This window comes from Lycium barbarum, chromosome 11 (genome assembly GCF_019175385.1).
Source record: "Lycium barbarum isolate Lr01 chromosome 11, ASM1917538v2, whole genome shotgun sequence".
Classification (NCBI taxonomy): Eukaryota; Viridiplantae; Streptophyta; class Magnoliopsida; order Solanales; family Solanaceae; genus Lycium; species Lycium barbarum.
This window is the reverse complement of record NC_083347.1, coordinates 16,751,169-16,823,257: the sequence shown is the minus strand read 5'-3', so window position 1 is coordinate 16,823,257 and position 72,089 is coordinate 16,751,169. Positions and strand designations below refer to the sequence as shown.

Genomic DNA, 72,089 nt, shown 5'->3' with positions numbered 1-72,089 from the left:
GCAATTGGAATTGTACTCTAAGCAGGGACTAACATGTGTACATTTCAGAAGTTGAACATTAATTCTACCTCTTATGTGTTTACTTTTTAAGTCCCTATGGATCCGTAATGTCTTGATTGTTCTTTCATTTCCTTCATTTGACATATACTCCATCTGTCCCAATTTAAGTATCTACGTTTGACTAGACACGGAGTTTAAGAAATAAAGATAAACTTCCAAATCTTGTGTTTCTAAATTAAAAATGCGTTTAATATAATAAAATATCCTTAGAATCTTGTGATTATAAATGTAACACCCCGTAAACTTGAACTAGGTGTGAATTTGTGAAAATCTAGTGTTAAGATGATATTTTATCTATATGAAAACATTCTTGATGAATTCGGGTGGAAGATGGTCGTTTTGAAGCCAAACCAACTAGTGAAGTTCTTAAGACCTCTTAAATTCGCCTAAGTTTTGATAGTTCTGTTTTCTGGGCGATTTTCATGAAAATGTGTTGCGAATTTGGAAAAACTTCCTTGATGAAAGTTGTATATATTTGAAATAACTTTCCAACGGTAGGTCGCCTAGCCCAAACAAAGCTGCGTACAAAAAGTTATGACCGTTTTACTGAATCCTGTCTTCGCTGAAAATTTTGCCTGTGTTACGGTGAGACGTTACGGACCGTAACACGCGTTACGGACCGTAACACGTGTTACGGGCCGTAACATGAACCGTAACGTCTCAAAAATTTCCAGAAACTCTCTGGAAATTTCCACTAAGGGACGGTCCAAAGGACGGTCCGTAACATGAAAGACGGTCCGTCCTTCAGAGGCGTCCTTTGGCCCGTTTTCACCAGAAAAATATAAATAGGACACTTGTTTTGTTTATTCCTCCACTTCCTAAACAACCCTAAGGACGAAAATCATTCCCCCAAGTCTTCAAATCAAAGGTAAGGGCATCCTTAACATTACTAAATCATTCTAACATAAAACCCATGATTCTTAACATGATTTTTGTGACCAAAACCTAGGGTTTGCAACATAAGTCTTCCCAAAGTGATTCAAGCTAGGGTTTGGGTGTTCTTCATTAGAAAAGTGACTTATTAAACCTTATTTAACAAATTAAGGTATGTCTCTCTTTTAAAAACCTTATTATGGATATATGTCTTTTTCTCGAAAGTTCTTTATTGAATAAAAAGGGTGAACTTCTCATACAAAACCCTAATGTATGTCTCTTTAAAAATAAAATTCTTTTTTACTATAAAGGTGATTTGTATGTGTCTCTTTTAAAACCCTTATTATGGATATATGTCTTTTTCTCGAAAGTTCTTTATTGAATAAAAAGGGTGAACTTCTCATACAAAACCCTAATGTATGTCTCTTTAAAAATAAAATTCTTTTTTACTATAAAGGTGATTTGTATGTCTCTTTTGAAAATCCTTTTTGACTATGAAGGTGATTTGTATGTCTCTCTTTTAAAAACCTTATTATGGATATATGTCTTTTTCTCGAAAGTTCTTTATTGAATAAAAAGGGTGAACTTCTCATACAAAACCCTAATGTATGTCTCTTTAAAAATAAAATTCTTTTTAACTATGAAGGTGATTTGTATGTGTCTCTTTTAAAAACCTTATTATGGATATATGTCTTTTTCTCGAAAATTCTTTATTGAATAAAAAGGGTGAACTTCTCATACAAAACCCTAATGTATGTCTCTTTAAAAATAAAATTCTTTTTGACTATAAAGATGATTTGTATGTCTCTTTTGAAAATCCTTTTTGACTATGAAGGTGATTTGTATGTCTCTCTTTTAAAAACCTTATTATGGATATATGTCTTTTTCTCAAAAGTTCTTTATTGAATAAAAAGGGTGAACTCTCATACAAAACCCTAATGTATGTCTCTTTAAAAATAAAATTCTTTTTGACTATAAAGGTGATTTGTATGTGTCTCTTTTAAAAACCTTATTATGGATATCTGTCTTTTTCTCGAAAGTTCTTTATTGAATAAAAAGGGTGAACTTCTCATACAAAACCCTAATGTATGTCTCTTTAAAAATAAAATTCTTTTTTACTATAAAGGTGATTTGTATGTCTCTTTTGAAAATCCTTTTTGACTATGAAGGTGATTTGTATGTCTCTCTTTTAAAAACCTATTTTGAATGAAAATCACTTTTTGGAACTATTGTTGGAAGTATAAATTTCATTCAAGATTCTTTAATGAATGAAAGGAAAAGCAATCTTTCCATGTTTCTTGAACTCTAATTCATGTCTAAATGGTGGTTAATGTGTGTGAGGGGACAAACCCACATTAAACCTAGATTGTAATAAACCCTACTTATGTATAAGATATTATGAATGTTTTCCTATATGAGAGATGATTAGTAATGTTAGTTAAGAGTTGGTAATGACATTCCATTGGTGAATTGGGTCATGGAAATCTTTGTAAAGAAGTTGTACATTTTCAGAACATTCTTTGAAATGATTTATCTTTACGATATGGCATAATGAACCTTAATGGTAAATGGTGATGTGACTACCTTGAGATGAATTGTAATTTGGCTTTTATGCTATGAACTCTGTTGATGTGATGTTGCCTAGCCATTCGGGAGGATGAGTGGTCACCGAGGATTTCATATTCCGGTGTATATAAGCCTAGCTACTCGGGAGGAAGGGTAGTCACTATGGATCCTAGTGTGGTAATTGCCTAGCCATTCGGGAGGAGGAGTGGCCACTACCAGGTTCGCTACCCGGGGTGTGATTCAAGCCTAGCTATTCGGGGGGAAGGATAGCCACCGCTGGGTTCGCTACCTGGGGTGTGATGTATGCCTAGCTATTCGGGAAGAAGGATAGCCACTCAGAATTATATGTTCTGGTGTGGTGCGCTATGCGCGATATGATTGATTCTTGGGCCTGTATTGACATGTGTGATATTCTTATTCTCTCATGGAATTGTTGTTGACAATCATGATCAATTTGAAAGGCATAATTGAAAGTTATAAATTGACAAAAGGCTTTGTAATCGGTTTTGATAATTCTTATTGAGTTACATATGCTGAATACCTGTTTTTATATCGATTAATGGTTTTGTAAACTGTTTAACAAATGATATTAAGAATCACAAAGTGGAATGACTGTTTTTTTTATACTATCCTTTCAGAACTGATTTCTTTATGTATTATTATATTTTATTTTTATAATACTTGTTGTCCCCGAGGCACTCACTGAGTACGAAAGTACTCAGGCATACCATTGTTGTTTTTTTATGGTATGTTAGGTAACGGAGAAGAGCAGGTTCGTGATATTGTCGACGCTTAGGAGAACTTGCTGCTGCTGTTGATTTGGTGAGCCCACATCCTTGTTCGTGGGACACTTCCTGTTTCATTTACTATTCTAGATTTCCGGGCTGCGTCCCGAAGTTAGATGATTGTTGTGTCTCTTAGAAGCTCCATAGATAGTGGTCAGAATTGTGGGTAGATTGTCAAAGTCTCGTAGGACTTACTGGGTGGTTGCCACGTTTATGACTATTACTTATATTAGACTTCCGCTGATCTTATTTCATAATTATGATCCTGATATATGCAGTTATTTATAACTTTGTTTAATTTAAGTAATAAGAAAATAGAGTACATAATATATAAAGAAATTAGTCTTGCTAGTCAGGTGAGAGTGATGTAAGAACAGTTATTCAGTTTATGTATCTCAATAATAAGTATCAAAACCCATTTATAAAGCCTCTTGTCAAGTTACAACTTCAAATATGCCTTTTTAATCAATTACGATAGTCATCAACAATTCCATAAGAGAATAAGAATGTCAAACATGCCAATACAGGCCCAAGAATCAAGCATATCGCGCATAGCGCACCACACCGGAACATATAATTCTCGGTGGCTATCCTTCCTCCCGAATAGCTAGGCATAAATCACACCGGACTATGTAGTACGCGGTGGCTATCCTTCCTCCCGAATAGCTAGGCATAAATCACACCCCGGGTAGCGAACCCAACGGTGGCCACTCTTCCTCCCGAATGGCTAGGCAATGACACACTAGGATCCATAGTGGCTACCCTTCCTCCCGAGTAGTTAGGCCAAACATAACAACAAAGTTCATAGCATAGAAGCCGATTCATAATTTGTCTCAAAGTAGTCACACCATCAAATAGCATTAAAGCTCATTACGCCATTACGAAAATTCATAATCTCATAGATAATCATGAAAATGTTTCCACTTCTTTAAACAAGATTCCTTTGTCTTAGTTTCTTTGTAAAGTCATCAATACTAACAATTAACCATCATCACTGATCATCTCTTATAGAAGAAAACAATTATGATTCCATATACGTATATAGAGGATAATACAATCAAGGTTTAATGTGGGCTTGTCCCCTCACGCACACCAACCACAAGCAAAGACATGAATTAGGGTTTTGCATGAAGAGTTCACATTTTTATTCAATAAAGAACCTTTGAGAAGAAAACATATATCCATGATAAGGTTTTTAAAAGAAAGACATACCTTAGTGTGTTAAACAAAGTTTAACAATCCACTTTCCTAGTGAAGAACACCCAAACCCTAGCTTGAATCACTTTAGGAAGAATTATGTTGCAAACCCTAGGTTTTAGTCACAAGAATCATGTTAAGAATCATGGGTTTATTGTTAGGATTGATAATCAATGATTAAGATATTCTTACCTTAGTGTTGGAGCCCTAGAGAGATATTTTCGTCCTTAGGGTTTTTGAGAGTGAAAAGAATGGAAGAAAAACTAAAATTTTGCAACTTATATAATTTCAGCCCGGCAGGCACAAAGGACGGTACAAAGGACGGAGCGTCGATCTGCTCCGTCGAATGGTCTTTGTGCTATGTCAATTTGACGGTACAAATGACGAAGCGTCAATTGTACAAACGACGGATCGTCGAACAGATCGATGCTCCGTCGATCTGCTCCGTCAAAGTCATGAAATTTCCAGTGAGAAACTTTCTTTTCCTCACAATCGACGGTGCAAAGAACGGAACGTCGAACAGAACGACGGTACAAAGGACGACCGTCAAACCTCTTTTTTGTGAAACTGTAGAGACTTTTCATTTCGACCATCTCCTCTTGGTTATTTAGCCTAAATTCATGCACTTAACCCAACATATAAGGTTCCAAAGAACTCGTACAATGCTTTCGTATTCTATACAGATTTACGGGATGTTACATTATCCCCCCCTTAAGATTCATTCGTCCTCGAATGAGAATAATAGATTAGAAAAGAATTCACTAAACCACAAGTTTCTTCGAACAAACAGAATGATTCATCAAATCCATAAATTCAGCAGGTGCATTAGTCAACCCAAAAAACATGACTAGAAACTCAAAGTGCCTATAACGAGTACGAAAAGCAGTTTTCGGGATTTCCTTTTCCTTAATCTTCAATTGGTGATACCCAGACCTCAGGTCAATCTTTGAAAAGTACTTAGTACCCTGAAGTTGGTCAAATAGATCATCTATCCTAGGCAAAGGATATTTATTCTTAATGGTCACTTTATTAAGTTGACGGTAATCAACGTACATCCTAAAGGAACCATCTTTCTTCCTAACAGACAAGACTGGAGCGCCCCAAGGTGAGGAACTCGATCAGATGAAACCTTTATCCAACAAGTCCTTCAACTGATCCTTTAACTCCCTTAGCTCCGCTGGAGCCACACGGTAAGGTGGAATAGAAATAGGTTGGGTGTCAAGAATAACATCAATCCCAAAATCAATAACCCTATCAGGAGGAATACCAGGGAGATCTTCGGGAAACATTTTGGGATAATCACTAACTATGGACAGATGCAAATTCAGGTACTACGGCTTTTGTATCATTAACACCAACCAAATGGTAAATGCACCCCTTAGTAATCATCCTATGAGCCTTAAGGTAGGAAATAAATCTACCCTTTGGCTTAGCAATTTCACCCTCCCACACAATAACAGGCTCATCAGGAAAGGCGAAACGAACTAACTTATGGCGACAATCCACATTAGCATAACACGCAGACAACCTGCCATCCCCATAATTACATCAAAATTCACCATCTCTAGTTCGTACAAATCAGCCACGGTCTCACGTCCCTTAATCACAACAACACAAGTTCTATACAGTCTAGAAGCAAAAACAGGAACACCAGAAGGTGTATCAATAGCAAAAGGTTCCAACAAAGGTTCGGGTTTCATACCCATATCAAGAGCAAAATAAGGAGTCGCATAGGATAAATTTGAACCCGGATCAATTAATGAGTAAGCATCATTAGAACAGATAGTAAGGATACCTGTAACCACAGCATTAGAAGCCTCAGCTGCCTCCCTACGAGTCAGCCCATAAAGTCGAGTTGTCCCTCCACCAGAAGTATTAGCAACTTCCTTTCCCTTGTCGTTGTTACGAGCATTCTGATTATAATTGTTAGCATTACCAGCAGGTCGACTTTTAGCAGATGCGGAAGCAGGCGAATCATTCTTTTGGTTATTCATAGCAGCCATGTCATGTAACCACTTTCTGCATTACCTCTTGATGTGGCCTCTAATCCCACAATAATGGCAGATACGCTCTTCCCACACTGGCGGATGACTACTTCCCTGCGAAAACTTACTATTATTGTTATTTTTCTGGCCTTGCCTACCAGAAGGCACACTAGCATAGCAATAAGCGCCAGAATGAGGAGGTGCAGAATACCCTTTACTCTGCCCTCCCTTATAATTATTACCACTGAAACCAATCGCCGAACGGGCCTTCTTGTTCTGATCTCGATCCACCCTCTCCTCATTTTTCCAACTCTCTGGTTGCTCAGCAAACCCAACCAAAGATGAGAAAGTACAAGTAGGAGACATAGCAACAGCAGCACATGCAGACTTGGTACGTGGTACCAAGCCTTTCACAAAGCGAGTCAACTTATGCTTTTCAGTCGGAATCATGTATAAAGCATACTTTGACAGACGGGTGAATTTCAAACTATACTCACGAACTGATTTGTTACCCTGCTCTAGCTTTTCAAACTTTGTAGCCATAGCAATTCTTTCCTCATCAGACAAGAACCTTTCCATGAACGCCTCTTCAAATTCAGCCCATGTTGGAGCTAAATCAGCGTCATCCCTCTCAGATTCCCACATCTCAAACCACACGTGAGCAACATCCTCACCTGATAAGAAGCAAGCCTTACAGCTTTGGAATCCCGGGCATCCATTGCCCTCAATGCCTTGAAGGTCTCATCTAAAAAGTGTTGGGGGTCATCCATCTCTCGTGACCCAAAGAACTCTGGTGACTTCAAGACGAGGAATTGCTTAAGTCTGCCTCCACCATGAGGTCCCACACCACCACACTGCTGCTGAGCAGCAACCAATGCAGTCAATATTTCAATAGCCATTTGCATAGTACCAATCTCAGGTACACCCGCAACAAGAGCAGCAGGGTTAGGAGGTGCTGGATGTGGTGCTTGATTTCCAGCATCATTTCCATTACCAGCATTCGCGCCCTCAAGATTTCGGTTAACTTTCGTTAGACGTTCTCGTTTACAATTTTTGGATCGCGTTAGAGTCATTTCTGCAAGGCACGAATTAACGAGCGAATTAGAACGATCGTAAAAAAGACTTTAAGCTCTACAGCACAATCTAGAATCAAGAAGAATAGGAAACACCTATAAATGTCCTGGGAGTTTCTCAGTCATGCAGGTGATCAGGCTGCATAAGGAAAACTCCACTAGACACAGCTCCACAGACACAGACGACAATCCTAGGACATATTTAAACCTAGGCTCTGATACCAAGCTTGTCACGCCCAAAACCCACCCTAGACGTGACCGGCATCCGACGTCATGAACAACATCGGAAGAACCTAAATGATGCAATAATAACACTTGAACTCGCCAGGTTCAACATTCGCCTCCAACAGTTTAATAAAATAAATGCAAACAGATCATGAATATAAAAGTTAAATCAGCAAAAGTCTTTATAATTTAAATAATTCAACCAAAGCATGATAGTGTGCCTGAAAGAGTTAAAGAACAACTCTTCTTCTACCCACATTTGAATGTATACTAAGGAGCTTCTAAGAATAAGGAATAAATGTCTAACCCATCGGGACGCAACCCGGAAACTAAAATAAATAAATGGAATTAAATAAATAGAGTGTCCCACGAATGAATGTGTGGGCTCATAGATGTATCTATTTGAGACATTACATTACATGTGAAGGGGCCCATATTCACCTTTTATATTTTCCAGAATTTTAGGGGATTCAGTCCCAACATTAGCTGGTGTAATCAACTTATCATGAGAACAAGCAACACAAATAAATTCTTGAAGAATCTTCTAGTTCTTCAATATATTTTGAATACTCAATTAGCACATCAGATTTAAATCAGGACAACTAAAATGGTATTGTCAACTGATAAAATTATCTATATCCGTAAAACTTAAGTTTACCATGACGAGTGTTATTTATTTTAGTAAGCATCTAGTTTAATATTGCATGAGATTTTGTCATAAACTTCTGGTTTATTGTGACATGTGATCCATCATGCTCGGGCAACGTTTCATATACATATTTATTACCCGTAGTAACTTAAAGATATTCAATTTTCCAATCATTTGTAGTCCCAATATGATAACCAATTTTATTGCTAGTAGACTTCAGGTTTACTACGATTTATAACAATTACGATCTGGGATAAATTGTGTTATCATGTATAACCTCTTCAAGATACTTTAATTTATTTTTCATAATCAGATATTATTTGAACACTGCTGGTGTCATGATACTCGTAAACAAACAATTATCTCTTTTGGAGTCCTTGATTTTTGTATCATCAAATATTGCTTAGATACTGCAAGTATCATGAGAGAAAATTGGTTAGACACTATTGATGTCATGAAAGAAACAATAATTAAATGGACATTATAAATTGTAAATTACGAAAAGTAAACGTTAAGTTCTAACTTCAGTATTTCAAATATCTCCTTCAAGGAGACTAGCCATTAACATCTGAATATTTTGTGTCAAAACAGCAACCACATAGTAATCACATCCTTCAGGAAAGGGATAAACTAATGTTTATTTCCTTCAAGAAAATCAATAACAACTAACCATATATCGCTAATCAGCATATATATGTCGCTAAACATGTGTTGCGACAGATTAGCAACGGAAAAATGAAATCTGTAGCAAACTTAGCGACAGAGTTGCGACGTATGAGATCCGTTTCACATTATAGCAACGGAATATTTTGTCGCTATTTTTATGAATGCCGTGACTAATTTCATATTTCATTTCGTCGTTTTAGTAAATTAGCGACGAAAACCTTTGTCGCTAATCCGTTGCAAAATATTTGAATTATTTATGCCTGACATTTAGTGACAATACAATGTTTGTCGTAGTCCGTAGCCTACTGTTTTCCCTCTAGCAACGACCAAAATCCGTCGCAAATCTGTCACAAATATTTTTGTTCTAAAATTTTTTTTATTTATTTATTTTAAATACACCTGTTGAAACATACCAAATATAAATTAACAAATACCCTTAAAAATAACTGACATTCACATAAAATAACATTTACAAAAAAGATTCAAAATAGATATCGAAATCCTCATCGTTTAAGTCCAAAACACCGACAAGGCCAAGCTATCAACTACCAAAAGAACCCACATTCGTCAAGTATTGTTAGTGCATAATTTTGTTCTTTCCAACAAAAAAATAGATAACATAAAAAACTAATGCATGGGTGAAGGACTACGATCATCATCAGAAACTAAAGGATCAACATCGTCAACGTTAGCAGCAATAGTAGGAGGCACTATGGGTGTCACAACTGATGGATAGGAGTATTTGGATGATGTGATGGTGAATAAATCACTCTGCGTGCCTTCTCAATAAATAAAGGAAGAAAGAGTTCAGTCAGTGTAGGAATCAATCGCATCACTAACTCTCCATATTTTCTGTCGGTGCTTATTTAGACGTTGAAGGTGGTGCTGATGTCGAAGCATTAAATCCAGAATTGACGCTAAGATTCGGCCCATAATAACTTTGTGCTTGAGATCCAAGACCATATATTCTTCTCTTCCTTGTTCCCCCAGCAGCTTCGTAATATGCTTCACATTGATCAATATCAGTCTGAGACTGTGATTTTTCCCGTAATATTTCTTGATATCTTTCCTGTAATAAGTAGTGAAATTAAAACATCAAGAATACTAACCATTCAATTTTACCAAATAAAAAGAGAAATGAATTCCAAAGATAAGGGAGCAGATATTTATCCATTTTTTGTTGGAAGTCTCATGATGACCAACAAAAAAGAGTTTGATACAACTTGGATATAAGTGATCATATATACATCGTCTCATAGTCAAGTAACAGAACATGAAAATAAAGACAATTAGAGTTCCTAAACAACACATAAAAGGACAATTTCAGGCTATTTCCCACTCATTCACTCAATGTCCATTCTCACATGAACAAGCAGTCTACAGTCAAGATTTGCCTAATCCATTACAGGCTACTCTTTAACTTCTTTACCCAATACCATTAAAACACAATAAGGGAATTATTAGTATCTGAAGGAGCATATTCAAATCTAACTTATAAAGTGAAGTGAGGCAGTTGGTATTACATAATACCATCAGATGTGTTTTCTGTTAAAAGTGCAGAGAGAGAGAGAGTTGTGTGGGAGAGAAATTTACATCTGCTAGGTAAACTTCACCACCAGAACTTTGGAAGTGTTGTACAGATATGGTGCTGCTACTGGAAATGCAGAGCAATATGGAAATAACACAAGTCACAGAAGCAGTTCCTTGGTCATTTTTTTATCAACAAATACTAACTATCATTTCATTATTCAAGTTCTTAGTTTTTATAGTTATTTTCTTAGCAATTTGTAGTATCAACTAAAGTAATCATATAAGGCTTAAGTTTTTCATTAGTTTAATTCTGAAATTATAAAATTTTGAACTTACATGGACAACTCAGGCACGCTCATCAACAAAAGATTCTCCATCATGATCATGTGTATGGACGTGCAAATGTACCTCACCTGGTGTTGGATCTCGACCCTTTTCAACAACCTATGCAAAAGTTACTCATTTCAGAAAATTAGCAACAGAAGTTTTTTGTATTTTTGTGTAAAAATGAGATTGAAAATAACATATAAGAAAATACTAGTCCCTGTTGATATCCTTTAATCATTGAAATGGACCTGTTTATTCATAACTTAGCTTAAAATAAGTAATTTGTCAAGGACGAGGAATGTACAAAGAATTAATAGAAGCTAATATAAGACTTCATTTGAGAATAAAGAAGCTAATATAGAAGCTAAAGTAATAGCATTATCCCCAAAATTCAAGTTCCAAAAAAGGGTATTAAAAACAAGTTTCAATCTGTTTTAACACCCTTTTGGCCTAAACTCAACCATCTACTAGGATCAATCTTTGGAACTGAAAACAATGTAATTAACCAAAAGGGACAAAGGGAAAGTACACCAAGAACAACAACAGTATAACCAACAATAGACAAACCTAAATAATTCAAGAAAGACAACATAGTAATCAAGAAAATAGCAATATACCTAAACCAGAATCAAGAACTGGAAAAACCAACTTGAAAAACCAATTTTCAAGTAGTATTTTTCAAGTAGTAAATAAAAAATATTTAAGAGCGTATGAAAAAATATATACTTACAAGTCTCTTGCGATGCTCCCCAATGCAGATAGAGCCACCTGTGTGAGTCCCAGCAGCAACTTTTTTCCCTCCACAGCGATTCTTTGCATTTATTTCTGATTTTTCAACACACTTAGGATCCGCCCAAAGTTGCAACCAACGTTCCCACACATTATCAGAAATATAATCCGGCTTAATCCTTTTTTGTTTAATTTTGCTAATGAAATTCCTATACTTTGTTGCTGCCTTAGTATTCCAATGTTTACAGATGTGCAGGGATAAGCAACTTTAGTGACTGATTCCAATACTGCCCATCAAGATTATTTTTATTTCAGCCATTGTACAGGACCTAGAATTGCTCAAAATGTCATCAGTGTGTATACAAGTTACTGGTGTGTTTTTGGAATTTGGATATGATCATAAGAGTTTATACATGATCTATGTATTGTCCTTTACAGATGTGCAAGGATAAGCAAATTTAGTGACTAGTTTTTTGCTGAAAATAATGCAAGGATCAATAAATTATATTACAAGAAACATTGTTGAATTCCAATATATTATATTACAAGGATCAATATATTATATCCAAGGATCAATAAAAAGACCTGACGCTTGAACCGATAGCGTACCGAGAGTTTGAACTTGGTTTATAGGATCTGGCCCACCGATGGAACTCGTGCCACCTTGTTGAGGACCAACTGTGGTGGGAATGGGAATGGTAGGCATGTTTGCACGACCCGTAGAATCACCCCTAAATGAGGACTTTCCAACACGACCTCCGCTACCTCGACCTTTGCCTCGAGCCATATCTACGAAAAAATGTGGACATGAGAAAATTAAAGCAACCATCAGTAAAAAAGTAACCAGTAAAGTGCAAGAAGGCTGCTAGTAAAGAGGTATTTATACAATCATGTTCAAATCCTAATGGAAAAGAAACACACAGTGGAAATGAAATTTCCGTGAAATTTCCAAATTTATTTTTCAAGTCTGTGACTGACCAGCTTTTACTCTTTATTCAGGAAAACAATCATTTTATTAGGAGAAAATCAAGGGTCGGGTCGGGTCGTCGGGGTAATTCTCAGTCACAAGATCTAACGTATAATGGAACAAAAACACAAATGTCACCGAAAGGGTAAAAACATAAGAAAGATGATGACAAATTCAAAAAATATTCAACTCTTATTATTGATTTTGTCGTCCTATAACTGCAGGAGATGAACATAAAAAGTTTAATTCTGAAAGGAGTTTCAAAGTCAGCTTGTCGAATCAGATTCAGCAATAAGAGACAATATATAAATGCATGCTTTATTTGGAAGAGAACAATGTACATCAATGATTACAACTGGTGGAACCTACATGGATGCCTTCTCAGGAGGTGTTGTTAGTGGAGGTTCAGGAAACTTCTCCTCTAATGCCTGTGTGATGACATCTGAATCCGGAACCCATTTTTCATCAAGCTTAATAAGTGGAACTTTACCTTCAGGACTTATCTTCAAAAACCTAGGTAAGTAAAGCCCAAAAACACACCTTTTGTGTTTCTTCATGTAGGTAGGCAAAGGCTTATCTAAGAATGGTAAAGCCCAAAAACTTGCTTTACAACATTGGCTTGAAGCTGTAAGTAAATTGTTTATGCTATCTTGATTGTCTTTTTGGTCAATTTTATGTCATTTATACTAACTTGGAGGTGGTTATATGTCTAATAGATCGATCCACGACATCGTTATGGACACAACTTGCATTTCCATTATGTTCAATGATTGCATTCTCAAAGCAAAGAGCCCTTCTTCTACTAGTAATTGTCTGAATAAATTTATACAATCTTTTTAATAATCATATAACATAAAATTCTTTTTCATTTTCTAATCATTTTACTCTGAAGCAGGTTGGATATTGGAGAAGGCAAAGAAGTTAATCTTGTTGAGAAATGCCCGGGATGGAAACTACATCAGCAATACATCAAGTACCTTGGTCTTGTATGTCTTAAGTCCATCTATCAGTCTTCTCATAAATAATTTCTTGCATATTTGATACTTTTAACTTTTACTTACCATGATTGGTTTATTTTCTTTGAAAATAGATGGAAAGATCTTGTACAAAGAAACTGGGAAGCTCCTTGACACCATTGGTGAAACAAAAGGCACTAAATGGATATTTGTCCTAAGCACCTCTAAAACCTTATATGTTGGGAAGAAAAGGAAAGGAACATTTCAGGATTCTAGTTTCTTGGCCGGAGGCGCCACTTTAACTGCTGGCAGGATAGTTATGGAACAAGGAGATTTGAAGGTATTGAATCGCTACAAATCTTTCTTTCAATGCTAAGTAACTCTTTTTCTTGTTTTGGCTGTTTTCAAGCAGGCTGTGTGGCCTCACAGTGGACATTATCGACCTACTCCAGAAAACTTTCAAGACTTCATTTTGTTTCTCAGGGAGAACGATGTGGACCTAAATCATGTTCAGGTAGAGAACTGCACTTTACGGTTTTTGAGTCATGATTTTCTGTAACATTCTAAGTTCCAATGCTGATTAATTAGTATCAAATGATGCAACTGGATGTACTCAGTACATATTGACTGCAGCTGAGTTTTCTTATTGTTCTATGGATTTAATCCATTTTGAACAATATATGGGATTGTGTTGAATTGGTATTGAACTGTGGTATTAGTACCTTATGGTACTCATTCCACTAAGGGGGAGACAGTACTTGGAAAGTGTATTGGTTCTATGAAAGTTCAAGACCGGGCCATACATGCAAGACAAGGATTCAAAAGAAAACTGCAGCCAGTAGCAGTTCAGCAAAATTGCTGGTTTTTTGCATTTTTCAGCAGGTGTATTTTCTGCAAGGGACTGTCAAAACTGCAGGAAGCAGCTGGATTTTTGTTACAATGACATGGGAAATTCAATTGCCAATGAAACTTACATCAGTTTAGAATGCAAGTTGAGGTGATAAAGTTGTTGGTTGATCTTCAGGAATTTACTACTCTATTGTTAATGATCATGATTGTTGGTTAATTTAGCAATTTCTACATGCATCACCTCTGGTCAAGATCACAAGACTTCATCTGCTGCATCAAGTAGCAGTATTTTGGTCTTGATTTGATCATCAACTGCTCAAGATCAAGCTATTCATTTCATTTTACACTTTCAATTCTACTTCTTTTAATTAATTCTTTAGCAATTTGTAGTATCAAGTTAGGACAACTATAAGTCTTAATTTGGTCATTAGTTTAATGTGCTCTTATTATTAGCCTTTGGCTACATTTGTAAATAACTTTTGGATTTGCTTTGAGAAAAATTTATAAAATTAGCCCCAGGCACCAAAATGCCTAGTGGACTTTAATTTTTTTTTAAAAAATTAGTTGACATGCATGATTCTTTTGGAAACCTTAATCTTCCCCCTGGTGAATAATTTTGCACTTGCTATACAATGGAAAACTACAAAATGAAGAAAAGATCAATCACAGATCTAACTGAAACACAAAATTTCAGCAAAACCAAACTAAGATTCTAGCACCAATGAAATTCTTTTTCCCCAATTTTAATTCTCACAAAAAAAAAAAATCAATTTACCGCCACACTAGAATTAACCAAACATAGTAAAATTTTAAAAGAGAGTGAATTCTTACCAATCAAGAAAAAGGGCTTAGAAAATAAACAAAGAACACGAGAAGAAAGTACAGCAAAATCTTAAAATATTCAATCAATGCCACCATCATAACAATATTTAGATGTGAATAAGATGAGTTTTGAGAGTCGAGTAAGAAACCCAGTTCACTAACACTGATTTCCAATCACAGAATATAAAGAATGTTGAGTTCTTCAAGCTTTTTCTCGACATGCAACGAATTAAAACAAACTTTAAGGACCAAATAATATTACCCTACAAGGTTTAGAACAAACAAATGTCGAATTTCCATTTTCATCAAATTTTGGCCCAAATAGAGATTCCCAACACTTAACCTTCAAATAAATTATAAACCCAATAGTTTTTCAAGACACCCAACTTCGATTTTAGCAAGAAAACACTTAACAACGTTCTGTCCTTTAGATAATAAGCAAAAAGACACAGATTTCTTAACTTCTATTTCAGATTTAATGTCAGAAAACACAAAGTAAGAGATAAAGAAGAAAGAAATTGCCCATAAAACATAGAAAAAGCAAAACATACCTGCCCTTTAGATAAAAGATGCAGCAGAAGAAGAGAAAAACACAATAGAAACCCTAGATTCACATTATTTTGATCTAAATTCACAATTTCGCACACTGTCTCTCTCTATATTGTGCTCCCCCTCTCTCTCTATTTGTGTTAGGTGTGTTTGAAGTGAGAGGAAATTAATGAGTGCCCTAGGATATATCTTTTTTTTTAATATTTAACGACGGACTAGCGACGGATTTTATATTCCGTCGCTAAATAATACATTGACTTCTTTAAATAATTAATATTGCAACGTTTTTCCGTTGCTGCGAATATATATTTTTTGGAGAAAATTTGAAAGGTCTGGCGATGGATTTTCCGTTACTGAATCTGTCACTACATAAAAATAAAATTTGTCGTGCCTCTTCTGTTGCTAAATCTGTAGTGAAATTTAAGGCGCCAAAATCTGTAGTAAAATAACATGGTATGACAGTAATCCTTCATGGAAATAGATAACATATCTTTATCGAACTCTTATGCAGATCATATGAATGCCCTGTATATCCAAAACACTTGACAATATTTGTTAGGATAAACACATTCATGTCAGGGCTTTCATCTGCAATGTGGAATTGATCGATTTCAATATCTCCATTTAGGAGTAAAACTATATCATGCTCGTAGTTATAGAAAGATATATAAATGCATCAATTGCACAAATATATGGTACTTCAGGACCAATTCAATTTTTTCATTTCAATCTATTTTAGCAAATAATCTACTACTTTTGGAAACTCTTCAAGAGCTTCAATAATATTCAAGTCATCAACTTGCACAGTAAGATGAAATGTTCTGATTATCATAAAGAGACAAGGGTAAACAGGGTCATCTTTGTACCCTTCGTCAATAAATATTCACTAAGATGATGAAAATACATTCACCTTACCTGATTTAATCCATATAAGGATTATGAACAAGTTTCCCAAGAACTTGTATATGCTTCAGGCATTTTGAGTTATTAAGAAAATTTTGAATCTTATCAAGTAAGACATATAGACTGTGACAACATCCATTTAGTAGTTAAATGGCGTGACATCTTCTGATGTCTGGACTGCAGGTCCAATAAGCTTTATGCTTACCAAGATGCATCATATCACTTGATAATTATTTCTACGTTGGCTTGCTTTAAGAGACGTAGAACTCAATTCCTCACAATTTTATACAATATTGTGTGCCATATTGTATCAAAGATATAGTTGACGAGATATCATTTTGTAGTGGTTCGCAATTCGACATAACTTACTGAGATCTCATCATTTTATTATTTTCAAGTACCTGAACCTCCCCTAAGATTTCATGAAGTGTTATGTCGTAGGCTTTTCAAGAGCACATTGCCTCCTTATTATGATTGTTTTGATCATTTGCTCATCCCCATTTTCAAGGATTATTACATTTGGAACCGATTGGTCTACCATGCTTCATGCATGCTGTATACTCTGTCCTCCAGGGACATTAGGAGCATTTTGCCGATGAAATATGAAATAGTTGAGTCAGCAAATGCTTCCAACATTTGACTTGAATTATCTGAGGATCATAGTGATGATAATTTACAACATATTTCTTAGCTGCATATTCTCTCCCCCTTATGTTAGAAAAACTAACACATATCCCAATTTATTTGGGAAATCCATTTGTGTGCATCATGTTATATCCATTAATTATATACCACACATCAAAAGCTAGAAGATGGAAATATCTAGTTCCTGATCCTGAACCAATTGGAGAGAATTTATCATAATTTATTGGTCTGAAGGATACAAGCGTCGTTGTATGCAATATATCATATCTCAGACCAACATCTGAAGCTCTGTTCTCATAAGCAATGATTTAGTTATATTATGGAGGCATCCAATGCCAAACCAACTTAAATTTAACCAGCATTATCAAGATGAATTGTCTGATTACATATTCTGGAAATTGTGCTTCCAACTCAATTTTGAGCAAGCAACTTCATAAATGTCAAACTGCCAGTTGACAATAAACTTACATGTGACCGTCTCATAGATGTATCTATTTGAGACATTACATTATATGTGAAAGGGCCCATATTCACCTTTTATATTTTCTAGAATTTTAGGGGATTCAGTCCCAACATTAGCTGGTGTAATCAACTTATCATGAGAACAAGCAACACAAATAAATTCTTGAAGAATCTTCTAGTTCTTCAATATATTTTGAATACTCAATTAGCACATCAGATTTAAATCAGGACAACTAAAATGGTATTGTCAACTGATAAAATTATCTATATCCGTAAAACTTAAGTCTACCATGACCAGTGCTATTTATTTTAGTAAGCTTCTGGTTTAATATTGCATGAGATTTTGTCATAAACTTTTGGTTTATTGTGACATGTGATCCATCATGCTCGGGCAACGTTTCATATACATATTTATTACCCGTAGTAACTTAAAGATATTCAATTTTCCAATCATTTGTATTCCCAATATGATAACCAATTTTATTGCTAGTAGACTTCAGGTTTACTACGATTTATAACAATTACGATCAGGGATAAATTGTGCTATCATGTATAACCTCTTCAAGATACTTTAATTTATTTTTCATAATCAGATATTATTTGAACACTGCTGGTGTCATGATACTCGTAAACAAACAATTATCTCTTTTGGAGTCCTTGATTTTTGTATCACCAAATATTGCTTAGATACTGCAAGTATCATGAGAGAAAATTGGTTAGACACTACTGATGTCATGAAAGAAACAATAATTAAATGGACATTATAAATTGTAAATTACGAAAAGTAAACGTTAAGTTCTAACTTCAGTATTTCAAATATATCCTTCAAGGAGACTAGCCATTAACATCTGAATATTTTGTATCAAAGCAGCAACCACATAGTAATCACATCCTTCAGGAAAGGGATACACTAATGTTTATTTCCTTCAAGAAAATCAATAACAACTAACCATAATTTATCAATGTGGTTATAGTAGAAAGCACTTTACTCTGCTTCCTTTTGCTGTAAAATGATATTTTAATAAAATTATTCAAGATGTTTCTACGTACGACAGGTACGTGTTGCAATGCCTTAATTTCATACCACACAAATAAAATGTATATTCCTTGTATTTTATCTCTCCAGAAGACAGGTTGTAGTATTGCTTCATTCACTTCGGGAAATGAATCCTGATTATTCAAATGTGCTTGCTATACGACATTGATCAATAACTCGTTATTTTCCTCAAGCACAAGAAGATATTGCTTTAGAATATTTCTCAAATATTTTACCAATTCTTTCTGCTTAAGGAATAAAGTTTAAAGTTTTACCACTTCGGGAGTAAAGTTTAAATGTTTACTACTTCAATAGTAAATTTCAAAGTCTTACTACTTTAGGAGTAGATTTCAAATATTTACTATTTCAAGAGTAAATTTCAGAGTTGTACTACTTCGGGAGTAGATTCCAGAGTTCTACCATTTTAAGAGTAGAATTCAAAGTCTTACTACTTCGGGAGTAGAGTTCAAAGTTCTACTTCTTTTAAAGTTCTACTACTTCTGGGTAGAGTTCAAAGTTCTACTACTTAAGGAGTAGAGTTTCTGAGTTTACTACTTCAGGAATCAAGCATAGAATATTTAGAATATTTCTTCTCAATTATTCTACCTCTTCTAGAGATGAGTTGTGATAACTTCACAGCCAAACGCACATCCGCATTTATAAGCTTGCCACATACTATCACATTCACTTAAGGGAATGGATCTATATTTGTAACATTAATAAAAAAATTCTCATTCTTCAAGAATGAAACGTAATCATCTAGACTTGACTTAAACCATATCAAATCGTAATAGCTTAGAACCTCTTTTAAGATATTGATAATTCAGGAGAAAATCAAGACATACGTACAATTTGGAGAATCTTTCTCTAACATATCTTCACTTGTAGCCACTACAAGCCTATAAAAATATTACCACTTCTGGTGGTTATAGACAGACGAATTTAATCATAACGATATGTAAGAGATATTATCACTTCTGGTGATCATGTATTTCTTATAAACTTTCATTCTTAGCCATTAAGGATTATGAAATTAATATCATAATTCCTCTAAACAATATTGTTCTTCAGGAACAAAATTTAAGGAATAAATGATCAAGCGAACCATTTAAGATTCGGATATCAAAAGAATCCAATATACGAAATAATGGCAACAAACATCCAAAATCCATTAAGGATGATATATGATACACTATTAGTGACATGGATTCATTAGCTCTTTTCCATAATAACAATTTTACTTATGGCAAAATACATGCCAAAGATTTAGTCACAAACTAACAAGTAAGGTTGGAAATCATCTTTCTTCAAGCCACATAGTTAGAATCTCAAATATCTTAGCAAAGAGAACTTATGTCCCTCGCGATATTATATACAACGGAGGTAACAATAAAAATGAAACGAAAGATGCTAAACGGAATACCTGATGCAGCTCTTACTTTTGTCATAAAAATATTTTTTCAAGATGGCAGAGTCTCGTGCTGATAACGTGTTATGAAACTATATATAATTGGAAATGAATAAGAGAAGCAAACCAATAACTTTGTAGAGAGGAGGGAGAGATTATATTATCATCTTTTCTTCATGTTGCAAATGAGAAGGCATAACTCCTTATTTATAGAAGAAGTTTGTCCCTCAACCTACAATATACAACTTGTACAAGTTGCTCTACAACTTGGTACAACTAATATATACAACTAATATACAACTTTCTACAACTAAGATACAACTTGCAAGTGCAAGTTGTATTTATCACTTAATGTGTAGGTGGTATAATTTACATTTAATAATACATCCAAATATCAACTTGTAAAATAATTCATAACATTAAAAATATTGTAATTGTTATTATATATAGCAACATATAGAAAATATATTTTATGTACCATCACTTTAGTTATAATTAAAAAATGGAGTTGATGGAATTAAGTCTTTGAGATGAAAAAAGTCGGACTTTTTTCTCATTATCATGACAATGAAAGTTATTCATCAATGTAAAAGAAAATTAGTAAGAATATGAGGGAAAATTAATATTTTGATTCTAATTTTTTCTTTTAAATTCTTTATTTTATATGTATACCAACAGGTTGATATCTATTTCAATTAAGTAATTGTTCAGATCCAAACATAAGAACCATTATTGTATATATTGGGCTTTTTAAAAGAAAAACTAATAAAATATTTTTATTAAATTAATTAAAAAATATATTATAATTTTTTATGTTAACAATTATAGATAAAAAAAGTTGTTACAAAGAAATCAAAATTAGAAAGATATATGTTATATCATTAATCACCAAATTTTAATTCTGAAATGAAAATATAAAGAAAACAATAACCAGAGACTGCAAAGGAGAGTAAATGAGTAAAGTATTGACAATGAAGGAAAACGGGGATAAAAGTCACTCCCTCTCTTCACTTTTACTTGTCGACGTTAACATATCAAGAAAAAAAATTCTTCTTTTATTTTACCCTTCACATTAATTACTCATTTTCAAATCATTTTTTGAGGCTATTGAGACTATACACCAATAAATATAAATAGTATGATAAAATATAGTATACTTTATTTATTAATTCTCAAAGAACGTGAAAAGTCAAAAGTGAACAAGTTATGTGTAGGAGAATTAAAATAAATTTTAGTACAAATTTGCATTGCTATTGTTCATCATCTCTTCACGTTTAAAGTATGGACAAAGAAGAAAAACGGATATAAAAGTCACTCCCTCTGTTTATTTTTACTTGTCCACGTTAACATATCAAGAGAAAGAAATTAATATGGTAATTATTAATTAGTATGAAACTTCAATTATGTTGATTGTGTATAAAGATAACGACTACGCATATATTATAGGCATATATATTTGTATACATGTCATTCTTTTTCTTGTATTCCCTTATTTATCATGGCGACCATTAAGCTAGGCAACACAAGAAGAGTGAGGAGAATCATGCAGAAGGGGCTGACCATTAATTTTCATGGAATTAATGAGTGAATATTTGTGTGTTCTTATTATTAATTTCACCCTTCAATTACTCATTTTCAAATTATTTTCAAAGGCTATTGAGACTTACACTAATAAATATGAATATTATGGTAAAATATATACTTTCTCTGTCCCATATTACTTGTCACTTTTCCTTTTGCACACCCGTTAAGAAATCAGAAGTAAAAATTGTATTTTACTATCTTACCCCCCTATCTCTCTCCAATAAATACATTCTAATCAAAATTGACTATTTTTAAGAACATTTATTACTAAGGGTATGATGGGAAAGATTTAATTAATTTTATCTTGGTTTTGTAAATGAATAAGTAATTTGGACATATATTTTTAGTAATGTGGCCAACTAATATGAGACGGAGAGGATAAGATGTAAAACATTTAATTAATTTTATTTTGGTTCTGTAAATGAACAAGTAATTTGGACATATATTTTTAGTAACATTGAGTACTTCATTTATGAACAAGTAAAAGTGCACGGACGAAATAAATATATGTCGGACAATTAAAATTGAAATGCATACTTGTATACATGAGCAGAGAATAAATATTCAGTAAAAAAATAGTTTAGTAATGTGGCCAAGTAATATAGAATGGAGGGAGTACTTCATTTATTAATTCTTAAAGAACTTGAAAAGTCAAAAGTCAACAAGTATAAGTGCACGGAGGAAATAAATGTGCCGGAGAATTAAATTTGAAGTTCAAACGTGTATACATGAGAAGAGATAAATATTCAATACTATGACATATGACCACGTGGGATAAAAAAGTAGTTGGTTAAATGGTATAATATATATAGCTTGTGGTACAAATTTCTATTGTTGTGTTAGTCCTCTCTTCACACTTAGATATATTAGAAATAGAAAAGAAGAAAAATATAGAATAGAAAAATAGACATATATTTTTAGTAATGTGGCCAAGTAATATGGACGAAGGGAGTACTTCATTTTTATTAATTCTTAAAGAATGTGAAAAGTTTAGTATAATAATGTGGCCAAGTAATATGAGACGAAGAGAGTATTTCATTTATTAATTCTTAAAGAACGTGAAAAGCCAAGTAATGTGGTCAAGAAATATGGGATGGAAGGAGTACTTCATTTATTAATTCTTAAATAACGTGAAAAGTCAAAAATAAACAAGTAAAAGTGCACGGAGAAAAGAAATATGTATCGGATAATTAAAATTGAAGTGCATACATGTATACATGGAAAGGGAATAAATATTAAGTACTATGACATATGTCTACGTGGGATATAAAAATAGTTGGTTAAACTGTACAATTTATATAATTTATGGTACAAGCATTCATTGTGTGTATAATTTTTAAAGCCCATGGCACAACTATGGGAAGCTGTGTTCGTCCCTTTACCACATTTGTCTATACATGATAAGAGAATAAATATTCAGCTAGAACACGAAAAGTCAAAAGTGAACAAGTAAAAGTGCACGGAGGAAATAAATGTCGGAGAATTAAATTTCAAGTATATACGTCTATACATGAGAAAGGAATAGATATTAAGTACTATGACATATGTTTACGTGGGATATAAAAATAGTTGGTTAAACTGTACAATTTATATAATTTATGGTACAAACATTCATTGTGTGTATAATTTTTAAAGCCCATGGCACAACCATGGGAAGCTGTGTTCGTCCCTTTACCACATTTGTCTATACATGATAAAAGAATAAATATTCAGCTAGAACACGAAAAGTCAAAAGTGAACAAGTAAAAGTGCACGGAGGAAATAAATGTCGGAGAATTAAATTTCAAGTATATACGTCTATACATGAGAAAGGAATAGATATTAAGTACTATGACATATGTCTACGTGGGATATAAAAATAGTTGGTTAAACTGTACAATTTATATAACTTATTGTACAAGCATTCATTGTGTGTATAATTTTTAAAGCCCATGGTGCAACCATGGGAAGTTGTGTTCGTCCCTTTACCACATTTATATATAATAGAAATAAATATAAATATAATAGAAAAGTAAAGTAAAGTAATATAGCTTAACATATCATAACATAATTTTTAAATTTATTTCGAATTGTGAAATCAAGTTTGTCATAAGCATAATTACTTATTGTGATGGTGTAGAACATGTTGTAAACTGTGACTACACTAAACTCGCAGTCTGCTAAACCGTGGAATACTTTGACTAGTTCACAATTCCTAGAACCATTACTACTATAGATTCTCGAATCACTGGGCTTAGAAGTTACAAAACTTAACCGTGTTCTCCTATTTCTGTTTTCTATTTACCTCCTGCCGAGCGAAGAACTGGATTGTCAAAGCTACCAGTTAAAGTTAATTAGATACTTAAAGTAGCATACGTAGTATTGTAACAATTTCAACTAAGATCTTTGAATTTTCTACAAGTCCTTGAAGTGTTCTAATAATACATTTCAGCCCCTAGACCAGCTTTGTGACGTAGACCATATTTAATGAATTAGTTACAAATCTCATAACTGTTGGAAATATCAGAGGCCACAACTTTTTGTACCCAGAGAAAATAATCTCTCAAACATTTGTTTCATCTCAAAAATTTAAATAGTTAACTGTTTTTAAAAAATTGTAACATTAACTAATGCAACTTCGAGCAACATGTAACTTCTAAAAACATCGACGGCACTGCATTCTTAGATATAGCTACACTGAGTCTTAAGGATCTGCCATGAGAAAACTTTAATTTCTTAAAAGAGTTCATTGTTATGGTACAATGAACTTCCATTTCTACATACATAGTACAGACTCTCCTAGAGACTCCACTGATTTAGAAGAAACTAACCAATCAAAAAAGAAGAGAAATATTTACAGTAAAATAACTACTAATATTAGGCCAAAGAGTCAAAAAGATGGATTATTTGGGTCCCCACAAGATAAGGTTCATAATATTTTCAGCCTTTTCAGCCTCCCTAACCCTTCTCTTCTGATCATCCATTAATGCCTTCTTCCCTTTATCTCCTTTGCCGGAAAACCATCTTAGCCTGCCTTGATTGCCGGATTCAGATGAGGAACTTGTCTGAGAAGGCTTCATTCCTGCCACCATCATGTTTTTTCTTGTGGTGTAGTAGTCCTTGAAGTAGTCTAATTACGTTTCTCTAGGAAATTCTTTAAGAGTAGGGAACTAAGTACTGATCTAAAAAAAAAAAAAAAGGGAAGATTTAGAGATTTTGAAACTTGAAAGAGTCTTTTTAAAATCCTCCTTACTTAATTTGGTTATGCTTTAAGTGGAAATGCACATTCTTTTCGCTGGCTTTATATAGAAGCATGGAGGGCTTTAACACGTGTGGTTTTTTGTTTGCTGTTGTTTTCTTAAAAGCCCTTTGTTATGAAGAAAACCAGTGATTTTGGTCCCCCCAGATTTGTTTAGCCATTTTTCTCCAACATATGCCTAATGACAATCAGTTTAATGAATATATTAATTGTCAAGACCTTTATTATAACATATAGCCGCCTATGGTATTTAGTAAATTGGAAGTACCATGTGGTAGGATTGTTTATTTCATGACTACTAATTTCAAAGAGATTCAGATGCCTAAAAATACTTTAGCCAAATACACGGTTAATACTTTTCTATTATATCTTAATTAATTTCAGTACTTATTAAATACTTAAACTCGAGTTAAACTATATTTATTAAACATAATTTGATAAGGTGGCATATACATGTGCTCCGTACACCTTTTTTCAGAGTGTGAAAGATCAATTTTTTCTCTGAAAAGCGTAAGAGACCACTATGATTCCCAAACAATGGAACTTCCATGATATCCAATCAATCTAGCCCTTACGGTACGTGAGAACTCAATATCTTTTCTAAATATCATGTATTTATATTAAGAAAATTATAAATAGTTAATTATGAATGCAATTATAATTTTATATTAATTTGAAATCATTAAAAAAATTAATAAATTTTAAAATCTGAATTCGCCTCTGACAACCTAATCGAAGAAGAAAGAAAGGCATATATTAGGGGAAGAAAATGTAGGGGGATGGGCAACAAGATGAAAGAGGGATGAGTCTTAGGATAAGATGAAAGGGAGAAGGGATCTGTGGAGATCGAAGATCACTCGCTTATTCAAAATCTTGTCATACCATATTTTGTATTTATTTTGCACTCTTGTCCGTCGAATACTTTTATGGGGTGGGTGCGGTACATGGTGATGATAGGGATATTTGTCCAATGAGGAGATGGGGACGACGACAGGTTATGGGATTTTTCAGTGACATTCATGCATCAAACAAGGTTTAGAATTATCAAATTTGAGTTTAATAGGTACATTTTTTTTATAACATGAAGTGTTTAATAAATGCCAGCGCCTAGCTCTAGTTCAGAATTTTAGAAGTCAAAATAAAAATATTTAACAAGCTTAAGGGGCCACTAATGTATTTTGGCTAAATTCTTTTATTCGTGGGAATTAGCTAGAATATGTCTCCTGGGATGTACTCATGTTGCAAATTGGTTTAATGTTGTTTCACCTCAGTGCCACTAAAATAATGAATAAGTTGGTTTCCCAACAATTGCCAAACTGAAAAAAAAAAAGTAAATCACAGTTAGGTAAATTTTGACTAATATGTTTCAATTAAAATCTTTACTTTTTAAGTAAAGAATAAAACGAACCTCTTAAAAGCTCCTAAACTTACCGAGGGCTAAAACCAGTTGCGGTGGTCTAACATCTTGTTTTCTTCTGAAAAATAACGTATAAATCACTTACTCCTGCTAAATTCATTCCCCTTTTCTTCAAGGACAAAATAACTAGAAAACAAATTAATTTAAAATTAAAAAATTAAATACTAAATAAAAAACTAGAAAACCACTTGCTGCAATGCGGGAGAGCACACAGTTAGCTTAAAGAGCCAGTGGTTTATCACTCTCTAGCTACTATACTCCAAAGTCTTCTCTTTTCAGTGTACCTATAAATTCAGCCTTAACCACAAACTCCAAGCATCAACTTCAAAGCCAACAAATCTACTAAGCAATCAAAAGATCAGAGAACCAGCCAATTTATATACAAAACCAAAGCAAACAAAGAGAATTTAATTTTTAGAAGAAATTAAATCAGAATGAGTTCAAGCAGGAGAGCGTGGATAGTAGCAGCCAGTGTTGGAGCAGTTGAAGCATTAAAAGATCAAGTTGGATTGTGTAGATGGAATTACCCATTGAGGTCTTTGGCACAACACACAAAGAATAACATCAGATCTTACTCTCAAGCTAAGAAACTTTCTTCTTCACTGATTGCAAATAGTGACAAGGCAAATCAATCTGAAGAATCTTTGAGGAAAGTTATGTACTTGAGCTGTTGGGGTCCCAATTAATTATCATTTTTCCTAATACCTTCAAGTCATTTTTTCAGACCTGAAGAGTTTCAAACGAAAAGAAAGAAAAAAAGTATGGCTATGATTGTAAATATTAAGTAGAATTTATGTCATGCACTCATGCCCCCTCTAGAGAAGCATGTACTGTTTCGAATCATCCTAAGGATGACAATGAAATTATGAAATACTGTAGATATTTTGATTATGATATGAAAATTCGACTAATATTTTGCATCACTTCGACATGCTTGCAGATATTACTCCTACTTAATTAGTTTGAAAACCTAGAGTAAGTGTAGATTGAGTGACAAGTTGCAAAAACTACTTAATTTGATTAAAACAGTACAGGAAGAACTATAAATTAAAAATGGTGCAAGGATATACATAGAACCAGGCAACCAGCCATATGTCAAAGCACGCATCTGTACTCCTAAATACGATCATAAACAAAGAATTTCCCCTTTATTTTCCTCTGTATCAGCATTATTCTCAGCTAAGAGGGAGTGTTTTCCTCTGTTTGCTACCTCTAAAAACCCAATTTCATTTAATTGGGTCAAGTTAGAATTCTACTTCATCACAGGGGAAAAAGGTTCTTCTGATTACTCGATATATGACGTTTTTGTCACTATGTTTTTTAATTTTTTGTAATTACTATGTATCTTTGTGAGATAATTAATGATTTGATATTTGGTTCTTTCTATATTTTTACAGATACCTTCATTTGTCATTTTAGCAGAGCTGAAGGTTTTCTAGGACAGAAAGAAAAAAGAAAAAATGTATGGCTAATTGGCTATGATTGTAAATGGTGTTTAAGTCATGCCACCTCTAGAGAAGCATGTATTATTTCGAATCATTCGAAGAATGACATGAAATTATGAAGTGCTATGTACCGTGTACATATTATGATGATATTACAGATCGACTAGTATTATCACTTCGATTTGCCAATAATACTTCTACTTATAAATAAATAAATAAATCAATCTGAATACACAAATGAATAGTGCTATGTACTGTGTACATATTATGATGATATTACAATTTACAGATCGACTAGTATTATCACTTCGACTTGCCAATAATACTTCTACTTATAAATAAATAAATCAATCTGAATACACAAATGAATAGTGAAGAAATATGGTAAAGAAGTCTCATCTCCAGTGGTCTTGATTCGAAACTAAGAGCCTGTTTGGATAGGCTTATGCCTATAAGCTGTTTGGATGGGCTTATGCCTGCAGCTAAAAAGCTAAAAAAAAAAAGTTGGATAGTCTAATTTATTTATTTTGGCTAAGTCAAATGGGCTCAATTATTTTTTTGAGCTTATTTTAAGCACAAAATAATTTTAAACTGATCAGCCAAACACTCAAAAAAACTGAAAACAGCTCATAAGCAACTTATAAGCCAATCCAAACGGGCTCTAAGAAGGAAGAACATCTTAAAAGATTAAGTGTAAATTGAGTGAAACAAGTTTTGCATAAACTATTTAATTTGATTACAACAGTACTTAAAAGAAGTAAAAATTCAAAATGTGCAGTTTGTGCCCTCCCTAAGTTTAAAGATATATAGACCCGGCCATATGTCAATTAATTTGCATCATAAACAAAACTGTGCAGTGTTTTCCTTTGATTGCACCCTCTAAAAACCCAAATTTGTTCAATTGGTTCAAAGTTAGAATTCGGCATCCTCACAGCGGAGGAAATGTTTATCTGATTACCCCAATTCTTTATTTTATATTTCCTTACCGATATGAGGTTTTTGTCACTATCTATTTTTTATTTTCGCAACTGCTATATATCTTTGTGAAATAATAATACTCGTTTTATTTGCTTTTATATAATAAGTTTTTGTATTATAAACAAGAACGGTATTTACCACTAGTCAGTACGGCATTATTATGCAGTTTTTCACGTCACACATTAAACCAAGTACAGTACGTAACTCCAAACATTTCGGTGGTTTCTTTTTGGAATTTTTACGCGTTATAGCTACTTCTAATATATAATTAGTGGTAATAATTATTTTTTATTTTAATTACTAATACTAATTAAATATTTTTCTAATTTAACTATTATAGCTACACAGTAACTTTCAATTACCATTTCACAAATACACTTAAAAATTAGCCACCCCAATCCCATATTGCCTTTTAATGATAACAATATTAATCACTTAATATACATTACCATTCGCTCTCCTTTTTCATAAATTCTTACCTTTTTAAAAAGGAAAGAATCTGTGAATGCCCAGTAAAATAGTCGTCTTCTTCCTCTCTTCCCCTTTCTGCAAAAATTTCACTTCCAGTCTCACCAATCAAAAAGTTTTTTAGGGTTTTGAGAAAGTTTCTTAGGGTTTTGAGAAGACGAAAAATATATGTATTTGTGCATGTTTTATGATATAACTACCAATTGTTGTGGTTGGTGGTGGATTTTTGTAAGTTTTTCTATATATTTGTGTACTTTGTTCAAATTAATTCCATCAGTTCATCTAGTTTCAAATACACGGGTGACGCAAATACATGGTAAGTTTTCTATATATTTATGTATTTTGTTCAAATTAATTCCATCAAATACATGGGTGATGCAAATTGTTACTCACACAAATACATGAGATTTCATATAAAATACATAGAGTTTGATTGGAAACTTCAAATACATTAGTTATGCTATAAAATACATGGGTAAATAAAAAAAGAAATCAATATTGAAAACTTCAAATACATTACCACTAAATACATGGGTGATGCAAATTATTACTCACACAAATATATAATATTTAATATAAAATACATGGAGTTTGATTGGAAACTTCAAATACATTAGTTATACTATCAAATACATGGGTAAATAAAAAACGAAATCAATATTGAAAACTTCAAATACATTGGTTGTTGAATGTTTTCAAATTTAAATTTTTTGATTTTTTACGTTTTAATGTTGAAGATTGGATGAAGGAATAGAAAACGTTTATGGAAAAGAAATCTAAAATCTGATTTTGTGGAAGAGTATGGTAAAAAATACCAATTAATAACTAATTAAATGATTCCACTGTTATGACCTAAAATCAAGGGATATGTTTTTTTTTTACTGTATTTCTACAAATTTACACGCATCAAATACATCCGAAAAAATATTTTAATTTAAAAAATATAACTACAAATAATAATATTTAAAATGATAGCTATAAATGATAAAAAATTACATTTTACCTTTCTTTTTCAAGATCATTTCCCATGGTTTGGACCCAAGTGGATCTAGAAAACCGTGTGCCCCATTCCTGCATTTTAACTTATTTATTTATCTTATCTGCATATTATTATTGACATTAGGCACATGTCACTGTACGTGTCTTCAATCTAGCAAGTTGACCAAACAACATCTCCAAATTCTGTGTGCTCTTTCGACCAACCAATAGTGAAAAACACATAATAACTGAAATACCAATTCCACCCCTCAATAGTGATCATGAAAAGATATATACGAGGGCGGAAAAGTATTTCCACTGTACAGAAACCATGCTCCAAAACCACAGGAAGTACGGCCAAAAGCCTCTAGTTTTTTCCAACAAGCGTACTATATATATACAAGTCCTTCTAAACCGATTTCAGCAAAATTAAACCTTCACAAATAAAGATCATAGATAGTTCAAACTAACAACTTATAGAAGTCTTTCTAAGCCTATTTCAGCAAAATTAAACCTTCACAAATATAGCCAAGTTTTTTCAAAAATAAAGATCATATTAGAAAAAAATGAGTTCAACAAGCAGGGCATGGGTTACAGCAGTGAGCTTGGGAGTGGTAGAGGCACTAAAAGATCAAGGAATATGTAGGTGGAATCACACAATCAGAGCCGTACATCAGCATGCCAAGAACAATCTACGGTCATATTCACAAGCAAAGAAGCTCTCTGCTCAATCTTCTTCTTTGGTTTCTGCAAACAAAGAATTGAAGGAGAAAGTGAAGCAATCTGAAGAGTCTCTAAGGAAAGTTATGTATTTGAGCTGTTGGGGTCCCAATTGATCAATCCTAATTAGTAGTTAGATTTAGTACATATGTAGTCTTTGACAATATTGTAAACATGAGAGGATTTTTTAGAGCTTGGGTTAAATTGCCCATTTAACATTTGTGGAAAGAACATTTCTATAATCCAAATTTCTGGGAATTATACTCCATTGCGTTGTTTGAATCATAAATCTCCTTTTTATTTATCTCTTATAAGAAAAATATATCTTTTTTTTATAATTATTTCCTAGTTAATTATGTAATTATACAAGTTGCTAATAATTAATTTAAAGCATAATCAATCAATAATGTAATAAAATAAGCTCCAATTTGATAGTTTCTAATAAAAATTATTTAACGGGAGTATCAAGATAAAATGGAACAAATAATGAGCGAGTAAACTGCATCTCTATTAGTAATTCTTAGCTCCACAGCGAAGTTGAATTAGTTGTTGATCATAGTACAATTTTGGGAATTCCAAATAGTCAATTTTCGAACAGTCTCATGAAACAGATTGAATTGAGCAAAAGAGTCGAACAGAAAAATTAAAAGAAGTGAAAGAACTATCAAAGAATTTGCTCCTCTAAGAAAATGGAATCTAAATTATAAATTCTTTATTCGAACCCAAAAAATTAGAAGTTTTGTTCGATTTATATTTTCTATTTAATTTCGACCAAAAAAATATTTTTCTCTTTAATGCTATAATTTTGAAATCCCAAATATAAAAATGATCATTCAGTACATCGATAATTCAACGTTCAAACAATCAACTGAAATTTTATAATAACATTTTTCTCCGGCCTCTTTTCTTGAAGTCAGTCACTATGGAGTAATGATTTTACTACTTTAATAGGAGAATGATCGTCGTCCGTCCTTGCTACAACATTGGGTGTAGGTCCCACCTCAATTTTCTATGCAAGCTTTTAGAACTAACCAGTTTATTTTTATAACAATGTGGGTCAGCTGAATTTATTTAAGTATCAATATGTCATGATTTTGCTTAATAAGCTTTATATTCAATTTATTATTAATAGTATTTATTTAACTGAGTGAGAAAAGTTCTGTTTCTCCCCCGCCCCCCCACCCCCATCCCCCCTCTCTCCATAGCTTTTTGTTAATTTGTAAAGTAGGAGCTCTATTTAAATATCAATATGTCATGGTTTTGATTAATAAGCTTTTTGTTCAATTTATTATTAATAGTATTTATTTAACTGAGTGAGAAATTCGATAAAAAGTTCTATAAGCATACAAATATAGTGACATATTTACAATTGCAAGTTCTAAAAATATTCAAAAACCACACACTCGAAATTTATACTTCTTTTACTAAATAAGAATTATCTTATATTATCAATTCAAAATTCGTTAAAAACTTAATCATTGATTTATCAATATTTTTACATGTGTTTGGGCCTGTGCATAGCACGAGATTTTATTATACTCAATTGTTTTATGTATGTACTTTTTATATCTTGGACAATTAAGTGCCTACTAGGTGACTTTAGTGAAAGTGTGGGTCCACCTTGGATTTCGAAGCCACACGCTTTATTTGCACACTTCTCAAATGACTCCTCTGCACCATTTAAACATTTAAGTGACAATCTGGATTTGCATCTTTTACTTCTTTCTTTCTCCATAGCTTTTTGAGTGAGTATATATCCTACCTATAGCTAATATGTTAAATAGGTAGAAAAACACCGGTTAGAATTATTTTATAAAATTAATTTTTAGTTTGAAATAAATATTTTATTAACAGACTTTATTTTTAAAATTTACAACTGGTTAAAAATTGTGATGAATAAGGAATAATATCTGAAGAAACAAGTATAATTAGGTAACAGGACTAACTGTAATATTGTAGTAAAACTAATTAACTATGTTTACGAAATAAATTACTCTGTTTTTATTGCAATGTTTAATATTCCGAAAATAAACTAATATAAGTAGGCATTTTCCAATCTATTAAGTTTCTAATTATAAAACTTCAAAATAGCCAATATAATTTATTAATAAATACATAATTATGATAGTTCGCGTAAAAATAAAGATATAAAGAGTATCTTATACCACACATATAATTATATGTCAGTGTTATATCATACAATAGAGACATATAATTACCATACATATATGTGAAGTTTTAAAGATTATACTACTCCAGAAACATTTCCCGGAGTTCCTGCATTCCAAGTACATAGATGTGAAGTTTTAAAGATTATCACGTTTTAGTCTAGGGGTACGGTCATTAAAATGATGTTTACTGATTTTAAAAAGTAATGAAAATTCAATCAGTCTTGAAATGGTGGTTAAGGTTTGATTAGCGGTTTAAAATGATTATTAGCACATATCTTCAAAAAAAAAAAAAAAAGGTCACTTAACTTGAAACAAAGAAAATATACTATAACACAAATTATTGAACTCTTGCTCCTAAAACTTTTATTTTTCCACATGTAACTTTCCAAAAACATCATAAAATATGTTGAAGGAGTCTTATTATTGCATAAAAATAAAAATAAAATAATTAACATATATCGGGCCCGTGCTGGCACGGGCTCCGATATCTAGTTCTAAATCATAGACGCCTCAGCAGCCGGATCTTACAAGAGTGTATCGGACTATTAAGAGTTGCAAGTAAACCTGTCAACCGGTTAGAACCGGATCGGTAACCGGTTAACAAAACGGCCGGTTTCTGGTTAAAAAATCGGAACCGGTCACCGATTTTCGGTTTAACCGGTTCCGGTTTACCGGTTAAAAACCCGAAACCGGACCGGTCCGGTTTAAACATGTCCAAAACCTCCTCTTCTTCTTTTTTGTATAGTATATATATATATATATATTATAGTATTTATTAGTATATTGTAGGTATATTTACATATGTTATATAAGTTTATAAGTAAAGTTTATATATTTACTGACTAACAGGCTAACAGTAAGTCAGCAATACAGCATATACGTGTATACATATATATATATATATATATTAAGTTATATGCTTAAGTTATACTACATATACCTAAAATATACTAAGACTATGCTTATATATATCAATATACTTGGGTTATATATATATATATATATATATATATATATATATATATATATGTTTAAGTATACTATATATACTTATATATTATAACTTAAGTTATTTATAGCTTAATTTTTTTCTAAGTTTATATATTAAGTTATATACTTAAGTTATACTACATATACCTAAAATATATTAAGAATATACTTATATATATCAATATACTTAGGTTATATATATATATATATATGTATGTATGTATACTTATAACTTATATATTATAACTTAAATTATTTATAGATTAAGTTTTTTCTAAGCTTATAAATTCGTATTTTATAAATTAAGTATATTTATATTATAAGTATATTTTAGTTATTTTTCAAGTATATAACTTTCTAGTTTTTAATTTAAGTAGATGTATATGATAAGTATATTCTTAGTATATTTTAGGTATATTCCTAACTTAATATAAGTAAAAATATGAACACAAATAAATAGAAGAAAGCTCAATGAGCCATATATTTTATTCATTCTTGGATAACATTTATTTGCAAGTTGTAGTTTTTTTTAACTTGCAAATAATACATGAGTTGCAAAGAAATATTAGAATAATAAAATCACCAGTTGTCAATCATTTGGCTAATTTTCCCCATATCATATTCGGTCATGGAGATATCTTCAAAGTCTTCCATTTGGTCCGCTCCATCAAATTTTCAATCTCTTCCTCTTCGTCTTCCACCGCTTGTAAGTTTTGGTTGCGTCGCTCCGATCTAATCCAATCGTGAATGCACACTAATACTTGCAAGCTAAATCCGGATAATGAGTGTCTATGGTCTCCAATTTGTTGTCTTCCTTGGCTAAATGCACTCTCCGAAGCCACGGTTGATATTTGAACCGTAAGGATATCTCAAGCTATTCTTGAAAGTATCGGATAACTTGCCTTGTATTTCTTCCACCATGCTAAGACGTCCAAATCATCTAGTTCGTTGATATCCACATTTGGCTGCATCAAATAAAAGAGATATTCATCAAAGTTTGCATTATGAGAAGTAGTTGGATGTGAATGTAAAACTTTTAAATACGACAAACCCGACAAGCCCTTTTTGCTACTTTGAGAAGTAGTGGGGCGTGGAGCAACGGGTGTAGCATTTTCTTCCAAATTAGAATAATGACTAAAAACTTTTCTAAACTCGGCATCAATCGCGAGCTCGGCGTCAGCTAAAGATGGTTCAACTCCCTCTTCAATTTCTAAAAATGTATAAATTTGACCAACCAATGCTCTAGTATAAGACGTTTTTAAACAAGGATTTAAAAGAGAACCCAATATAAATAAAGTTGGGATGGGAAAAAATTCTTCTTAAATTTTGTTGTCATATTAAAAATAGCCGCTTGATAACCGGATTTATTTTTATACTCTTGTAAAACTCTAGCTATTTCCGCTAAGTAGGCTAAAATTTCGATCACCGTGGGATAGAATTGTTTAGAAAAAGCAAGAGTTGCATTATTAAAAATTTCTAAGAGTTCAACACATTCCTTAACATCTTCCCAATCCGTAAAATTTAACCAATCATCATTATTAATATTATATTTGTTGTGAACCTGTTGTATGGGAATCCTATACTCATATGCTTGTTGTAGCATAATGTAAGTGTAGTTCCACCTAGTCTCAATTTCTACTTGAATTTTCCAAGGTCTAAGGTTATTTTCCACATAAGCATTCTTAAAATCTCTAATTCTTCCCCTATTAGCATTACAAAAAAGAAACGCAACCGCATCTCTAACTTTTTGAATAGAATCTTCAAAACACACAAGACCATCTTTAACAATTAAGTTTAAAATGTGACAACTATATCTCACATGAAAAATATTTTTTAGCGGAGGGTTTAATTCCCTTTTTAAAATACCAACCGTCTTTGTATTATTAAAAGCATTATCTAAAGCAATACAAAGTATTTTTCTATAAATGTTAAAAAATCTCATAATAGTAGACATTGAATCCGCTAAAAAAATTCCATCGTGACGACCTTTCCCTTCATCATATAAAAAAGCTATAATTCTTTTTTGCATAACCCAATTATCATCAACCCAATGACATGTAATAGCAAAAAAATCTAACTTGTTAAGACTAAGACCTAAATCAGCGGTAAGAGAAACATTACAATTTAAATAATCAAATACATGGCACAAATAAAATCTATATTTTTTTATACAAATCTATAACATCCGCTCTACAAGTACTTCTAGGAATACCCTCAAATAACGGATTATAACAACGTTGAATGTAAGTAACAAACCCCAAACCCGAAGGAAAGGAATGGTAAACAATCATAAGCTACCATTTTAGCTATTTCTAGACGCTCTTGTTTCTTGTCATACTTAAAACTTTTACCGGTTCGTGAGTCTATCATCATTTGAATACCCCCCACATTTGAACCCGTTTGCTCTCCCCAAACATCCATATGTTTCTTTCTCATATGACCATTTAGTGTACCCGTTCCACCATCCTTATTAGTTCCTTGCCTAAAAGCAAATACTTGTCCACATATGGTACATTTAACTGTTTGGCTTTCCTTATCCTTAGTCATAAATTTCCAAATTTTAGCGGTTGGCTTACGAGTTCTAGGCGGTTTATCTTGTGTATGTGATTGTGCAGGACCTGTATCTCCTATGAGATTTTCGGTGGCTTGTGCTTCATCATCATCATCATCAATTTCATTAAAAGTGTTGGTATAATGTTGTTGCATTGCCTCATGATCTAAAAGTGGATTATTTCCACCAACATCAATACCTATATTAGGTGTTTCTTCCACAAATGTTTCCTCATTAAACCCACCCCTAACAATACCACTACTACCGACACCACGTCTAAATCTCTTCGCCATTATTAAATAGAATTAATTTAAATCACACTCAAATAAATCACAAGAAAATAAATTGCAACAAATTAAATTGCGTAAATTAAATTACAAAAAATAAAGATACAGTTGAAACGAAGGTACCAAATTGCCGGACTAATTTCCAATAAAGTGAATGCGGCTAGAATTGCAAATCCACTAAAGCTACTTCGGATTGTTGCAAAATCACCAACTCCACCAACAATATTACAATTGCAGAATTAATAATTGAAACTATAATAAGACTTTATAATATTTAATTGAGAGAAATTTAAAGTGGCTAATTGTTGCAAAGTAACTATAATTGAAAGATTGAGAGAAAGAGAAGAGTGAATTGGTGTGGATTAAAATGGAAATGAAGAGGGGTTTATATAGGGGTGGGGGATGGGTTAAAGTGTTAAAAAAAAGTTTGGGGAGTTGGGGGGGGGGGGGGGGGGGGGGGGGGGGCAAAATATGGGTTTGGGACCGTTTGGCTCCAACAAAGCAGCCCAACGACTCTATTTAAAAAAAAAAATTCCACCGATTTAATCGGTCCGGTTCCGATTTTACCGGTTTAACCGGTTCCGGTTTCAAAAAAATTGAAACCGAACTGGTATATAATAAACGGTTAACCGGTTCAATCGGTTCCGGTTCCGATTTTACCGATCCGGTTACCGGTTAACCCGAACCGATTGACGAATTTAGTTGCAAGGGGTCGTTTGGGTCATGAAAGTTAAGGATTAAGTTTGAAATTGAATTTATACTTTATTTGATTAAAGATATTTATTTAATCTGGAATAAATATATACTTTTAACCATTTTAATCTCAGTTTTAATCCTGACCTCTTATCCCAACAAACTTGATGTTATTTATCCCACTTGTCGTATTTTTTAGTGCAACGAGAAGACACTTGTCATATTTCTATTGAAGCCGAGATACTATCATGTTAACACTTAACAGCACATTTGTGCAAAGGACTTCCTCTTAGCCATTTGTCATCATCTTCTTCAACTATGCAATAATATTTATTACTACTATATTAGAAGCACAGTTGGTGCTTTTTTCGTCGTCCGTTGTGGTTCTTTTTCGTCGTCCATCATAGGCCCTTAACAAAAAACAAAAAAAAAATTGGGGCCCCATTTTAAACAGGCCCATAAAAAAAAATTGTAAAAAAAAATAGTGGGCCCATATTAAACACCAACCAATATTAAAAAAAAAAAAAAAAAAAAAAAAAAAGTGGAAACCACCACATCCAAACTCACGGGAAAAAAAAGTGGACCCCAAAAAAAATTGTGGGCTCCATGTATATTAAACAACAACTAATATTAAAAAAAAAATTGTGAGCCCCATATTAAACACCAACCAGTATTAAAAAAAAAGTGGAAACCACCACATCCAAAACTCATGGGAAAAAAAGTGGACCCCATATTAACAAAATCAACCAATATTAAAAAAAAAGTGAATCCCATATTAAAAAAACAAATAATGTTAAAAAAAAATTGTGAACCCCATATTAAATACCAACCAGTATTAAAAACAATGGAGAAGAAAAAAAAGTTGAACCCACCACATCCAAACTCACGGGAAAAAAAAGTGAACCCCATATTAACAGAATCAAGCAAAAAATATTGTGGGCCCCATATATATTAAACAACAACTAATATTAAAAAAAAATCTGGGTCCCATATTAAACACTAACCAGTATTAAAAAAAAAAAAGTGGAACCCACCACATCCAAACTCACCGGAAAAAAAAGTGGACCTCATATTAACAAAATCAAGCAATATTAAAAAAAAAGTGAATCCCATATTAAAAAAATAAAAAATAAAAAAAAGTGAATCCCATATTAATAAAACAAACAATGTTAAAAAACAAATGCGTAGAAAATCAAACAATTAATCAATAATGATGAACTCATTGCCACATGCGTATCAACCCATTAGTGGGAGCAAATGAAATTATTGTACAGCAACATACTTAAAATATTTATATATTAAAATAAGATGAAATTTAATTACTTTTTCATTTTTTCCTTACTCTAATAAATGTGAAAAGAGATTAATATCATAAAAGAAAAAATAATATTAAATGGCGATCAAATAATTAATAAGCTAAATTAGAGAAATTATAATTCTAATTGACGTTTCCTTAAAAAGCCGTGTAAAAAATAACATGACAAGTAAAATGAGTTAAACAAAAAATATTTACTAAAAATTAAAAAATAGAAGTTTTTCATGGCCCCATATTAAACACCAACCAGTATTAAAAAAAAAAAAAAAAAAAAAAAAAAAGTGGAACCCACCACATCCAAACTCACGGGAAAAAAAAGTAAACCCCATATTAACAAAATCAAACATTATTAATAATAAAAAGAAAGTGAATCCCATATTAAAAAAATAAACAATGTTAAAAAAAAAGTGCTTAGAAAATCAAACAATTAAATCAATAATGATGGATTCATTGTCACATGCGTATCAACCCATTAGTGGGAGCAAATGAAATTATTGTGCAATAACATACTTAAAATTCTTATATATTAAAATAAGATTGAATTTAATTACTTTTTCATTTTTTCCTTACTCTAATAAATGTGAAAAGAGATTAATGTCATAAAAGAAAAAATAATATTGAATGGAGATCAAATAATTAATAAGGTAAATTAGTGAAATTATAATTCTAATTGACGTTTCCTTAAACAATCGTGTAAAAAACAACATGACAGGTAAAATGAGTTAAACAAAAAATATTTACTAAAAATCTTTTGTGGTCCCACCCACTTTTTTATTTAAGGGCAAAAAAATGACGTTTTATACTTTATATTACCAACTCTTCTAAAAAGTAGATAGAAATATTTTATTATATTTCTATTTTTCTACTATATTGAAGCATCGGTTTACCCATGCTTCGTCAACAGTCACTCTTAAAAAAATTAAAAAAAAATAAAAACTGGACCCCACCCTCCCCAAACTCATGAAAAAAAGTGGACCCCACCCTCTCCAAACTCATGAAAAAAAAAAGATGGACTCACTATTAAAAAAAAAAAAGGCAACGTCAAAGAAAAAAAAACGTGTACCCCATATACTAAAAAATCAAACAATATGCATGTAATCCCAAAGTATCCCATGGCCTCACATCCAAACTCACGGGAAAAACAGTGGAACCCACCACATCCAAACTCACGGAAAAAAAACGTGGACCTCATGTTAACAAAATCAAGCAATATTAATAATAAAAAGAAAATGAATCCCATATTTAAAATCAAACAATGTTAAAAAAAAGTGCTTAGAAAATCAAACAATTAAATCAATAATGATGGATTCATTGCCACATGGGTAACAACCCATTAGTGGGAGCAAATGAAATTATTGTACAACAACATACTTAAAATACTTATATATTAAAATAAGATAGAATTTAATTACTTTTTCATTTTTTCCTTACTCTAATAAATATGAAAAGAGATTAATGTCATAAAATAAAAAATAATATTAAATGGAGATCAAATAATTAATAAGGTAAATTAGTGACCTTATTAATCTCTTAGCCGTATCTGACCTCTTTTTATGTTTTTATTGAGTCGAGGGTCTCTCGGAAACAGCCATCCTACCTTGGTAGGAGTAAGGTCTGCGTACACTCTACCCTCCCCAGACCCCACGTTGTGGGATTTCACTGGGTTGTTGTTGTTGTTGTTGTTGTTGTAAATTAGTGAAATTATAATTCTAATTGACGTTTCCTTAAAAAATCGTGTAAAAAACAACATGACAAGTAAAATGAGTTAAACAAAAAATATTTACTAAAAATTAAAAAATAGAAGTTCTTCATTTAGATAAAAAATCAAATTTCTACTTTGTTTCATCTTAAACATGTAAAATTAATATAATAATTTGAATTAGAATTATCCAAATCAAAATTTGATAAAAAAATTATATGTATTACTTTACTATTACTACTATATAGAAGAGCCGGTTTATAGAGGCAAGATCGTTGTCCGTGTTCGGTCCTACTTTTTTATTTAAGAGTAAAAAAATCTTTTGTGGTCCCACCCACTTTTTTATTTAAGGGCAAAAAAAAAGACGTTTTATACTTTATATTACCAACTCTTCTAAAAAGTATAGATAGAAATACTTTATTATATTTCTATTTTTCTACTATATAGAAGCATCGGTTTATCCATGCTTCGTCGACAGTTACTCTTTAAAAAAAAAAAAAAAAACTGGACCCCACCCTCCCCAAACTCATGAAAAAAAAAGTGGACCCCACCCTCTCCAAACTCATGAAAAAAAAAAGATGGACCCAATATTAAAAAGAAAAAGAAAAAATGCAACGTAAAAAAAAAAAACCACGTGCACCCCATATACTAAAAAATCAAACAATATTCATGTAATTCCCAAAGTATCCCCATCAAGTCAATAATAGTGAATTCATTGCCACATGCATGTTAACCCATTAGTGAGAGCAAATGAAATTATTACATAGCAAAAAACATGGACCTCATATTATTACTTTTCTTCAAAATATTTAATTGTTGTATTCGCTATTCCGCCATGTCATTTATTTGTTATGTTTACTAAAATAAATATACTTAAAATATATATATTTAAAAAATAAGATACAATTTAATTACTTTTTTATTTTTATTCTTACTCTCGTAAATGTGAAAAGAGATTAATATCAAATGAAGATCAAATAATGAATAAGGTAAATTAGTCAAATTATAATTCTAATTCACATTTCCTTAAAAATCCATGTAAAAGACAACATGACAAGTAAAATGAGTTAAACCGAGAATATTTACCAAAAATTAAAAAATAGCATTTCTTCGTTTAAATAGAAAATTAATTTCCACTTTGTTTCGTTTCAAACATGTAAAATTAATTTAATAATTTGAATTAGAATTTGATAAGTTGGTATTTTACCAACTTATTTCTTCTTTAATCTTAGATTGTTGCTATGTTTTGATTGAAAAAATAGTGCATTTAATGTCGTTTACTTCCATTTTATAGGTTTATGTGATTTAGAAGTGATCGGAAGAAACCAAGTCAAAAAGAGGTCAAATTGGACAAAACCTGCACAGTTTTGCAAAACTGTCAAAAGTGGACAGTTTTGCAAAAACGGGACAGATCTGCAAAAAACGGGCAGAACTGCAAAAACTGAAATTTGGGGCATATTTTGTCATTTTTGGAACTTGGAAAAATTAGGCAATTACAAAAGGAAGACAAGGGAGCAATTTTATTCATCTTTTGGCACAACACACAAGTTTGTAGGCTAGGTTCATCACCAACACCTTGGAAGAGAAGATTTGGAGGCACCCAATGAGAAATTCTTTACCCATTTCTTCAATTCCTTGCTTTGTATTGATTATCTAAGTGTGTAGTATTTCATTTCAATACTTGAATCTTGTTTATGAAAATATTCTTGATTAAAGTTTGGATTGAATCTCTTGTTATGCTTATGTATTGAATGATTTTTATTTCTAATGAAGTGGGTTTATTGTTTCTCTATTAACTCTTCATGCTTAAATGTCTCTTAATGGTTGCAAACATTATTTGTGCCTAAAGACTTTTATTTTGCTTGAGAAAAAAAGTGGAAGTTAGGAAAAGAGTTAGATAGCAAGGATTTGGGTCATTAAACCCATCTAATAACTTGAGCTAGAGATACGATAGTTAACTTGAGGTTGAATTGATTGTGTTTAACATCACACTCTAAGACTTGAGAAAGCTTAGAGTGAAATTCATTGATTTGGTTGAGAAACTTTCAATGAGATTTTAGAAATCATTATCTATTAACATAGACCCGCTCTTAGTTGTAAAATTGTAAAATACATTGGATCGTTACTTGAGAGTAATTTCCCTTGTATCCATGCTTGTGGCCATTGATCATTTTATTCGCTTTCTAGGTTAGTTTACATTTCCGCATTAGTCATAATTTTCTCAAACAAAAACCAAAATATTATCTATCGTTTGGCTTTAGCGTAGTTGGTGAAAGTTCCTTACTTTCTTAATCGCCTAGCATATTGTTCCCTGTGGGATCGACCCCGACTCATAGTTGGGTAAATATATTGCATACGACCGTGTACACTTTCTCTTTGAGGAGTGTATTTGGACGTTATCAGAATTATCCAAATCAAAATTTGATAAAAAATAATAAGTATTTTACACTTTTAAATTAATCGAATTAAAATTAAAAGTATCAACTGATGCTTAAATATTGCTATTATTTTATCTCAAAGAGAGGAAAATAGTTTTCTTTTAAGCAAGTCTTCTCTTTTAAAAAACATTAATAAATTTTCGTAGCAAACACCAATAAAATAAAGTTTTAGATACGGAGCACAAACTACAATGTTATATTAATCGTATTTTGAACATAGTATATATATATATATATATATATATATATATTATCACTATCTAAACACAACTACATATACATAAATACACTATAATCCGAAGTGTTGAGCCCGTGCGCAGCACGGGTGTTGACATCTAATTTTGGCCAGACGTGCTTAAAATTAACGTTTTGGGGGGCCCTGATTCGTTAAAGAGCACGAAATACATTTTTTTACACATTTTTACAATTTCAACAATTTATTGATGATTATCCTTATTTTAGGAATTTCCTCAATTTATTGTCATTTTTTCAAGAACCATTATTTGGCACATGTACAGCGTAATACTACCATTTTTGTGAAATTAATTGTTTCTTAATTTTATAGCAATACATTTTTTTATCCTATATATTAATATTTATATTTTATACTTACATTATTATTTATATATGTATTAATCAACTATATTTTAGTACAACCTGACAGTGCAGAGAAAATTAGAGCAATTAATTTTTAAATGCAGAACAAAAATTCGATCAAGTCAAGGTCTCGTCACATTTTTTAAAAGTTGACATTTGAGATGATGGGTTAGGTTTTGATTAGTTAAAAGAAATAAGGGACTAAAAGGAGTGTTTGTTTATATTATAAGAAAAGAGAGGAGGTTCATTTAATTTTTCATATTCTACACATATTTACACACACCACACACTTAATTTTCAAATTTCTTAACTCTCTTCGAACAAAACCAAACCCTAAACACTTTATTTTCTCTCCATCCTTTTTACACGCCGCCGCCGCCGCCATCGGAGGTCCGGCGACGCACCCCAAACACCCCCCGCACCTCCTTCTTCGTCTCCCTCTACTCCCTCCGCCAGCCTTCTCCACGCCGGAGCTCGGAGCTCCGGCGAATCCCCAGCAGCTTAAGCGTGCCATTTTTCATTTTTTCTTTTATCTTGTTCTAGCCCTCTTCTCCAGAGGCTCAGGTATGCTTTCCCTCTGTTCCTCTGTTCTTCCCTTTCTTTCATCTACCTCAGATTCAATCACTGTCACTCTTCTTTTTTGGTGAAAAATTCATGGAATAGAATGTGCCACAATTGGTTCTGATTTGATTCTCTCATGAAACTGTTGATTGTGAACTGTAATTCCCAATTTTGGGAAGGTAATTCTACTAAATCATTGGGAGAAAGAGCTTGGTAAAACTAATGCCTGCAACCTATTCAACAAATTGTCTGAGAGAAAATTTATTTGCCGGTGAAGTCTGAGTAACTAAGAAATATAAAGCAATGTCTAGAAGTGTATGCGGGGGTAGTTTGAGTTGCTTTTTAATCTATCTTGTTAATAATGGTCAAGTTGTTCATTGAACTATGTGATATTTCTGCCCCAAACTGTTAACAAGTCTTGAGAAGGAATTTTTCTTTCTCACTGCTTAATTGAGTTTACTTAGGCACCTACCTAGAATTGAAATATGAAGAAAATTGGATGAATTAAGAGTTGGATGTCAATGCTAGCCTAGATGATAATTTGAAGATGTTGTCTGAGAAAAGTGTATGCTATAATGACAAATTTGTGGTCTGCTTGAGAGGCACTAAACCCGTTTCAAGAAAGAAAGAAAGAATGGAGCTGAACAAGAAAATATTGCACTGAAAGTTTAAGATGTTGCTGTTTTGGGAAGCTCGACATTTCTTGAAGATTCAAATTGAAGCGGACCGAATTGGTAACTGGTTAAAAATATTGTGGCCGATGAAGAAATTTTCGTCGATTTTCAAGGCCTTCCATGTACAAAGACGGATTTTTATTTTAAGTTTATTCATTATTTTTAATTCATCCGATAATTATTTATTTTCTTACTAACATTTTTTATTAAGTCTCATGCAGGTATCTGAAGTTATATTTTGGAAGATGGCGCTCAAAAGAAGTTCAAATAGCTTCTTAAATTCTTTGTTTATATATATATATATATATTTTACATTCTTAAATTACACAAGCATAAAATATAGTGAAACTTTACTTTTTAGGGTGTAGGCTAGTGATATTTATTTATGATCTGCTTAGGTGATTTAAATTTTATGTGTTTTAGATAAATTAATATTAGACAGTTATTATTTTTGTAGTTAATATTCTTATAGTTATCATGTTTCGCTAGAGTTTTAATTTAGTAGCTTAGCACACTTAAGTAAATAAATAGGGTGATTTGCCTCAATATTTAGATTCTAAAATGTACTCTCATAATTAATTGATTAGGTGTACATATTTAGCTAGTTAAATTAGTTAACACACCTTGCGTGCAGAATAATTTCATGTCCATTCCTTACACCTTTTCACATACTCAAGCTCTTAAGTTGTAGATAACCTTTTTAAATAATTGTTTATATCACATATGTTTAAATCTGTTTTTTTTTGTCATTCAAAAGCAAATCGTTCATTGTTAAGTAAATACCTTTATAATATATTCAGTTAAAGCTAAAATTTTTAGTCACTGTAATTGCGCACTTTATTTATTTGTAAATTATCACGTAATACGTATTTTTATACATATGTAAATATTTACACCTTTTTCTACATAAACATTCATGTTAGTTATTCTTAGTCTAAATTCTATTAATTTTTTGTAAATAATAATCAAGCCTTGTTACATATCCCTCGTATAGTTAAATTGGTCCAGCCGGGAACCACATTTGTGGATTCTGAAGGATGCCTAACACCTTCCCTTCGGAATAATTTGAACCCTTACCTAGAATCTCACTTATTTTCGTAGATCATGTTAAGCTGCATATATTAATAATTCATAGGTACCCTAGTATACCTTAAATGCTAGGTGGCGACTCTGTACATAATTAATTATTTTAGAGTCCCATAAGTTGTGCTTTGTTTAGCCTCGGTTAAAATAGGGTGCAACAACGGGCATAAGCCATCTAGTTCTATATATAAGCGTGGGTTGGGGGATGGATCGTCGTCCGTCCCCAACTCATGTTAAAAAAAAAAAAAGCAATATAAAAAAAAAAGTGTATCCCATATTAAAAAATTAAACAATATTCATATAATTCTTAAAGTATTCTCATTAAGTCAATAATGGTGGATTCATTGCCACATGCGTATCAACCCATTAAGTAGTCAAACCATATAATTTCCTGAGATCTAATCTAGATATTTAACTGTTGTATTTGCTATTCCGCCATATCATTTATTTGTTATGTTTACTAAAATAAATATACTTAAAATATTTATATTTTAATTTTTATTCTTACTCTAATAAATGTGAAAAGAGATTAATGTCGTAAAATAAAAAATAATATTAAATGGAGATCAAATAATAACTAAGGTAAATTAGTCAAATTATAATTCTAATTGACGTTTCCTAAAAAAAAAGTGTAAAAGACAACATGACAAGTAAAATAAGCTAAACTAAGAATATTTACCAAAAATTAAAAAATAGCAGTTCTTCATTTAAATAGAAAATCAAATTTCTACTTTGTTTCGTTTTAAACATGTAAAATTAATTTCATAATTTGAATTAGAATTATCCAAATCAAAATTTGATAAAAAATAATAAGTATTGTTTAGGTCCAATCTACATACATTAACAATGTACACCTTTAAATTAATCGAATTAAAATTTAAAATATCAACTGATGCTTAAATATTGCTATTATTTTGTCTGAAAGAGAGGAAAATAGTTTCGTTTTAAACAAGTCTTCTCATTTAAAAAACATTAATAAATTTTTACAAACTTTGTATTCGTAGCATACACTAATATAATAAAGTTTTGAATACGGGCCTAACACTTTGAACGTGTGTGTGTGTTTATTAGCAATATAAAACATATATATATTATCACTACCCAAACAAAACTATATACACATAGATACACTATAATCCAAAGTGTTAGGCCCGTGCCCAACACGGACATTGGAGGTGGTATCTTCGTCCACCTCCAACTCATGTTAAAAAAAAATAAAAATAAAAAGTGGACCTCATATTAAAAAAAAAACAATAAAAAAAAATAAACTCCATATTAAAAAATCTAGCAATATAAAAAAATAACTACACAACCGCATAAGCCATCTAATTGCAAAAGAGAAAGGCGTATTTCAATAAGTAAAGGTTAGATAATTAAACAAATATTTAAAGGAAAAACTATAATTTTCATAACTTCAGGGATTAAAAGTGTAAATTCAAAAAAACAAAAAAAAAATCGACTTTGTTTAACACACTAAGGTATGTCTCTCTTTTAAAAACCTTATCATGGATATATGTTTTCTTCTCAAAGGTTCTTTATTGAATAAAAAGGTGAATTCTTCATGCAAAACGCTAATTCAGTGAGGGATGACTCAGTGGTTAAGCACCTCCACCCACGACCGGTAGGTCTTGGGTTCGAGTCACACGGAGGAGAAGTGTGAAAACACTATAAATCCTCCTAAAAATGGGAGAAAAAAAAAAAGCATCCAAAACTTCAGTAAACTTAAGTTAGGGTCCACCCTTTCCTCTAATAAACAAATAAATAAATAAATAAATAAATTTCCCTTTCGTAAAGGATAAGATAACTAGAAAACCACTGGCAGCATAACTGTCCTAAGCACACAGTTTGCCAGAGAGACATTGGTTTATCACTCTCCAACAACTTCCTCAAATTTCTCAGCTATCAATACATTCCTATAAATTCCGCTTTTGCCTCAAACCCCAAACATCATATTCAAAATCATCAAATTGACTAGCAATCAAAAGACCACATAACCAATTCATACATCAAAACCAAAGCAGAAAAAAGAGAGAGTTAATTTTAGAAGAAATTAAATCAAAATGAGTTCAAGCAGGAGAGCGTGGATAGTGGCAGCCAGTGTTGGAGCAGTTGAAGCCTTAAAAGATCAAGTTGGATTGTGTAGATGGAATTACCCATTGAGGTCTTTGGCACAACACACAAAGAATAACATCAGATCTTACTCTCAAGCTAAGAAACTTTCTTCTTCTTCACTTATTGCAAGGAGCGACAAGGCAAAACAATCTGAAGAGTCTTTGAGGACAGTTATGTACTTGAGCTGTTGGGGTCCCAATTGATCTCTTCTCTAGGTATCTTCATTGTCATTTTTGAAGACCCAAAGATTTTCGAGAGGACAGAAAGAAAAAAGAAAAAAAATGTATGGCTATGATTGTAAATAGAGTTTAAGTCATGCCATCTTTAGAGAAGCATGCATTATTTCGAATCATTCGAAGAATGACACATGAAATTATGAAGTACTGTAGATATTTTGATGGAATTATGATATGAAAGATCGATTAGTACTCTGCATCACTTCGATATGCTTGCCAATACTACTATTTAAAAAAAAAAACCGATTACACAAATGAATATCCAAGAAATATGGTAAAGAAGTCTCATCTCAGGTGGTCCTGATTTGAATGAAACAAAGAAGGAAGAACGCACATCTTAAAAGATTAAATGTAAATTGAGCGAACAAGTTGCATACCGACTTAATTTGATTACAACAGTACTTTGAACCAGCCATATGTCAATTAATTTGCACACATCGGTACTCCGAAAACGATCATAAACAAAGATAAGGTTCCTCTGTATCAGCTTAATATACTCTCAGCAAAGACAGAGCGTTTGCTCCCTCTGTAAACTCAATTTCATTCAATTGGTTAAAAGTTAGAATTCTACGTCAGCACAGGGGAAAAAAGGTTTATCCGTTTACCCCATTCTTTAAGGTGCATTTCCTTACCAACATGAGGTTTTTTGTCACTATGTTTTTATATTTTTGTAACTGCTCTATATCTTTGTGAGATGATCAAGGACTTGTTATTAGTTCTATTTTTTAGACTTCATTTTAATTAAAGGCCATAGCCCATAGTTCAACTTTCTGAACTTGTCACAATTTTTCATTTAGACATTTCAATTAAGGACATGACCTATTAAACGCTTGTAGTATATTTAGAATGTGCTAATTGAGCACCTTATTGCAGTCTTCCAGAAAAAATAAGAAAAATTTACTTGTCATAACTACCTCTAAGACTTATTTATGAATAATAACTATCTTATTTTTCATTTAATTTTTGTAGCTTTATTTTTTCAAAATTACATTTCATAACTAGTTTTAAAATACATGTACCTCTCTATATTCTCTCTCACTACACATTTAAGATTTATCATCTTCTTCAAACCCTAAAAAAAATTCTCTCTCCTTCCTCTCACTGCCGCATCTCTCTCTCCCTTTCTCTATCTCCGGCCTCTCCTCTCCTTCCCCTCACTTACCCCTCCATCCCTTCTCCATCTCCACCACCAACGCCGCCGTCAGCACCATTACTACCTCCATCTCCGAACTCAAAAAGCTTAAAGTTCTAGTTCTTCCGATCTGAACTCCATATGTGATTTCTCGCTGATTCATAAATTTGCTGCTTACTAGCCCATGATAACTTCTTTGTTACACATTTATATTCGTGATGAGTGCTTTGCTAATTAGTATAGCATATTACTTGGTTATTATCTTGTTATGTAGGTAATGAGTAATGTGGTGGAGCCAGTAGTTGAATCCTACATTCGAAGTTGTTACACAAGAGACATTTTTGGCTGAATTTAAGAAAGTCGCAAAAAGTGTTGCTCAACGTCTGAAGGAGCGGCCAGTGATTGTTGCTCACGGAAAAACACTCTTCATGGATCGAATTGCCTCATTTTTCCTTAATTAGCTTTGAGACTGTCACGGTGGTTGTCGTTTTTGCGAGTTCTTCACGTTGGTCTTTAGTGAGGAAGATGATTTTCATTTTATATTCCGTTGTATTTTAATGCATTCATTTTTTTTTGTGTCTAAATATAGTGAATGTTCCAAATATAGAGCCTAATTTTTACTCTACTTTGTTGGGTTTCATTTTGTATTTCGTTGTATTTCAATATATTCATCTTTTTTTTTTTGCTGTAAATATTCCAAATATAGAGCCTAAATTTACTCTACCATGTCTCGTGTTCTTTGTATTTCTATGTATTTCATAATATTGAAATACATGTGTTCTTTGTATTTCTCTGTATTTCATAACTAGTGTCCTATTATGGACGTTATGCGTGATTTATGGGAAAATTTAATTTGATTTCCCAGAATTTTAAAAAAAATCTGTTCCAAAAATAGAGCCTAAATTTACGCAAAAAATAGAGCTTAAATTTAATTTGATTTGTGTGAAATATGGTTGATTTAATTTGACTTACTATTTAAAAAGGAAAAGAATATTACAACAACAACAACAACAACCCAGTAAAATCCCACATCATAGGGTTTGGGGAGGGTAGAGTGTACGCAGACCTTACTCCTACCAAGGTAGGACGGCTGTTTCCGAAAGACCCTCGGCTCAATAAAAGCATAAAAAGAAGTCAGATAAGGTTAAGAGATTCAAAGCGATATGAAATGAAATAATGCAAGCGACACAGATAACACGGGATAATCAAAATGCAAGAAATAATAGATAATAGCAGAAATAGGAGCACAAGAAATTATGTTGCGATAATGCGACTACTAATAAGAACGGAAAACGAGACTATCTACTAGCCTTCTACCCTAATTTGGGTCCTCCAAACCCTCCTATCTAAGGTCACGTCCTCGGTAAGTTGTAATTGTGTCATGTCGTATCTAATTACCTCTCCTCAATACTTCTTCGGCGTACCCCTACCTCGTCTGAAACCATCTATGGCCAACCTCTCACACCTCCGCACTGGGGCATCTGTGTCTCTTCTTTTCACATGCCCAAACCATCTTAATCTCGCTTCTCGCATCTTGTCTTCCACTGAGGCCACCCCCACCTTATCCCGAATATGCTCATTCCTAATCCTGTCACTCCTAGTGTGGCCACACATCCATCTCAACATTCTCATCTCGGCAACTTTCATCTTTTGAATGTGAGAGATCTTAACTGGCCAACACTCCGCCCCATATAACATAGTCGGTCTAACCACCGCTTTGTAGAACGTGCCCTTAAGTTTTGGTGCCACCTTCTGATCACATAGCACTCCGAAATCAAGCCTCCGTTTCATCCACCCTGCCCCAATACGATGTGTGACATCATCGTCAATCTCCCCGCTGCCTTGCACAATAGACCCAAGGTACTTGAAATTACTTTTCTTCTGGATGGCCTGGGTACCAAGCCTCACTTCCAAGCCAGCCTCCTGAGGTGCTTCACTGAACTTACACTCCAAGTACTCTGTCTTGGTCCTACTCAACTTAAACCTTTTAGATTCCAGAATATGTCTCCAATCCTCCAGCTTAGCGTTAACTCCGCTACGAGTCTCGTCGATCAGGACTATGTCGTCCGCGAAAAGCATACACCATGGCACCTCACCTTGAATTTGCCGTGTCAATCCATCCATCACCAAGACAAATAAAAACGGTCTAAGAGCTGATCCTTGATGCAACCCCATCACAACTGGAAAGTGCTCTGAGTCTCCTCCTACTGTCCTTACCCTGGTTTTGGCTCCCTCATACATATCCTTGATCACCCTAATGTACGCCACAGGTACACTTTTAGCCTCCAAGCATTTCCATAGGATCTGTCTTGGAACTTTGTCATAAGCCTTTTCTAGGTCGATGAATACCATGTGTAAGTCCCTCTTCCTCTCCCTATATTGCTCCACCAACCTTCTCAAAAGATGGATGGCTTCTGTAGTTGAGCGTCCCGGCATGAATCCAAACTGGTTCTCTGAAATAGACACACCTCTCCTCACCCTCATCTCCACCACCCTTTCCCACATTTTCATAGTATGGCTTAGCAGCTTGATACCTCTATAGTCGTTGCAACTCTGGATATCTCCTTTATTCTTGTATAAAGGGATCATTACACTCGCCCTCCATTCTTCGGGCATCAATGTTGTCTTAAAGATGACATTAAACAACCTAGTCAGCCACTCCAAACCTGCCGGGATCGCGCTCTTCCAAAATTCCCTAGGAATTTCGTCGGGTCCGGTCGCTCTTCCCCTGCGTATCCTACGAATAGCACCCTTAACCTCGTCAACCTTAATACTCCTGCAATACCCAAAATCGTGACGCCTTCCTGTATGTTCTAAATCTCCCAACACAATGTCTCTGTCCCCTTCTTCATTCAAGAGTTTGTAGAAGTATGATTGTCATCTCCGTCTAATGGAAGTCTCCTCTACCAATACTTTGCCATGCTCGTCCTTGATGCACTTTACTTGATCCACATCACGTGCCTTTCTCTTCCTCGCCTTGGCTAGCCTGAACAATTTCTGGTCCCTTCCTTTCTCTTCTAGTTCGGCATACATGCGTTCAAAAAGCTGCCGTTTTTGCCGTCGAAACTGCCAATTTCGCCTCCTTGATCGCCATCTTATAAAGTTCTGTATCCGTCCACTTCTCCACCTTATCCTTGCTTTCTATTAACTTCGCATACGCCACCCTCTTTGCTTCCACCTTCCCTTGAACTTCTCCATTCCACCACCAATCCCCTCGATGCTGACCACGACTACCTGTCGAGACCCCCAACACTTCCTTTGCTACCACCCTAATGCAACTAGTCGTCTTATCCCACATACTAGTCGCATCCCCACTACTATCCCAGGCCCCATATCCTTCAATTTCTCTCCCATCTCCAGGGCACTAATCGTGGTGAAACTCCCCCATCTGATCCTAGGTCGGTCCTCCACGACCCTCTTCTTCCTCGTCATCTTGATCGCTAAATCCATCACCAAGAGCTTATGTCGGGTTGTAAGATATTTGCTCGGAATGACCTTACAATCTTTGCACAGACCTTTATCATCCTTTCTAAGGAGTAAAAAGTCTATCTGAGTCTTAGCCACCGAACTATGGAAGGTTACCAAGTGTTTCTCCTTCTTTGGGAAACTCGAATTGGCTATCACCAACCCAAAAGCTCTTGCAAAATCCAAAAGTGAGATTCCTCCTCCATTCCTGTCTCTGAAGCCGAAGCCTCCATGCACATCATCATAACCTCTCGAAATAGGCCCGATGTGTCCATTGAAATCACCTCCCACTAATAACTTCTCAGTAGCCAGTATGCCTCTCACTAATTCATCCAAATCCTCCCAAAAGCGCCTCTTCTCCTCGTCGCCTAAGCCCGCTTGCGGCGCGCGCATATGCACTAATAATGTTCAAAGTGAGTCCTTCAACGACCACCTTAATCGACATCATTCTATCAGTGGCTCTCCTAAACTCTACCACCTGATCTCTTAATTCACTATCTACTAAAATGCCCACCCCATTTCTATACTTCGACCTACTAGAGAACCACAGCTTATACTCGTCTACCTCCTTAGCTTTAGGACCTACCCATTTGGTCTCTTGGATACAAGCTATATTAATCTTCCTCTTCTTAAGAATCTTAACTAACTCTATGGACTTTCCCGTTAACGTCCCAATGTTCCAAGATCCTACTCTCAACCTAGACGCTCCTTTAACCCACTTACCCCGCCTAACCTCGCCCCCGTCCCCGAACGAGAACATGACCCTAGTCTACCATCACTAAGAAAAGCCACGAAAATAAGTATGGACTAATAAGTTATTCAAAAGTCTAAAGTTAGCAAAATGTAACTACAAGTGTATGGACAAATAATGGATATGGCAACCGGAGGTACCAACTCCAGTTGAACTGAACCTGGTCACCGCTGGAAAGCACTGTTCAACGTCCGAGTTACTGTTCATTGTGGAGTTACTGTTCACTGCCGGAATTCTGCTCACAGAGACCTAAAACAGAGGAAGAGAAGAGGGGGGAAAAGAAAAAAAAAGAAAAAGAAAAGAAAAAGAAAAAAGGAGAGAAAAAGAGAGGGATGGCCGGAAAATGGTGCCGGAAAAAGTCTCCGGCGGTGACGCAGCTGTGTTCTGGCAGCGCCAGAAAAGAGGGAAAAAGGAGAAGAGAAGAAGAAGAGGAGAAGAAGAAAAGGGAAGAGAAAAAAAGTAAATCTGGCCGGAAAAGTGTTCGGCGTTACCTGATCGCCGGAGTTACCTGAACAGTGATGTGCTCTAGTTGCCTGACGGGGTGGCAGGTGGGGTGGGAGAGCGAGGGAGGAGATCTTATCGTTGGGGAGTTGGAGAGCAGAGGAGAGAGAAAACAGATATCAAGGAAAAGAATATTATGTTCCAAAAATATAGTCTATTTTTTCTCTCAGATATTTTTTTTTTAAAAATATGTTCCAAAAATAGAGCCTAAATATACTCTAACATGTTTTGTATTTCTCTGTATTTCGTTATATTTCACTGAATTTCAAAAATGCGAGATACAACTGAAATACAGTCAAAAACAGCTATGAATTGTAAATCTTTAACTTATAGCTATAACTAGTTAGAAGCTATTAAAATGTAGTTATTTGTGTAAGTTTTACAAAAAATAAAGCGAGTAAAGTTAACATCCTACCTATGTGGCAACAAACAAATGAAAGGGTAGGATGTGGCTATTTTTTTTTCTTTTTGTTCTTTCTTCTTCACATTTAATTCTCACATCGCCTTTTCTTTATTTTTCCGCATAGAACTTATCGGAGTTCCACCACAAACCACATAAGTAATACTACCGCTTCTTCATCTTCATGGAAACAATACTTGTACCTCTTACTTCTTCTTTTTCTTTTTTAATTTTCAACCCCATAAATTGATGTTACATTCATTTACTTCTTGAGAGCCAAAGTTTGCTTCCGAGATCTCCTCCTCTATTTCACCCCACCCAATTCTACAATTTTTCAATTTTCATCCTTTATTCGTATGACCGAGCGGCCATGGTTCCAAATATTGACATCGAGCAGAATTTATTGAACTAAGTGTAACTTCTAAAAATTGAGCGAAAAGCTCATTGCACAAGTGCTAGAATGCTAGCAACGCATCAAAGCAAAGACCTCTGAATATCCCAAATTATCAGCATTAAAATTGATCTCCAACTGACAAACACATGTTATTAATACCCTAATGATGGGTTCTTTCTTTTGATTAGATTTTTATCTCATGTTTGGTATTGAAAAGATAAAAGAGAAATAATGGTGGAGATAGTGGTGTTGAAGGGTTAAAGGATTAACCGAGATGGTGATTTGGCTAATAAGATTTATTTGAATTAGGAAAAAAAATGTTGTTTGGAAGTTACCCCAATTCACACGCCTAATAAGAGTTAGATTCACATTCTCTTGCCATGACATCATTAGGTGCTCAATTGGCACATTCTAATATACAACAAGTGTCTAATAAGTCATGCTCTTAATTGAAGTGTCTAAATGAAAAATTGTAACAAGTTCAGGGGACTGCCTATGTATTTGGCCTTAATTAAATAAAGGCAATACAACCTTGCCAGTCTTTTTATTTGCTTTATATAACAAGTGACTGTATTAGAAGCAAGAACAGTATTTCTACTAGTCAGTACGACAGATCTTTTGCAGTTTTTCACGTCATATAAGGCCCGTTTGGCCATGAAATTTTTTCACTTTTTTTTTTTAAAAACGTTTTCACTTTATTTGAAAATCAATGTTTGGTCATGAAAATTCTGAAATTTGAAAAATACCAAAAATTTTATTTTTACTTTTTCACTTTCAATACATTGAAACAACTAAATATTCTTTACAAAAATTATAAGAAAAGACAACTTAACTCCAAAATATTAAATAAAGTGAAAAAATATTTGGTTTTCATGCCAAACGCCTGCTAAATGTACGTAACTCCAAACATTTTGGTGGTTTCATTTTCAAGGATCTTTTCCCATGGTTTGGGACTTTGGGCGCAAGTGGATTTTCTTTAATCCAAGGCTCAGTTGGACATGATTTGAAACTTGGTTTCAAATAATATTTGAACATATAATTTGAATATTTTAAGTTATATTTTTTCTTATAGATATAAAAATTCATAAATTATGAAAATTATCAAAACATTCTCAATTCTTATACAATCTTACTAAATGAGCAAATCATAATTTATAACAAAATTAGTACACTACTAGAAGACTTTTTTAAAAAATGCAACATCAATTAATCAAACTTTACTTCAATAAAATCGAAATTTAACATGAATGGTAATGTAACTACTATTTAATATAATCTACCCACATAAATTAAAGGTTGGTAGACATAAATAAAGGTTGATAGAAGTTAATAAGATTGGTAAATAATTGATGAAGGTAATTGTTAAAAATATTTACCAATTTATTAGTCTTTTTTTTATAAAATATTAACTTATGAATTAAATTTTATATTTAAAAAAGTTGAAATTATAATTTCAAACCCCAAATCATACTTTTTGAATTGTTTGAGTTCAAATCATAATTTAAAATCAGATTTCAAATTATGATTGAAAATTGATGATCAAATGCTAGTTTGAAATTATAATTTCAAAATTAATGGTCAAACGCCTACTAAGCCAAACCGTGTGCCCCATGCCTACATTTGCACTTCTTTATTTGTTTGTCTTATCTGCATATCATTATTGGCATTAGACACATCACCACATGTCACTGTACGTGTCTGCAATCTAGCAAGTAGACCAAACAACATCTCCAAATTCTGTGTGCTCATACCAATAGACCAACCAACCCCTATATACCCCATAATTGTGATCATGAAAAATATATAATAATTGAAATACCAAATACACCCTCTTCAATACTTATCATTAAAAGCTATATGGAAGGGCAGAAATGTACTTCCACAGTCCAGAAATCATGCTCCAAAACCACAGGAAGTACAGCCAAAAGCCTCTTGTTTTCTCCAACAAGCACACTATATATACGCGCACGTTTTTAGAGTTTAGATCAATCAACAAGTCATACAAGTCTTTCTAAGCCTATTTAAGCAAAATTAAACCTTCACAAACACAACCAAGTTTTTTCAAGAATCAATATCATATTAGAAAAGAATGAGTTCAACAAGCAGGGCATGGGTTACAGCAGTGAGCTTGGGAGTAGTAGAGACACTAAAAGATCAAGGAGTTTGTAGGTGGAACCACACCATCAGAGCCGTACATCAACACGCCAAGAACAATCTACGGTCATATTCACAAGCCAAGAAGCTCTCTTCTCAATCTTCTTCATTGGTTTCTACAAACAAATTAGAATTGAAGGAGAAGGTGAAGAAATCTGAAGAGTCTTTTAGGAAAGTTATGTATTTGAGCTGTTGGGGTCCCAATTGAATTCCAACAATTAAATTTTCTGCTATTTTTATGTACATAAATATAATTCCTTGAGAATTGAGGACATGAAAGGCCAACCGGATGTATGATTGAAGAAGTAACTTCTAGAACTTGAGGCCCAATTGCCTTGTCAATATTAATAGATTTCTTGAATTCTCTGATGAACTATGCGAAATTTGCAGTTTTGACGCTTTCCATCAATCTACCATGTTTAACTTCGTTTCGTATATTTTGGACCTGTTTGGCCACGAGAATGATTTACTTTTTCTCGTTCGGAATAGTTTTTCAATTTATTTTAAAATTATTGTTCGGTCATTGAATTTGTTGGATTTCAAGTTTGAAAAAATGCTCCATGCATGAATCTTCATAATTTTTAAATAGAAAAAACATCAGAACTTGACACGAAAATTTAATTTAGCAACTCAACTTAAATTGTATTTATTTACCTCTCTTAACAACTTTCAAGTTAATTAAATACCCCTTAGCGGCGTGGACTAGTTGAGATCTAGGTGTTGTTCACCACTCGCTAGTGATTGGTTCACGTCATTAATATTTTTTTAATTATTTTTATTTATTTAATTTTTTTCTTTCTTTTTCATTCTTTTCCTATTTTATTATTTTATTGAACAATAATTAAAAAAAAAAAATGGACCCATAGCCTTCTCCTCCTTCTAAACTCCCCACCTCCACAACACTGCCGCCACCACCCCACCACCACCGCTGTCGCCACAACACCACCACCATAACTGAGTAAACAAACGTCAAACATCTGCCTCAGTTTAGTAACCCAAAGAAACAACAATGAGAAGCCACCTGGCAACATGGAATCTGCATCATTGGTTCATCTTCTCCACCATGAATTTTTCCATCTTCCTTACCCCACCACTGTACTTATCACACCACAATTTTCCACTTTCTTTTTTCCCTCCTCTATTGCCTAACTAACGCACTTTGGCCTAATTAACAATTTCCATAAATCATCTCCCACTTCTTTTCAAGAATCATACATTGATAGAGAAAAAAAACCAATCTTTCTTAAACTTGGTTTCAAGAAAGTTCAATCCGTGCAACTTATTCAATTTCTTCATTATTCTTCTTCAGCACCCCCTCCCCCCTCGAGCCACACACCAATCCATTTGAAGGGTTGTTCGTGCAATTTCTCATCTGAGTAACAAGAAAAATGTAAACTTTAGTTTCTGGGTGCTTTTCAAGATTCAACATTTACATACCCACCAATCAATTAAGCAACTTTGATTGAATAAGAAAGGGCAGTTCGTGCAACTTCATTGCTTTGGTGGTGGGGAAGGTTGGCGGCGGGGTTAGAAGACAAAGGTTGGTGACGGGGAAGGTTGGCGGTGGGGAAGGTTGACGGCAGGGATGGTGGGCAGAAATTGCACGAACTACCCTTCAAATATGCTCAGCAATGAACAAAATGCACAAAGTGCCCATCAAGACAAAGAAAGGAGAAAGATAAAAAAAAAAAAAAAAAAAAAAAAAAAGGAAGAAAGAAGCTGAGGAAAATAGCAGCAACGATTTGAAGGATGGGGAAGAAGGAGAGGGAGGGCGGGGGTTGGGGTTAGAAGAAGAAAGAGAAAATTAAAAAAAAAAGGAAAAATAAAATATTAAAAAAGTATAATTAAGTATAACAAATTGTCATCCAATTAGAAGAGGACATATGTATAGCTGAAATTATTTTTGGTATTTTTTTCTCTTTCCACGCGTTTTTAAGAAAGTCATCACACTTTCTTGTCACATCACCCGCTAAGGGGGTATTTAATTAACTAGAAAATTATTAAGGGGGTAAATAAATACAACTTAAGTTTAGTTGCTAAACTTAGTTTTCGTGCCAAGTTTAGGAGTCAATGATGTCTTTTCTTATTTTTAAATAAAGTGCTATATTTTCTTTCTTTTTAACAAAAGTATAACCAAACACACAGCTTCATTTTAATTTCATAAATTTTAAATAAAATAAAAAAATATTTAAAATCTATGGCCATTAAATTAATTTTTGACCTTTACAGGCAAATGTACAAATGTAATAATGACTAATGAGGGGCTTGATTTCATTGGTTTGGTACGTAGCCTCTTAGTGTAAGTTTGCTCTTACATCAAAATTTGCTACTTATTTTTTTTATTGTATATTTATTAATCAATCATTTTAAACAATGTTTGTAACCCAGCTCAAAAGATTAATAGAATTTAAATTGTTCTGCTTTTGATATCCTTTTTCTATGTTCATTTATACTCAACGATATTAATTAAGGAATTTAATACATAATTTACATAGAATTATTGGGCGAGCTCTAAACATACAGAGGCAGGCGGAACTGAGATTCGAAGTTTATGAATTCTGAATTTTACTCTTAATTTTTAAATTAATATTTGTATATATTTAATAAATTTTTAAGAGAAATATTAAGTTTGAACCAAAAATAGTGAGCGCAATCAAGCCCGTAACTAATACTGTAACGCTGTCCTTTTTTAAAAAAAAAACAATTTTTTCATCATGTATCAATCAAGTCAAACGCGAGTACATTGATAATGAGAGACAGAGGAATAGTACTCCACTCCATCGAACCAGACATAGAAGCAGATGCTTTAGCAAGACAATGAGCAACCTAATTCGCTGATTTGTAGCTCTTTGAGAAGAGTTTTATAATGAAACACTAAAGCGTCAAAATAAGAGTAATTCACCAAATTTTCTTTTAGAGCTTGCTTCACGAGTAGAGTATCAGTTTTCACAATAAGCCTCGTTGTACCGAATCGTTCCTTTATCCAAATAAGAGCCTCCCACACTCCTATGATCTCAGCTAACAAGGACAGAGCAACACGGCCAATGAATATGGTTTTTTCTGCAATAAATTATCCTACGTGATCGCGTAGTACCATGCCTACTGTCACCAAACCTGTATGTAACGCTGACTTAATAGACAGAGGTGAGTGTAAAAGTTATGTATATGTATGGATAAAAGATTGTTTGGGGCTTACTACGGTACGGTCTTATTGAATTTCAATGATTTATGTTGTACTTGTCTTGTGAATTAGAAAAACTATGCATGTAGGCCTAGAGGCTTCACCACTTGTGCTCTATTTTGTTTCCTTATGAAACCATTGATTTATGAAGAAACCAGCGGTTCTAGTCCTCGGATTTGTTTAACCATTCATTCCCAATAATATACTCCATGGTTTATCACAATCACTTATGCATATGATTATCTAAAAGAAAATATTGAAGCACCTGAATCTCCACGAAATTTGAATATCAGCACATGAGTAGAGGCTCAATAGTAAGGAGCCGTTTGGACATGATTTGAAACTATAATTTCAAATTATGTTTGGACATTTAATTTGGATTTTTTAAGTTATATTTTTTTATAGACATAGAAACCCTACAAGTCGTGAAAACTATTAAATATTCTCAATTCTTATAAAATCTAACAAATGAGCAAGTCATAGTTCATAATAAAATTAATACGCTACTAGAAGGCCTTTCTAAAAAATACAACATCAATTGATCAAACTTTAGTTCACTAATTTTTTTTTACGTGAATAATAATGTAACTACTCTTTAATATAATTCTCCCACATGATAGACATAAATAAAGGTTGGTAAATGATTGGTGGGAGTAATTGCTAAAAATATCTACCAATTTATGGGTCTTTTTTTATAAATATAAACTTATGGGTCAAATTTTACATTTAAAATCTTTGAAACCATGGTTTGAAACCCCAAATCATGCCTTTTTGGATGATTTGGATTTCAAACCATGAGATGAAATGCATGTCCAAACATTGATTTCACCTCATGGTTTCAAATATAAATAGGCGTTTGGACATGCGATTTGAAACCAAAGTTTGAAAACATGAGATGAAATCAGTGTTTGGACATGCATTTCATCTCATGGTATCAAATCATGGTTTGAAATCCCAAATCATCCAAAAAGGTATGATTTGGGGTTTCAAATCATGGTTTCAAAAATTTTAAATATAAAATTCATAAAGTTTATATTTTGTTAAAAAAAATAATCATAAGTTAGTAGATATTTTTAACAATTACTCCCACCAACCATGTATCAATCTTAATTTATGTCTACCATGTGGGAGGATTATATTAAAGAGTAGTTACATACTATTCATGTTAAAATTTCTTTTTTACTGAACTAAAGTTTGATCAATTGACGTTGTATTTTTTAGAAAGGCCTTCTAGTAGTGTATTAATATAATTATGAACTATGACTTGATCATTTGGCATTGTATAAGAACTGAGAATATTTTGATAGTTTTCACAACTTGTGGGGTTTTTATGTTTATAAGAAAAAATACAACTTAAAAAATTCAAATTGCATGTCCAAACATAATTTCAAATCATGGTTTCAAACCATTTCCAAACGGCTCCTAAGTTTAAATTTTACTTAGCAGTTGTGCAATTATTATAACACGAGATCAGTGAAATCTTAGGACCCCCAAATTTAATGGAGGAAATGAGATATCTTGACCTTTCTAAATTTGAATACAAAAAATGATCTTTTCAGATCTCTTATGTGTTTTTTTTTAAAAAAATACGTGTAAAAAATAAAGATCTCTAAAAAAAATCATAAAATTAAAATAAAATTCATAGAGAACTAAAACATCACTTCTTCCTAGTCGATGCTCCTAACATTGTAGTCCAATTAAAAGAAAAAAAATAGGGCAATTCACAGAATTGCCCTTTTTGGGGGTGGTATTTAAATTTTGCCCCTCATATTTGTGATATTTAAATTTTGCCCTTCGGCTAAAACCCATAGGTTCCGGGTTCGAATCCCCGTTCAGTCAAAAATTTAAAAATAATTTTCAAAGCAGAGTTTAGATTTCGCTATGCCCCCTCCGGCAGACTTTTAGTTATGTTTAACTAAAAGTCTGCCGGAGGGGGCAGACTTTGCCTTGAAGCATATATATGTATTTTTTTTTAACTTTTCAAGGTAAACTTTTAGTAATGCCTTAACTAAAATTGTGCCCCATAAAACATAACTAAAAGTATGCCCCATAAGGCGTAAGTTTTCCTTAAGGCATAACTAAAAGTTTGCCTTATAAGGTAAAGTTTAAATTTTGCTATGCCCCCTCCGACAGACTTTTAGTTATGTTTAACTAAAAGTCTGCTGGAGGGGGCGGACTTTGCCTTGAAGCATATATATGTATTTTTTTTTTTAACTTTTCAAGGTAAACTTTTAGTAATGTCTTAACTAAAAGTGTGCCCCATAAAACATAACTAAAAGTATGCCCCATAAGGCGTAAGTTTTCCTTAAGGCATAACTAAAAGTTTGCCTTATAAGGCAAAGTTTAAATTTTGCTATGCCCCCTCCGGCAGACTTTGCCTTGAGGCATATATATATGTATTTTACTTTTCAAGGTAAACTTTTAGTTATGCTTTAACTAAAAAGTGTGCCCCAAAGACATAACTAAATGTATGTCCATAAGGAAGAACTTTTCCTTAAGGCATAACTAAAAGTTTTCCTTATAAGGCAAAGTCTATTCGCCCACCTTTCCAAGCAAAGGGCAAAATTTAAAGACCACAAATATGAGGGGCAAAAATTTAAAGACCACAAATTTGAAGGGCAAAATTTAAAGACCACCCCAAAAGAAGGGCAATCCGCGTAAAAAATGAAAAAAATAAGGGTACAGGTGGCCATAACCGGACCGGTTCAAACCAGAATCGGAACTGGTGGACCGGTTAACGGTCTACCGGTGTTTTAATACCGGTCCGATTTTCATTTTTTTGGGATCGGTTAACCGGTCAATTTTTTTTTTTAAATCTTGTCGTTGCCTGCGTGGATTGGACCGTTGGGCAACGGTCCATTTTGCGAAAATGGCCATTTCCAACAGCTCCAAACTCCCCTTTTGGCCCTCCAAACCCCCCAAATATTTTTTTACACTTTAACCCATTCCCCACCCCTATATAAACCCCTCTCCATTTTCAATTTTAATCCACACCAATTCACTCTTCTCTTTCTCTTAATTTCTCTCAATTATAGCTACTTTGCAACAATTAACCACTTTAAATTTCTCTCAATTAAATATTATAAAGTTTTATTCTAGTTTCAATTATTAATTTTGCAATTATAAAAAAATTGTTGGTGGAGTTGGTAATTTTGCAATAATCCGAAGTAGCTCCAAAGCTTTGGTGGATTTGCAATTCTAGTCGCCTTCACTTTAGTGGAAATTAGTCCGGCAATTTAGTACTTTCGTTTCAACTCTATCTTTATTTTCCGCTATTTAATTTACACAATTTAATTTGTTACAATTTATTTTCTTGTGATTTATTTGAGCGTGATTTAAATTAATTCTATTTAATAATGTCGAAGAGATTGAGACATGGTAGCGGTAGTAGTGGTATTGTCAGAGGTCAGTTTAATGAGGAAACATTTGTGAACGGAACACCTAATTGAGGTATTGATATTTGTGGAAATAATCCACTTTTAGATCATGAGGTAATGCAACAACACTATTTCGGCACTTTTAATGAAATTGATAATGATGATGATGATGAAACACAAGCCCCCGAAAATCCCAAAGGAGATACAAGTCCTGCCCAATCACATATACAAGACAAACCGCCAAGAACTCGTAGGCTAACAACTAGAATTTGAAAATTTATGGCTAAGGATAACGAAAGACAAATAACTACAAGTAATTTATGTAAACAAGAATTTGCTTTTAGGTAACAAACTAGTAAGGATGATGAAACGAGTTCACTATGTTTGGGGAGAGAAAACGGGTTCAAATGTGGGTGGGGGGGGGGGGGTATTCAACAAACAACAGACTTACGAACCGGTAAAATTTTTAGCTATGACAAGAAAAAAAAAGCGTGTATAAATAGCTAAAATGGTTGCTTTTGATGCTTTACCATTTTTCTTTCCTTCGGGTTTGGGGTTTGTTACTTATATTCAACGTTGTTATAATTCGTTATTTGAGGGTATTCCTAGAAATGCTTGTAGAGCGGATATTATAGATTTATATAAAAAAATATAGATTGTATTTGCGCCATGTATTTAATTCTTTGAATTGTAGTGTTTCTCTTACCTCCAATTTGGGTCTTAGTCTTAACAAGTTAGATTTTTTTGCTATTACATGTCCTTGAGTTGATGATAATTGGGTGATGCAAAAAAAAAATTATAGCTTTTTTATATGATGAAGGGAAATGTCGTCATGATGGAAATTTTTTAGCGGATTCAATGACAACTATTATGAATTTTTTTAACATTTATAGAAAAACATTTTGTATTGCTTTAGATAATGCTTCTAGTAATAGAAATATGGTTGGTCTTTTAAAAGGAGAATTAAACCCTCCGTTAAAATATTTTTCATGTGAGATATAATTGTCACATTTTAAGCTCGATTGTTAGAGATAGTCTTGACTATTTTGAAGATTCTATTTAAAAAGTTAAAAATGTGGTTGCTTTTCTTTTTTGTAATGCTAATAAGCAAAAAATAAAAGATTTTAAGAATTCTTGTGTGTAAAATGACCTTAGACCTAGGAAAATTCAAGTAGAAGTTGACACTAGGTGGACTACACTTACATTATGTTATAACAAGCATATGATTATAGGATTCTCATACAATAAATTCACAATTATTTTAATACGGATAGTGATGATTGGTTAAATATTACTGATTGGGAAGATATTAAGGAATGTATTGAACTATTACAAAAAATTTATAATGCAACACTTGCTTTTTCTAAATAATTTTATCCCACGGTAATCGAAATTTTAGCCTACTTAGTGGAAGTAGCTAGAGTTTTATATGAGTATAAAGATAAATCCGGTAATCAAGCGGCTATTTTTACTATGACAACAAAATTTAAGAAGTATTTTTTTTCCATCCCAACTTTATTTATACTGGGTTCTCTTTTAAATCCTTGTTTTAAAATGTCTTATACTAGAGCATTACTTGGTCAAATTTATAACTATTTAGAAATTGACGAGGAAGTTAAACAATCTTTACATGACGCCGAGCTTGCGATTGATTCCGAGTTTAGAAGTATTTTTTTTAACACGATATGTTTAGTAGTATTTTAAGTTTTTATGTACGGTGTTCGGTTACAAGTTTATAATCTCGCATAACTAATACATGTATAAGTTATGAAAAATCGATATATTATTTTATGAGAGTAGAAGATAAAATAACTAATACTACATAAATAACTAAACCTGCATAAGTCATTGAGAAACAGGCAACATATGGAGCATGAGATAAAATAACAGGTTTAGTCAAAAGAATAACTAATACTACATAAATAACTAAACCTCACTTGCATCATGATCTGGGTGCAATTGGTTAACATATATGTTTTTCTTTTGCTTCACTGCATATATGTATTAGATACCTTTCCCATCTGTTTTGTACCCTCCATGCAATGCCTTGACTTCCTTAGCCTACTGAGCCATCATGTGACTAGCCTAAGATCTGTTTTTTTTTTTTTGGCAAAGGGATTTGCTAGCTAAATAAAATGTGCTGTGTTATTGTCTCATCAATGTCAAAATGTGTTCTATGTGCTTTATATGCTTGTTAGTTAACTGCTAGATTAGTCTAGTAGCTATTAGTGTTAATAGATATTATGATAGTTTCTACTTGGTTTAGGCTTATGAAGTTTCATCTATGTCCAGCATATGAATTAGTTGGATAGTTAGCCTTAATGTGGTCCTTCGAGGCAGTTTTGTTGTTATGTTGCTTGTAAACTACCTGGTTGGGCATCACATGGTTAAAATGCTGAAATGATTGATTTAATTTTGCTTGCACTCATATGGAATGAGTAGTGGATAATTTAGTTCTATTACACCCCATCTTGCTTAAATTTCTTAAACTGCTGGCCTGCCTCTCTGCCATCCATGTATATTTACCTTGACTTAGGGTTGTTAATGTAGCATCACCTCTTTAAGAAACCTCTAAGCAGGTCTCACTTGAATCCTGTGTTAGCATTAAGAGTCTGCTGTCTTGCAGCAGCTGTGAAATGTAATGTTTGTTCTTTGTTTTACCTCATTTGTGATATAAGGAAAATGATCTTATAATAGTCTTTTGACCCTGATTCAGAATCTTCTATTGGTTATGTATAGGAAGGGTTCTAAAACCATGCTTGAATCATTTTAGGTTAGCCTATAATTATCTCTATGTTGTCTGCATGTTGGAAGGAGTTAGATTTTAGTACATTCTCTCTGTGCAAAGAAAAAAAAAAGAAAGGGATCTGGAGATATTTCCTTTTATTTTCTTTTGAACTTGACTATGCTTATGTGTAAGACCTGAGAAGACTGAGCATGTTGATTATACCATGTGTCTATGATTGCTGGCCCTTTATGTTATGCCATGAATAGAGTGTAAAGTGTGTCTATAAGTGTGAGCTTGCAGTTGTTGAAAGTTCCAAATGCTGTTGGATGTGTCCAAAATGTATGTCCTTGAATCATGACAGTCCTTTTGCTAAGTTCTGTAATTTCAATTACATGACTTGTTTTCTTTATGTTAGAATGGGGCTGGAACATCTCTAAATGCTCTCTGAATCTTGCTTGATTTCTACTCCTTGTTGACAATGGTCTGATCCTGAATATGCATATAGTTGTGTCCTTCCATGTATGATCCTGCCTCCTTGCATCTTAGCTTGCCTGCTCATGCTTATTTGCCTATTTATACAATACTTCATCTGAAATAATTCTTCACATGCATTCAGTCATTACACAATACTTTACCAAGACCTCTGTGTGACTCTGTTTTGGGCTGTGCAGTATGTGCTATAAATCTTGCTAATTGGTCTAGAATTCTGGGTCTTAGAATGCAAATGGAGTTTTTTTTAGAGTTTGTTTTCTTCCAATTGCGAAACTTGGTATCCATGAACTTCATTGGATAATCTGAGGAACTTGCACATGTTGGGGGTCTTATTTTGGTTGAAGTATGATCGAAATATACCATGCAACACTTATGTAAATCTGTCTGTTCTTTTATTGGAAAGGACCTTAAATCAATTGTGTGCAATGCATGTCTGTATCATTTGTTCAAAAGGGGATCTCAAGGTCTACTAATCTGCTCATTTGTATTCTGCCTATATACTGCTTTTTAATATTTTAGTGGTCATGTACTGCTTTCTGCCTACATATTGCTTTCTGATTTGTCTCATTTTAGTGGTCAAGATGTCTAGATGTTGATGTTCTAGTTTCCATCTAACAGAATCTGTCTATTTATGTCCAGATTCCGTTCAGTTATTTTCAGTCTTTATTAGTATTTATGTGTTTCACGTAAGTTTGTACAATGATGAATAGGTAAATTAATAATGATATATGACGTGTTAAATGATAGAACTAGATGCTTCGTAAGTTTACATGCCTATTTTGTTGAGATGCAAACTGCGTATACTAAAGGTATATCAAATATACCAGGTGCGTACAGAGCTCTGTATACCCGTGGTATATATGAATTATATATCCAGCGTATATATGGTATATCTTTCGATTATATCATAATGCTCCTACCCTTGTCTAGTTTAGTCATATCATGTCGTGCTTATTCTCCTGTTATTAATTTAGTTTGTCCTATAATTTTGATATTGGATTTTATGTTCCTTTGCTTGATTGTTTTGTCCTATGTCAGTGGAAAGTATGTTCTTACTGTTTTTGTGGCAGCAGACCTAATTGTTAGTCATGCCTGGGATTTCAATATTGACCTTCTACGCATCCTTATGAATGTATATACATAAGATATACCAAAATATATACAGTATATATACCGTCTATTGATCTGTTATGAGTTTAATTTTTACATGTTTAACCTCATTCGTTGATCAGTTACTAATCCTTTTCCTTTCGTCTTATGCATGATCACCGCATACGAGTCCGAGGGACTCGTTTTTCTCCTGCATTCGCTATTGGGCTAAGCCCAACGCAATCTTCTCGAGTCTGCCCCATCAGCTACATAATAATGATTCTGGGTCGAAGCCCATACAGCAGTCTAATCCGTAGCAATATATAAAGGAAATCTATTGGGCCAAAGCCCAACAACATGAATAGTTCGCAGCAGTTGGGCCTAGAAAATGGGCCGACCCATTCCAATATTCATCCCTCTATTCTATTTTCCTCTTGTGCATTTAATTTGCCTTGTATGACTAACATTTTACTTTGTTTCATTTTCTTGGCTTAGATGAATTCTAGCAAAATTTAGTGAGTTAGCTTTAGTAATGGGTAGTTAGCTTAAGGAAGACTAACATTAATGCCATAAATTTTTGCTATCTTCTTTTCATGTTAAATTATCTAAATATTCATTTCAGAATAATTGATTTACAAAGTGGCATGGCTTTATATTTCCAAGTAAAGGAAATCATATTTTATCCTTACTATGATATACATTTCATAACACCACTAACACGCAAACATAAGCTCAAATACATTTTATAAATAATTCTCACACATATTTTAATGTATAATAATAAAAGGGATAAAGAAAACTCACCTTAGCTATTTTGATATACTCCCAAACGGCAAAATCAATTAATATCTCATCATTTGAGTTGTTTTAAATATTTGTCAAAATATTGCATAAACTCGCATTTTCTTCTATTTATATGCAAATTATCATATTTGCAAATCTTATTTTTAAATAGCATTACTATACTTCTATTTGAAACATTGGCAACATTTACAAGCTTTTATTTTAATAGCATTTTTAAATCTCCTTTATGCAAGTTATTATATTTTCTACAAGCCTTATTTTATTTTTTCGTGTAAAATCCTAACAATATTTATAATTCTTATTTTAAATAGCATTTAAAATCTTCTTTATTTTATTTTAAGTAACATTATTATATTTTCTTAAAACCTTAGTAACACTTTGCCCTTTTCTTAAAATCTGAAGCATCTTGTTTGGCTTTAATTAACTAACCTAAGTTTGGACGGATAACCGTAAGTAAACGGATTCCAAAGGATGCCTAACCCCTTCCCTTTAGGATAATATAGAACCCTTACCTAGAATCACACTGCTTAAGCAGACTATTAACGGAGGTTTAGTTAGCTTTACCTTAGTTAATAATTAGGTGCCCTAATTCACCTTAAAATCAATTAGGTGGTGACTCCTTAAAACAAAGCAAAATAGGAATCTCCAATATGTTGTACTCTTAAATCAACCCGGTTAAAATGGGGTATAACGGTGTGTTGTAGACAGGGTAGGAAATTTGTGGTGATTGAAGTTGGTAAGGTGACAAAGCTTGGTTGTATGGATGTGACAAATATTGGAAATATTGTGAGTGGAGAGCGTTAGACTGGTACCGCGGAGGTTGTTGATGGTGGTATGAGGTGCTTCCCAGAGCCATTACCGCTGCCGCTTCCTTTTCTTTTTTCTTTCCATTTCCGAGAGCACCAGTTTGTATAGCCCTACTAGTAGACTGCAATTCCGTTAGACTTGTTATTCTCCATGTCTTAATGCCATCTTCGATCATGTCCCCAGCTTTGATCACTTTTGCAAAAGTTTTTCTGCCCATTGTCACCAAAACGTTCGTAGTACTCCGGTTCTAGTGCCTGAATGAAGAAAGTAATCATTTTTGTTTCCTCCATGAGTGGGTGTACCCTAGATGCTTCTTCCTTCCACCATATAGCTTATTCTCGGAATGATTCGATTGACTTCTTCTTTAATTTTGTAATTGAGATTCTGTCAGGAGCGATCTCAACATGAAACTTGTAATGATCCACAAAAGCATTTGCCAAGTCATCGCAAGTACGCCATTTGGTTGTATCTTGCTTGGAATACCATTCCAAAGCTTTTCCACTCAAACTCTGATTAAATAGGTTGACTCTTATCCCTTCATTATTCCCCACACCAATCAACTTTTCACAATAGACCTTTAAATGGAAGAAAGGGTTTCCCGACCCATCAAACTTCTCAAATTTTGGAATCTTGTAACCTGGTGGCAATTCTACCTCAGGAAATGTACATAATTCTTCATATCTCACGCTTTGGTTACTACCGAGTCCTCGCAAACTTCTCATAGCATCTTCCAAACTTTTGAGCTTTCTATTTACCAATTCATCATTAACTGCCCTTGCTTCCTTTTCTACTTCGACATAATGATCAACGTCTGTGTGACATAGTCCTTGGGTTTGTGTCATGGGTGGAGCTGTGGTATAAGTATATACCGGCGGAACTTGATGCGCATTGGTGACATCATGTGCCGGCGGTATGCACTGAGCCTTTGAAGAAGCGGCTGTAAACAAAAGAGGAGCATTTTGAGTAACTAGGTGGGCGAGGGGTTCGGAACGAACTAGTTGAGAAATGGTAAAATAGTTTGCTTGGTTAAGTTCATCCAAGTTTGGGAATGGAGGTGGAATAGGCAAAGTCTGACGAACCCCATGAGATGGAGTCATATGTGGCGGAGTTTGAGAAAATGACTGATTTTGAAGTACCATGTGACTTAGTTCAGCAACGCGTTGCTTTAGACGAGCAATGATCTCCAAATGTGTTTCTGGTTCATTAGAGGATGTGGGATCCCTCGTGATCGGCAAACTTAGAGATGGATCAGATGAAGAGGTTGCATTGATCAAACTTTGCTCCATTTTAGAACGAGTCTTTTTAGTTAACCAGGTGATTAGTGATGAGTTAGAGTCTAATTTCTTGGCTTTAGACCGTGTGAAATATGGATGCTCCGCCAGTTCCCCTTTAGCACAAGTCAACCTTTTGTTTTGAAAATAAGTTTAAAAGAAAAGAGATAAAATAAGAAAAGAAAACGAGTTAGTATACGGTAAGGACATATCATTGCACATAAACATATTATTTGCACATAATACATCGCGTTCTATAATGCAAGGGACCTCTTTATGCCAGAGGTAGGCCTAACGAACATTTGAAGGACAAACATGTCTTTTGTGTATCATTCCACAACTCTTCCTAAAACTAATTACAATAATAAAATTTATTACATGTCAGTTAATAATACAATTCTAAGATATCTAATACTTCATCTCCACTGATTTCTTTTGGTTGTCTTCAAACCTCCGGCATTAATTGGATGCTCCATGACAACCTGCAACAAAATGTCAGCTTTCCTGAAATATTTATCTATAGAGTACTAGGTCCACATATTCCTCACATTTGTCCTTCAAATAATGCACATAAATAGTGAATAGTGTCACTTAGAGTCATAGACTCATTCGGACATTTGGTAAGGTTGACTAATGAACTCAATAAGCCAAGGGTATTAAGCCTCCTAGGTTTAAAATGATGCACGTCCTTACAAGGTTTTGGTTTTTGCTCTACCCTAGATAGACTAAGAATTGGTTTCCTACGACACAAGGCTCCCCCAAGTGGACAACTTGGGAGTGGAAAGTCCGTGGCTGTCGACTGCACCGCCGATCGACTAAATCCACAAGATCGATCCAACTAAAGGGGTAACTTAGTAGTGCACGGCCGCGAACCGCGAAACCTCTTTAAGTGTGTGAATTTGTGTGAATTTTTCAGAAATGGAGGAAATATGAACGGAATGCCAGTTTAAGGAAATCAGTAACATAGAAAATTTGTCATAATAAAGCAGTCATTTAAAAGCACATAAGAAAACAATAAAGCAAAAATAAAGGCAAAACATCCAATT

At 33.2% G+C, this 72,089-nt stretch overlaps 5 protein-coding genes across 5 annotated transcripts; 4 read left to right on the top strand and 1 right to left on the bottom strand.

The window, feature by feature from the left end:
- Positions 1-9,600: 9,600 nt before the first annotated feature.
- Positions 9,601-12,177, bottom strand: LOC132619190 (uncharacterized). The gene is made up of 3 exons (XM_060334148.1): positions 11,667-12,177; positions 10,946-11,053; positions 9,601-10,148 (listed from the first exon to the last, which is right to left on the bottom strand). The coding sequence occupies exons 1-3, from the start codon at positions 11,753-11,755 to the stop codon at positions 9,887-9,889; spliced, it is 459 nt and encodes a 152-aa protein (XP_060190131.1). The 5' UTR covers positions 11,756-12,177; the 3' UTR covers positions 9,601-9,886.
- A 14,629-nt stretch (positions 12,178-26,806) lies between these two features.
- LOC132617065 (uncharacterized) lies at positions 26,807-27,424 on the top strand. Its single transcript, XM_060331941.1, has one exon. It carries the CDS (start codon positions 26,936-26,938, stop codon positions 27,185-27,187), a length of 252 nt encoding a protein of 83 aa, XP_060187924.1. The 5' UTR covers positions 26,807-26,935; the 3' UTR covers positions 27,188-27,424.
- Positions 27,425-30,781: 3,357 nt separating this feature from the next.
- Positions 30,782-31,358, top strand: LOC132617127 (uncharacterized). Its single transcript, XM_060332048.1, has one exon. It carries the CDS (start codon positions 30,937-30,939, stop codon positions 31,204-31,206), a length of 270 nt encoding a protein of 89 aa, XP_060188031.1. The 5' UTR covers positions 30,782-30,936; the 3' UTR covers positions 31,207-31,358.
- Positions 31,359-48,018: 16,660 nt separating this feature from the next.
- Positions 48,019-48,699, top strand: LOC132618462 (uncharacterized). The gene has a single exon (XM_060333510.1). It carries the CDS (start codon positions 48,210-48,212, stop codon positions 48,462-48,464), a length of 255 nt encoding a protein of 84 aa, XP_060189493.1. The 5' UTR covers positions 48,019-48,209; the 3' UTR covers positions 48,465-48,699.
- Positions 48,700-57,119: 8,420 nt separating this feature from the next.
- Positions 57,120-57,663, top strand: LOC132617109 (uncharacterized). The gene has a single exon (XM_060332007.1). It carries the CDS (start codon positions 57,230-57,232, stop codon positions 57,500-57,502), a length of 273 nt encoding a protein of 90 aa, XP_060187990.1. The 5' UTR covers positions 57,120-57,229; the 3' UTR covers positions 57,503-57,663.
- The last annotated feature ends 14,426 nt before the right edge of the window (positions 57,664-72,089 follow it).

Bases quoted from the DNA above. Each gene is read 5' to 3' on its own strand.
- LOC132619190 (XM_060334148.1), bottom strand. From the start codon at position 11,755: ATGCAAAGAATCGCTGTGGAGGGAAAAAAGTTGCTGCTGGGACTCACA. The intron at 11,054-11,666 runs GTAAGTATATAT...ACTTTTGCATAG, and splicing joins GGGAGCATCGCAAGAGACTT to GTTGTTGAAAAGGGTCGAGA. The intron at 10,149-10,945 runs GTAAGTTCAAAA...TACTTATTACAG, and splicing joins AGCGTGCCTGAGTTGTCCAT to GAAAGATATCAAGAAATATT.
- LOC132617065 (XM_060331941.1), top strand. From the start codon at position 26,936: ATGAGTTCAAGCAGGAGAGCGTGGATAGTAGCAGCCAGTGTTGGAGCA.
- LOC132617127 (XM_060332048.1), top strand. From the start codon at position 30,937: ATGAGTTCAACAAGCAGGGCATGGGTTACAGCAGTGAGCTTGGGAGTG.
- LOC132618462 (XM_060333510.1), top strand. From the start codon at position 48,210: ATGAGTTCAAGCAGGAGAGCGTGGATAGTGGCAGCCAGTGTTGGAGCA.
- LOC132617109 (XM_060332007.1), top strand. From the start codon at position 57,230: ATGAGTTCAACAAGCAGGGCATGGGTTACAGCAGTGAGCTTGGGAGTA.